At 37.6% G+C, this 72,089-nt stretch overlaps 4 protein-coding genes and 1 non-coding gene across 7 annotated transcripts in view; 4 read left to right on the top strand and 1 right to left on the bottom strand.

The window, feature by feature from the left end:
- Window positions 1–24,165: 24,165 nt before the first annotated feature.
- On the bottom strand, window positions 24,166–26,140 carry LOC145047791 (uncharacterized). 2 transcript variants are annotated; one of them, XM_078996149.1, is made up of 3 exons: window positions 26,022–26,140; window positions 25,879–25,921; window positions 24,166–25,412 (listed from the first exon to the last, which is right to left on the bottom strand). In XM_078996149.1, the coding sequence occupies exon 3, from the start codon at window positions 25,401–25,403 to the stop codon at window positions 24,258–24,260; it is 1,146 nt and encodes a 381-aa protein (XP_078852275.1). In that variant the 5' UTR covers window positions 25,404–25,412; window positions 25,879–25,921; window positions 26,022–26,140; the 3' UTR covers window positions 24,166–24,257. The 2 variants fall into 2 exon arrangements, with proteins under 2 accessions (XP_078852275.1, XP_078852276.1); XM_078996150.1 differs by having other exon boundaries at window positions 26,011–26,132.
- Window positions 26,141–26,893: 753 nt separating this feature from the next.
- On the top strand, window positions 26,894–28,965 carry LOC144997790 (uncharacterized). Of its 2 annotated transcripts, XM_078957658.1 has the most exons (7): window positions 26,894–27,015; window positions 27,105–27,317; window positions 27,546–27,743; window positions 27,847–27,975; window positions 28,073–28,219; window positions 28,369–28,536; window positions 28,628–28,965. In XM_078957658.1, exons 2-7 carry the CDS (start codon window positions 27,105–27,107, stop codon window positions 28,892–28,894), a joined length of 1,122 nt encoding a protein of 373 aa, XP_078813784.1. In that variant the 5' UTR covers window positions 26,894–27,015; the 3' UTR covers window positions 28,895–28,965. The 2 variants fall into 2 exon arrangements, with proteins under 2 accessions (XP_078813784.1, XP_078813783.1); XM_078957657.1 differs by having other exon boundaries at window positions 26,894–27,317.
- A 2,658-nt stretch (window positions 28,966–31,623) lies between these two features.
- Window positions 31,624–31,820, top strand: LOC144999404 (U2 spliceosomal RNA). The gene has a single exon (XR_013660876.1). It is a non-coding gene; the product is annotated as a U2 spliceosomal RNA (small nuclear RNA).
- A 22,794-nt stretch (window positions 31,821–54,614) lies between these two features.
- LOC144997789 (uncharacterized) lies at window positions 54,615–56,593 on the top strand. Its single transcript, XM_078957656.1, has one exon. It carries the CDS (start codon window positions 55,321–55,323, stop codon window positions 56,281–56,283), a length of 963 nt encoding a protein of 320 aa, XP_078813782.1. The 5' UTR covers window positions 54,615–55,320; the 3' UTR covers window positions 56,284–56,593.
- A 15,041-nt stretch (window positions 56,594–71,634) lies between these two features.
- Window positions 71,635–72,089, top strand: part of LOC145047790 (protein RETICULATA-RELATED 3, chloroplastic-like) — a 1,747-nt gene continuing 1,292 nt past the window's right edge. The window contains exons 1-2 of the mRNA XM_078996148.1: window positions 71,635–71,766; window positions 72,063–72,089. The exon at window positions 72,063–72,089 is cut by the window's right edge and continues 1,292 nt beyond it. The gene's annotated coding sequence lies outside the window, so the exon portion shown is untranslated. The remainder of the gene's footprint in view (window positions 71,767–72,062) is intronic.

The raw sequence follows: 72,089 nt of genomic DNA, 5'->3' as shown, positions 1-72,089 counted from the left end.
GCTAATTGAATAGGTCATCAATCCTTGGCAATGGATACTTGTTCTTCACTGTTGCCTTGTTCAACTCTCGGTAGTCTATATACATTCTCATGCTTCCGTCCTTGTTCTTCACGAATAGCACTGGAGCTCCCCAAGGTGATGAACTAGGTCGAATGAAACCGTTGTCCAACAACTCCTGAAGTTGTTTCATAAGCTCCTTCATCTCCGTCAATTCTAGTCGTTACGATGATTTTGCTATTTGTGTCGTCTATGGTAACATGTTTATCTGAAACTCCACTTGTCTATCAGGTGGTAATCCGAGAAGATCTTCGGGAAAGACTTCCGGATAATAACACACGACCGGTATGTTTTGCACCTCCTTCTTTTCCTTCTTAGCATCGATAACAAACGCCAAGTATGATCCACATCCCTTGGACAAACATTTCATGGATTTCATCAGGGAGATGATTCCAGAATTCACTCTGCATTTGTCCCCGTACACCATAAATGAATCTTTTTCCGAGTGGGTTCACTCTTACTATCTTCTTCCCGCAAAGAATCTCAGAATCGTTGGCGCTAAGCCAATCCATTCCCAAAACAATGTCAAAACCGTTTAACTCTATGGGTAATATCTCCTCGTGGAATTCGTTTCTATTTAGGTAGATGAAGATGTTCCTAATACGATCACTAACAGGTACGAACTTGCCACTGGCAACTTCTACAATCAGAGCATTATCAAGTTTTTCTACAGGCAATGCTAATTTTCCTCCAAATATATGCGATACAAATGAGTAGTTTTCTACCGAATCAAATAGTATGTTGGCAGGTAAACCATTTACAAGAAAGGTACCTGAAGCGACGTCCGTTGTCTCCTTTGCAGCCTCAAGCGTCATCTGGAAGGCCTCACCTTCGGCTTCGGTGGTATGTTGGGTCTTGCTGCCTCCTTCTTCTTCGGGCAGTCCCTCGAGATGTGCCCCTCACCACCATACCCGTAGCAAACCTTCTTGGTGAGGGTGCATTCAATGTCGATCTTTCCACACTTAAAGAAGGTGACCTCTCCGTCACATTTCCCAGAGTGCTTGTTCTTACACTTGTCATACCACTTTGGGCTTCTTGAGAGACTCAACAGGATTTGGGCTTCCTGAGAGACTCGGTGGTTTCGCACCCAAGAAATTATTGTACATTCGCCCATCTTTGTCGTTTCTCTTCTCCGGGTCATCCCTTCGTTCACCTTGAGTGCCCACTTGACTCACTTGGTGGTTGTACTTCCCTTCCTTCGATTGATCGGGAATCAACTCGGGTTACTCTATGGGCATGGTAGGTTCGTCCCTATTTTCGTGCAACATTTGCCTCATTTCCTCCCTTTGTTCTGCTAACATAGCCTGAATCATGGCTTGCACTTCAGCCATGGTGATTGGCTTGGGTGCAATTAACTTCTACTATAACAGGTATTTGCTGAATCACTGGGGGTTGATTCCTATTCTCATTCGCATTCCCAGCTCCACTATGGGTTCTCGTCATTTTGATCTATACACCGAATAAGTTGAATTTAGATATTTATTTAGGATAGACGTTTAAATCATCCTTATCTCCCCAAAACGTTTATATTCTAGTTCTAATATCGTACTCGTACGTTTAGAATCCTAAACACATAAGGTTTCCAGATCCAGTCGGCAACAGACTATAGATTCGAACAAATGACAACATATAAGGCATAAATCGTTTAGCACATAAAGCATATTAGGCATACTTTCCTAAATAAGCTAGTGCTCTAATCTCACAATCATCGCTTAGCATTCTAAGTTTAAGTCTAGAAATCTTACAAATTTCTAGTTCGCTTGAACTAATGCTCTGATACCAACTATGACATCCCCATTTTCACGACCAGAAAAGACCGATTTTATTTATGCTTGTTTGAAAATCAGAGTAATATTTTTTTCATAAAAGTGTTGCGGAATTTGTTCCCAAATCAAAATTATGATAAATATTTATCAAAGAATTTCCGTAGAAATGTATTTCATTAAAAAGACTCGGGATGTCATGTTCGATACAGATCAAAAGCATAAACAGTACAATATAAGCCTTACTACATTATTTAATATCTGCAGGTCTGTATCCGTAATCCCTCATCCAAAACATAACATCTATGATCGAGCGCCACTACCTGTAATATATGAAACTGAGTGGGTCAAGCTGGGGAGCCTGGTGAGCACATAGGGTTTTCAACCCACGATAATTAAATTTATTAATTTCATCAACCAATAATAACCCGATTACCCGTTCCCGTTATCCTCACATTACGTCCCTAAAACACCTATCATAAAGTACCTAGACTCAGGATCAATATCGGGATGGACACTAATGCTAAGGGGATTCATCAGCAATAAATGTCCTTAAGGCAACCATGTGGGGGATGGAGTACACCGGTGAACACATCGTTCACAAACACCTACAGGTTGCGAGCCTGATAGCGTTTTACTGGACTGTCTAGAAGAGTCTGTGTTCGCCATCCATACTCCGCTAGATGAAAGAATCAACAACAACAACATCGAGGCCTCTCATCATTTTATCACACATCGTCTTAGTACATCTTCCCATGTTTTTGATGGGTTTTACACACAAGAACTTTCATAAGTGCTCATGCAAACCCTAATGCTTGGATCCAGGTTTCTCTATTGTACATGCATTGTATCCAAGACTTATAAAGCCTAATCTAGCATACATACTTTGAAAATATCAAGATACAATAGATCTAGATGTTTACCTCTTCAAAAATCTTGGATCTTCTTCTTCTTGGAGCTTAGAGTCACAAGTGTAACTCCTCTAATGGCTTACAAACACCACACAAGCAAGAAGGCAATATGAGAGAGAGGATAGATGCTAAAAAATTGGCCTTAGGGTTTTCTTGGAATCAAGTGGCCGAAAATTGCATGTAGGGGTCTCTATTTATACTGTAGGCTGCTAGGGTTTCAATCAAAACCCTAATGGACAACTTAATCACCAAGCAGCCCATGGAACCTTCTGGAATAAGGCCTATGGATGAAATTATGATGGACCTTCATCATGTAGCACCTGGTTCCTGGTATGTAAATCTTATTTGAGTATTTTCCATTTTTAGCCTTGGACTCGGCGAGTCATAGGTCCGACTCGCCGAGTAGGGACGGGACCCAGGACACGTTTAAGTTGGCGACTCGGCGAGTCCATATCCTGGACTCGGCGAGTCACCGTTGTTGGATGAAACCCTAAGTTTCAGGGGTTTGCACCCTATTTAAACCTCATATCCGCTCCATGCCAGCCCCCATTCACCCCCAGAACTCCCAACCCTCGTTCTAAGCTTGTTCCTTGAGAGTTTGAGGCTATTGTGTGTGTTCTTGAAGGCTTTGAGCCAAGAAGGGGAAGTAGATTAAGAGGAAGGAAAGCCATCCAAGCATCATTGTGTTCTTTCAGCAGTTTCATTGAGGTATACCCCATTTTCCCCCTGTTTCTATGCTTAAGGTTCCATTTAAGACATTCTTGAGCCATTCCCCAAGCTAGTATGTGCGTAATGTTTCGTAATAAGTTGATTGGCCTATAGATCTAGGCAAGATTGAGCTCCAGGAGCTCAGATCTGTTAGCTTTATGGACCCATGTGGCTTGTTCACCCTAGATCTACCCTTTTGAGGCATTTTGAATCCTAAAATCCATATTGGTGAATATCTACACGTAAAGTTGGAAACTTTACGTGTGATTCGTGTCCTAGAAGCCCAGATCTGTGAATGACAATGACTCGATGAGTCGTTCATGTGACTCGGCGAGTCTGCTCGTGAGTCACCGAATTTGTCCCCTTTTTCGTAGTGTCGAGTGAGCAGTGAGTCACGGGGTGTGACTCAGTGAGTCGGAAGTTGAACTCATCTATAGAGGCACTCGGCGAGTCAATGCCCTGACTCTGCGAATTCAAGGCAATCTCCTTGGATCAAGAACAGACTCGACGAGTTGTTCATACAACTCAGCGAGTCTTAGCATAAGTGTTCATCGGATGAAGATGAACTCGACGAGTTGTTCATACAACTCGGCGAGTAGGATGAAGGACTTGAATGTCAGTTTAGAAGAAGAACTCGTCGAGTCATAGCCTAACTCGACGAGTAGAAACAGGGACTCGGGACAATCGTCTGGATAGGGACTCGGCGAGTTGGAGAGCCAACTCGGCGAGTCGGGTCAACTGAAAGTTGACTCTAACTTTGACTTAGGGCTAGACCAGGGGTAAAATGGTCATTTTACCCAAAGGATAGTTAGCAGTGTTTGATTGAGTATGTGGTGGGAATTGCAGCCGGAGGATTTCTGGAGCAGCAGCAGTAGCAGTCACTCAGTTCCCGATCAGCTCAGCAGCTACTTTGAGGTGAGTTACCTTCCAGTAGTGGTGGGTCTAAGGCCACAATGCCGGCCCACCAGTAGGAGACGTATGATAGATGATTGTCTTTGTGATATCATCTAGGTTTGCTACTACCTGATATGTTATATGCTAGCATGATACGTTATATGTGATAGTAGTAGAGTTCAGTTGTTAGGACCGAAGGGTAGTCAGACACCCCAGAAATGTCTGACAGTATGTGATGATATGTTGTATGTTGACCTGTTATGTTATGCGATAGAGGTAGTAAGAGGGGACCAGTCCCCGAGGATCGGTTGTTAGGACCGATGGGTAGTCAGCACCCCAGAATGGCTTGACATGGGTAGTCAGCACCCCAGAATGGCTTGACACGGGTAGGATGGCACCCCAGAATGGCCGTATGGGTAGGTCGGCACCCCAGAATGGTCGTACCGGGTAGTCAGGCACCCCAGAACAGCCTGGCAGTATGTATGTTATGTGTTTGTATGGTATGTGGTACGATGGGGGAACTCACTAAACTTTGAGCTTACGTTTTACAGTTTTGGTTTCAGGTACCTATTCTTCGAAGAGGAAGGAGCTGGCGCGGTAGCGACACATCATACACACACACACTCTGGTTTCCGTATTTACGAGATTCACTGGGATTTGTACTCTGATATTTGATGGGTTGTATGGTTTGGCTTTTTAAACATGGTTTACGTTGTGTTATGGTGTGATCAAACAATGATTTTAATTATTAATGTTTTCTAAAGTAATGTTTTAAAACGAAATTTTCAGACGTGAAAATTGGGTCGTTAAAAGTTGGTATCAGAGCCCTGGTTTGAGGGATTCGGACTCACCTTCGGGAGTGTCTGAACTCAAATCGAGGGATTAAAAGATTTAAAAAAAAAGAAAGGAAATGTTTTCTAAATGGAGAAAAGAGCTTAAGAAAGAACAAAGTGTGTGTGATGTGCGCGACCGGACGAGCTCAAGTAAGTATTCCCCAAAGTACCCATACAAGATTATGTTATGTTTACCAGCTTTTGTAGAACAGTATGCTAGAATAGGACTAAGGATCTAGGAGTGATGCCTTATGTGCCTACTTTATGTGTTCCACCTATATGAGAATTGCATGCTAGTATAGAGTAGACAGTAGTAGGGTAGCCTGTTAGGGTGTGCCTGATAGTATGAGTTAGCACGGTGTGCTAGTTCAGTTTCTCTCTATGAGAGTGGAATTGCTTGAGGTTGTTTCCCTTGTCTGAATGTTGCTTGCTTCGTGCTACGTGGGACTCCGAATAATGGGAATTAGCCATTAGGCGAATACGTCACATCACATGTGATCAGAGTTGAATAATCTTAGAGTACCGGATTTGATCCTACTGCGCAGCTCTTGTTTGAGTCCAACCGTTGTAGGGGCGAGTCGGGTACTCGAAGGATTATCTGAGTCTCATCACATGTGATAGTATTCGGGTGATGGCTAATTGGCATTACAAGGAGGCCTGCAGCAGCTGAGGACTGGATCGAGTAGAGCCGGAGATTTCCCTAGGGCAAGCCTGGGATGAGTATAGTAGTAGCCAGCCTTAGTGTAAGGGACCTGGTGGAGTCGAGGCAGTCCTTGAAGAAGGTACAGATAGATGTGGAAGGTAGTATGGGCCCGTACTACTGAAAGCAGAGGATCCGTACCCGAACCAAGGAAGGCCAAGACAAGACCAGGGAACTTGTAAGTAGTTGTGATCCCTCAGGAAGTATCAGTATATTTAATGATTGTTGTGATGTATTGCAGAATGGTGGTACTTCGATCGAGGCCGGTGGACGGCGGTTCTGGAGAGGGGTCAGGTTCGGGAACAGGTTCCGAGCCGATAGATGAGGGGCTACGCGAGTTCATCGCGTCAGTGATCACCAGAGGCATTCTTGAGTCGACCCCCATTCTCTGTGGGTCGATCAAGGAAGGGATTATGGAGTTGATGGAGGATCTCCTGCGGGCATTCAGGAGTGATTTGGCATCTAGCCAGTCGGGATCTCGCACACTGTCCTTCAAGGACTTCAGGGGCAGTGGTGCGCCGGACTTCCATGGGGTGAAAGACCCTATTGCTGCCAGGCGATGGATTGCAGACATCGAGTCTGCACAGTTGACTAGCTTCTGCCCCGAGGGGTCGAAGGTGAGATATGCAGCGGGGTGTTTACGGGACCGAGCCTGAGATTGGTGGGAATCAGTGGGTGAATCGTTGGGAGCCTCAGCTATCGAGGCTATGACCTGGTCGGACTTTGTGACCAGGTTCAGGGCAGATTTTGCGCCGGCTGTCGAGCTTCAGCAGTTGGCCAGGGAGTTTCTGGATATGAGACAGACGATGGAGACTGTGGCGGAGATCACCGCCAAGTTCCGGGAGAGGGCTTTGTTGGTGCCCCAGTATGCTGGTGACAAGGATATGAGGAGGACTCGTTATAACGATATGCTTCGAGCTGACATCCGGGAGCATGTTAGCTTTTCGGCTTGCCCTACCTTGGACTCTGTGATTGCCAGGGCGAGGGAGAGGGAGATAGATTTGGAGCACATCCGGAAATGGAAATTAGAGGAGGGACAGGCAGGAGGGGCTTCGGGGAAGAAGCTCTAGGGGTCAGATGGTAGGCCGAAAGGCCAGTCAGGACCGGGCCGCTGCAAGAAGTGCGGAAGGCCGCACGAGGGGGCGTGCAGGATGGGATCATCAGGCTGCTACAAGTGCGGCAAGTCTATGCACATCAGCAGGGATTGCACTGCTCCGACAGCAGTTATTCAGACATCAGAGTTGTTGTGTTTCCACTGCAACCAGAGGGGCCACAAGAAGGCCAATTGCCCCCAGTTGACAGTTTCAGCGTCAGTGAAGGCGCCAGCTCCAGCGACCTTGCGGATCACGGATGGCCGGCAGGGCAAGGCAGAGGCTCCGGTGGTGAGGAGCCGAGCATTCCAGCTGACTACCGAGGAGGCACGCGCCGCACCCGATGTGGTGACGCGTATGATTCTTTCCCTCTATCTTTTGTTTTATGATGTTATGATATTGATATGCGCTCCGTGTGTATATATACATTAGGATCGTTCCATGTGAACGACATCCCAGTTCAGGTATTGTTCGACTCGGGTGCATCCCGATCGTTCGTTTCTCTTGCGCTTAGCAAGAGGTTTCATGAGACTTCAGGCGAGTTAGATTGCCCTTTAGAGGTAGAGATTGCTGATGATCGATTGGTGCGAGCATCGATGGTGTTTCGAGATTGCGTTCTGCGACTGTTTGAGGAGCGTTACCTGGTAGACTTAGTTCCCATTCCATTGCATGGGAACAAGGTGATTACTGGCATGGATTGGTTGAGCCCTAATGGGGCGGTGATAGACTGCGCGCAGCAGCTAGTGCGGGTCAGGACCCCAAGCGGGGGAGAGTTAGTGATTCATGGCGAAAGGCCGTAGTGTGGACCCACTGTATGTTCAGCAGCGAGGGCTAGGCGCTATCTTCAGCAGGGATGCGCAGGATATGTCGCGTATGTGATGGATACCCGGGAGGCGGGTGAGGCGACAGTGAGCGAGGTTCCGGTGGTTCGAGATTTTGCAGATGTTTTCCCGGAGGAGCTACCTGGGATACCTCCGGAGTGACAGGTGGAGTTCAGGATTGACCTTATCCCCGGTGCGGCTCCGATAGCCAAAGCACCGTATCGGTTGGCTCCTCCCGAGATGCAGGAGTTGTCTACGCAGCTGCAGGAGCTGCTAGACAAGGGATTCATTCGTCCGAGCAGTTCGCCATGGGGAGCCCTGATTCTATTTGTGAAGAAGAAGGATGGGTCGCATCGGATGTGTATAGATTACCGGGAGTTGAACAAGGTAACGGTGAAGAACCGTTACCCACTCCCGAGGATTGATGAACTCTTTGACCAGCTTCAGGGAGCATCTTGGTTCTCCAAGATTGACTTGCGTTCTGGGTATCATCAGATGAGGGTCAGGGAGGAGGATACGTAGAAGACCACATTTCAGATGCGCTATGGCCACTATGAGTTTGTGGTGATGCCGTTTGGGCTCACCAATGCTCCTGCCGCGTTCATGGACCTCATGAACCGCGTTTGCAGACCGATGCTGGATCGGTCTGTGATAGTCTTTATCGATGACATCTTGGTTTATTCCAAGACTCAGGAGGATCATGAGGAACATTTAAGAGAGGTGCTGGAGGCCCTGAGGAGAGAGAGCCTGTATGCCAAGTTCTCCAAGTGTGAGTTCTGGCTGCGCGAGGTGCAATTTCTTGGGCACCTCGTCAACCAGAACAGGATTCTGGTTGATCCGGCCAAGGTCGAGGCCGTGATGAGATGGGAGGTTCCGAAGTCTCCATCTGAGATTCGGAGTTTCCTGGGATTAGTGGGCTACTATCGGAGATTTATCCAGGATTTCTCCAAGATAGCCGTACCCCTGACGCGGCTGACGAAGAAAGCCATGGTCTTTCAGTGGGGACCCGAGCAGCAGGCTGCATTCGAGACACTGAGACAGAGATTGTGCGAGGCGCCGATCTTAGCCCTGTCAGAGGGCGTAGAGGATTTCGTGGTTTACTGTGATGCATCCATTTCAGGGTTGGGCGCAGCTCTGATGCAGAGGGGGCATGTCACTGCCTACGCTTCGAGGCAGCTCAAGCCTCACGAGGCGAACTACCCGACGCATGATTTGGAGTTGGGGGCTGTGGTTTTTGCCCTCAAGATTTGGCGACATTACCTCTACGGGGTTCGACGTACCATTTACACGGACCACAAGAGTCTGAGGTACCTCATGGATCAGCCGAATCTGAACATGAGGCAGCGTCGGTGGTTGGATGTGGTGAAGGATTATGATTGCGAGATCCTTTACCACCCGGGGAAGGCCAACGTGGTGGCCGATGCACTTAGCCGCAAGGCGGTGCCGATCAGGGACGTATGCATGAGGATGACCGTAGTGACTCCCCTATTGGAGCGAATTCGGGAGGCTCAACAGGAGGCTATCAAGGAGGTGCATCGGAAGAGCGAGCGCCTGGTGGGTCAGGTGTCCTCCTTTGATTATGATAGCCGGGGACTATTGACACTACACCGTAGGGTGTGGGTGCCGTATCACGGGGGTGTGCGCCAGATTTTGATGGAGGAGGTGCACAAGTCCTGATTCTCTATTCATCCCGGGGCGACGAAGATGTATAGGGATCTTCGTCTGGATTATTGGTGGCCCTGCATGAAGCGGGATGTGGCATGGTACGTTGAGCGGTGCTTGACCTGCAGGAAGGTCAAGGCCGAACATCAGAGACCGCATGGTAAGATGCAGCCGTTGGACATTCCACTGTGGAAATGGGAAGATATCACAATGGATTTTATTACAAAGCTTCCCAGGACCGCGCGTGGAGTGGATTCGATTTGGGTCATCGTGGATCGACTGACGAAGAGTTCTCACTTTATTCCGATTCATGAGAGCATATCGGCCGAGAAATTGGCCGAAATCTATATCAGGGAGATCGTGGCGTGGCACGGGGTGCCGGTATCGGTGATCTCGGACAGGGATGTGCGTTTTACTTCCAGGTTTTGGAAGAGATTTCATGACGAGTTGGGCACTCGTTTGCATTTTAGCATCGCCTTTCACCTGCAGACGGATGGCGAGAGCGAGCGGACCATCCAAACTTTGGAGGATATGTTGCGGGCATGCGTGCTAGACTTCGGTGGTAGCTGGGATACCTATCTTCCCCTGGCCGAGTTCTCATACAACAACTATCACGTGAGTATTGGCCGTCCTCCTTTTGAGCTATTGTACGGACGAAGGTGCAGGACCCCGATATGCTGGGGTGAAGTTGGCCAGAGGGTCATGGGGAGCACCGAAGTGGTGCTCAAGACGACCGAGAGGATCCAGCAGGTCCGGAGCAGGCTTCAGACCACTTAGAGTCGGCAGAAAAGTTACGTTGACAAGCGTCGATCCGACTTGGAGTTCCAAGTCGGGGATATGGTTCTCCTGAAGGTGTCGCCTTGGAAAGGCGTCATTCGATTCAGGAAGCGGGGCAAGTTGTGCCCGAGATTCATCGGACCGTTCAGGGTAGTAGCCCGGGTGGGCAAGGTGGCGTATAGGCTGGATCTGCCAGCCGAGCTCAGCCAGATCCACAGCACTTTCCATGTTTCTTAGTTGCGGAAGTGCCTAGTAGACGATTCAACGGTAGTGTCGTTAGAGGATATTCAGGTTGATGACAGCCAGAATTACATTGAGCGCCCAGTCGCAATCCACGACAGGAAGTCGAAGGATTTGAGGAACAAGAGGGTGGAGCTAGTGAAGGTGCAATGGCAGCACCGCAGGGGTTCGGAATGGACTTGGGAGTCGGTGGACGAGATGATGGAGCATTACCCCAAGCTGTTTCAGGATCAAGCAGCAGACTTCGAGGACGAAGTCTAAAATAAGTGGGGGAGATTTGTAGCACCTGGTTCCTGGTATGTAAATCTTATTTGAGTATTTTTCCATTTTTAGCCTTGGACTCGGCGAGTCATAGGTTCGACTCGCCGAGTAGGGACGGTACCCAGGACAAGTTTAAGTTGGCGACTCGGCGAGTCCATATCCTGGACTCGGCGAGTCACCGTTGTTGGATGAAACCCTAAGTTTCAGGGATTTGCACCCTATTTAAACCTCATATCCGCCCCATGCCAGCCCCCATTCACCCCCAGAGCTCCCAACCCTCGTTCTAAGCTTGTTCCTTGAGAGTTTGAGGCTATTGTGTGTGTTCTTGAAGGCTTTGAGGCAAGAAGGGGAAGTAGATCAAGAGGAAGGAAAGCCATCCAAGCATCATTGTGTTCTTTCAGCAGTTTCATTGAGGTATACCCCATTTTCCTCCTGTTTCTATGCTTAAGGTTCCATTTAAGACATTCTTGAGCCATTCCCTAAGCTAGTATGTGCATAATGTTTCGTAATAAGTTGATTGGCCTATAGATCTAGGCAAGATAGAGCTCCAGGAGCTCAGATCTGTTAGCTTTATGGACCCATGTGTCTTGTTCACCCTAGATCTACCCTTTTGAGGCATTTTGAATCCTAAAATCCATATTGGTGAATATCTACACGTAAAGTTGGAAACTTTACGTGTGATTCGTGTCCTAGAAGCCCAGATCTGTGAATGACATGGACTGGAATCGAGCAAATCGGTGTAATTAATGGGTGCATGGCAACGACTCGACGAGTCGTTCATGTGACTCGGCGAGTCTGCTCGTGAATCACCGAATTTGTCCCCTTTTTCGTAGTGTCGAGTGAGCAGTGAGTCACGGGGTGTGACTCAGTGAGTCGGAAGCTGAACTCATCTATAGAGGCACTCGGCGAGTCAATGCCCTGACTCTGCGAGTTCAAGGCAATCTCCTTGGATCAAGAACAGACTCGACGAGTTGTTCACACAACTCGGCGAGTCTTAGCATAAGTGTTCATCAGATGAAGATGAACTCGACGAGTTGTTCATACAACTCGGCGAGTAGGATGAAGGACTTGAATGTCAGTTTAGAAGAAGAACTCGTTGAGTCATAGCCTAACTCGACGAGTAGAAACAGGGACTCAGGACAATCGTCTGGATAGGGACTCGGCGAGTTGGAGAGCCAACTCGGCGAGTCGGGTCAACTGAAAGTTGACTCTGACTTTGACTTAGGGCTAGACCAGGGGTAAAATGGTCATTTTACCCAAAGGACAGTTAGCAGTGTTTGATTGAGTATGTGGTGGGAATTACAGCCGGAGGATTTCCGGAGCAGCAGCAGTAGCAGTCACTTAGTTCCCGATCAGCTCAGCAGCTACTTTGAGGTGAGTTACCTTCCAGTAGTGGTGGGTCTAAGGCCACAATGCCGGCCCACCAGTAGGAGACGTATGATAGATGATTGTCTTTGTGATATCATCTAGGTTTTCTACTACCTGATATGTTATATGCTAGCATGATACGTTATATGTGATAGTAGTAGAGTTCAGTTGTTAGGACCGAAGGGTAGTCAGACACCCCAGAAATGTCTGACAGTATGTGATGATATGTTGTATGTTGACCTGTTATGTTATGCGATAGAGGTAATAAGAGGGGAACAGTCCCCGAGGATCGGTTGTTAGGACCGATGGGTAGTCAGCACCCCAGAATGGCTTGACATGGGTAGTCAGCACCCCAGAATGGCTTGACATGGGTAGGACGGCACCCCAGAATGGCCGTATGGGTAGGTCGGCACCCCAGAATGGCCGTACCGGGTAGTCAGGCACCCCAGAACAGCCTGGCAGTATGTATGTTATGTGTTTGTATGGTATGTGGTACGATGGGGGAACTCACTAAGCTTCGTGCTTACGTTTTACAGTTTTGGTTTCAGGTACCTCTTCTTCGAAGGGGAGGAGCTGGCGCGGTAGCGGCACATCATACACACACACTCTGGTTTCCGCATTTACGAGATTCACTGGGATTTGTACTCTGATATTTGATGGGTTGTATGGTTTGGCTTTTTTAACATGGTTTACGTTGTTTTATGGTGTGATCAAACAATGATTTTAATTATTAATGTTTTCTAAAGTAATGTTTTAAAACGAAATTTTCGTACGTGAAAATTGGGTCGTTACACATCATAATTTCGTTCACCCTTTAATCCATTAGGTTTCCCTAGCCCAAAAACCAACTATCACACATTTGACAGTTTAAGTCCCTATATTTAATTAATCTCTTTTAGCCACCAAATTAATTCCTAATTAATTTATGACTAATATTATTTAAAAAATATGATTTCCTTTTTAATATATTAATCATATAATATCATAATTTCCTTTCTCTCCATAAATTACCTTGTAAAGTTGCTTTGGTGAAGGCAACCCAGAAGGACCATGCACAACCGAGTCAAGTACATACCAAATATAGTTACGGGCTTAGACACTAATCCAACAGTCTCCTACTTGGATAAGTCTGATAACTATATCTCACATATGACTTCAGGATCCAGTTAGTAATCGTAGCTCTTATACGCTGCTGTCATCTCTGATCAAAATCTTGTCCTTTAGATAAGGGATCGTATAATCCTCTATTCTATATATCATGCTGACAATCACATGGAACATAGTCATACTTATTGTTCAGCACATTTTTCCTAGATCTCCGATTTTTTTGACATAGAACTTAGTTGAACACATCAACTTCGTCCTGACCGGGCCCGACACATAAGTCAGACCAAATCATCAAGTGGCCAGATATCGCTTTCATCCTATTGGAATAAAAGGAACAGATAAACTTTGACTCATATGCTTTTATTATTCACTGGCTAAATCATACACAACAATATGTTTTATAACATCAAGTTATTGATGCGTTTACGCATTATCAATGCACAACCAACCAACAAATAATAACCATATCTCTAGGTTTAAAGATTATATGATATTATCATCTTGCGATCAATCGTGATAAATTCCATGAAGTGATACAAGCAAGCGCGGGTTTATTCCAATGCTCAAATCACAATTCATAAGCACTCATGAACTTTGCAGCAAACAAATTCATGATAGTCTTCTTTCATATCTATAAACAAATTCATGACAGTCTTCTTTCGTATCTACTTCCAACATATAAGCGACTGTGGACTGTTTGAATAATCTAATTATTTAGGAAGTCAAAACATGCAAAATTGAAACAATAGATAAATAATCAACACAAGATATTAGCTTTACTCATAAACAATACACCTTTACTTATTCCTCAAATGTCAAGTACAAATTATATGTTACACGTTTCCTATTTATCTAATCTAAACTTATATCGTTCTTCAGCCTTATGCTCCTCGCATGCCGCAAGTGCTTAACCCTACTAAGTCCCTTTGTAAGGGGATCTGCAGGGTTATTTTCTAACGATACCCTCTTCACCACGATGATTCCTTCTTTTACCGGATGTCTAATGAAGTGATATTTTCTATCGATATGTCTGGATCTGCCATGATCCCTTGGTTCCTTGGTTAAGGCAACCGCACCTTCATTATCACATAAAATCTCCACAGGCTCCTTTATGGATGAAACAATTCCAAGGTCTTCAATGAAGTTCTTCAACCATATTGTCTCCTTTGATTATTCACTTGCCACAATGTATTCTGATTCATACGTTGAATCAACTACCGTCTCCTGCTTGGAACTTTTCCAAGTCACTGCTCCTCCATTAAGGGTAAATACCCAGCTAGACTGCAATCGGTAATTATCCCGATCCATCTGAAAACTAGCGTCATTGTACCCTCGTACCCTTAATTCATCACTCCCAACGAGGACTAGAAACGATTCCTTGGTCCTCCGAAGATACTTAAGAATATTCTTAACTGCAGTCCAATGAGCTTTACCAGGGTTTCCCTGATATCTGCTAACCATGCTTAAAGCGAAGGCTACATCAGGGCGAGTACAAGTCATAGCGTACATGATTGAGCCGAATGTGGAAGTGTAAGGTACCTGGCTCATCTCAGCTATCTCTGCCTCTGTACTCGGGCTCTGAGTCTTACTCAGCTTGGTATTGCTTTGGATTGGTAACTCCCCTTTCTTGGAATTTTCCATACTAAAATGCTTTAGTACCTTATCCAAGTATGTATCCTGACTGAGTCCAATCAGTCTACTATCCTTATTCCCAGAATATACGTAGCTTTTCCGAGGTCCTTGATGTGCACGAAAGTACCCATTAATTTTATTAGTTATAACCTAACAAACTTAAACTAACTATGCACTTATAGGCGGTGTACCTAGTCAGATTACAGTATAGATTGGGTAAGTCGGGTGTCGATCACAAGGAACAGTGTTACTAATTAATCTACTTGTTATCAAATTAACCTAATTATTAACAAGTTTAGAAAGGGTTTTATCTGATTTTACAAGATCAGGCGAACTTAACTCAAATTCAGTCAATTAAGTAAAAACACTCTTGTCTAGTTCGATTCCACTTCGTCCTTATGGCTAGCTAATAATTATGAATTATCAAGTTGGTTGTAATTGTATTAGTAATTTAAGTCTAACTTTACCAATAATTAATTAATTCATGTCAAATTATGTATGGTCACACACAATTAAACACAGAGCTAATTATGAATATGAATATGTTATGTAAGATTTATTATGCCAACGCAATTATAGTCACAATCCACGTTCTCTAACACAACTAAGTTTATTTACTCTAATTACTAACTAAGATTGGTCAATCCTAGCTCTAACAATTTAATGTTCACTGAATCATTAGGTAAACAAGTTCATGCAGTTAATGGTCACTAAGCTACACAGAACATGAAATCAAGCAACTAGAGAAACAAACACAAACATGCTAGGTAGCTATAAATCCAACACAAGCAATTCACCAACTAAATAATTCCATAAAAATTAAGCTATTCATAAGTTGGAAGCTTCATCTAGCTAAACAAGAGTAGCTAGATTCAGCTGCTCATAATAGAAACTAACACACTAACACAAATCAAAGTATATTGAAACATGTTCCTACGTAACAAATAAGTAACCTAAATTATAGACCTTCACTCTTTTGGTGTTGAAAGCTTCTTTCCAGGACTTTTCTTCTGCTCAAAATCGTCTTCTGGAATCCCTTTCTCTAACCAAAAAAAAATCTCTATTCGTAATAACCAAGATTGCTTAAATATCCTTAAAAATACCGCACCACGTCGTGGCTATCTCGGCCACGTCGTGATCCCCAAGCAATCCATATCGGGCAAGGATTTACGCGATCTTTATCTTCTAGAATACTCATGCCACGTCGTGGGCATCCATGCCACGTCGTAGGTTTAGTAATTTTCGTGGATTTATTCATCTCTTGTGTTCCAAGTCTCCCATGTTCTATAAATTGTATTGTAGCTTTTGGTCCCTCTCTTCGAAAATACTTCTAATTGACTGAAAATAACAATTTAAAGTCATAAGTATCATTATTATAAACATATTATCAACTTATTAATAAAAATGTACTTAGATATTGCCTAAAAATAGGTATAAATATGGCAATATCAGTCCTTCATAGCGAAGCACTTCCCAAGCCATAACTTAACTTCCTGCAAGATTGGGATGTTGTTTCCTATGAGTAGTATGTCATTGACATACAATAAGAGGAAGATCACTATACTCCCATTGGCTTTGACATATACAGATGACTCATCTTCGCTTCACAGAAAGCCAAACTCTTTGACCTTCTCGTTGAAACAAAGATTCCATCTGTGAGACGCTTGCTTCAATCCATAAATGGATTTCTCAAGCTTGCACACTCTATTAGGGTGCTTCGCATCAACAAACCCCTCTGGCTGATTCATGTAAACATCCTCAGCCAACTTCCCGTTAAGGAAAACAGTTTTAACGTCTATCTGCCATATTTCATAGTCATGAAACGCAGCTATTGCAAGCATTACCCTAATAGACTTTATTTTTGCAACAGGTGAAAAGGTCTCATCATATTCAACTCCTGGAGTTTGTGTAAAGCCATTCGCAACCAATCGTGCTTTATAAGTGTGTACTTTCCCATCCATGTCCGTCTTCTTCTTGAAGATCCATTTGCACCCGACTGTCTTACGACCTGGTACATTATCAACCAAATTCCAAACTTGATTGTCGTACATAGAATGAATCTCATTGTCCATTGCCTCTTTCCATTTGGCAGACTCCGGGCCTGCCATGGCTTCCTTGTAGCTGCTAGGTTCGTCCAAATTTATTAGTGTACTATCACTAATGAATGTATCCACTTCAGTAGTAATATGGAATCCATACAACTGGGGTGGAACACTAGCCATACTAGAACGTCTAAGAGGTAAGGACTCGTCAACAGGTTCAACAGGAGTTTCCTCCTTAGGTTGATCGCCAGTGTTAGAGGTTCTTTCATCGCTCGACTCTTGAAGCTCTTCAAGATCGATTTGCCTCCCACTGTCCCCTTGGCTTATGAGTTCTCTCTCTCGGAAAACCCCTCTCCTTGCAACGAAGACAACATCATCACTCGATCTATAGAAGAGATAGCCAAAAGACTTATGTGGATAGCCGATGAAATAACACTTCTCACTACGAGGTTCGAGCTTTTCGTGAGTTTCTTGTCTTATGAAAGCTTCACAACCCCAAACCTTGATATGATCCAACGAGGGAGTTTTCCCTATCCACATCTCGTGAGGTGTTTTAGCAACCTTCTTGGTGGGAACTAGGTTAAGAATATGGGCCAGTCTCTAAGGCATACCCCCAGAAAGATATTGGTAATGAAGACCGACTCATCATAGAACGAACCATGTCCAACAAGGTCCGATTATGTCTCTCGCTCACACCATTCAATTGTTGTGTCCTAGGAGGCGTCAATTGCGAAACAATTCCGCATTCCTTTAGATAGTCGTGAAACTTAAGACTTAGGTACTCTCCTCCTCGATCAGATCGAATCATCTTGATTTTCCTGCCCAACTGATTCTCCACTTCATTCTTAAACTCTTTGAACTTTTCAAAGGTTTATGACTTTTGCTTTATTAAGTAAATATATCCATATCTGCTATAGTCATCTGTAAAGTCACGTAGAAGCGGCAAGCATCCCTTTTGGTGGATCTAAAGGGCCCACATACATATGTGTGTATGAGATCCAATAGTCCCTCACCCCTTGCACAAGTGTCAGTAAAGGGTGACTTGGTCATCTTCCGAAGTAAACAAGACTCACACGTGTCATCGTCCCTAAGGTCGAATGACTCCAACACTCCATCCTTTTAATTTGGGTTATGCGTTTCTTGTTGACATGGACAAGGGGGCAATGCCACAAGCATGCTTTGTCCAAACTATTGGACGAATCAATATTCAACACAACATTTCCTAAGTTGTCTACAACCAACACAGATTCATATATTCCATTACAAGGTAGTGCATTAAAATAGAAAACACCATCAAGATAAACATTAATAGAACCATTACTACTATCAATTGAATATCAAAACCCTTGTTTATATAATCCATGAAAAGAAATGATGTTCCTTGCCATATCTGGCGAATAGCAACAATTATTTAAATCTAACCCTAACCCATTTCTCAATACTAAGGAATAAACTCCAATATTGGTAACTAGTGACGATCTTCTGTTTCCCATGACCAAGTTTATCCTTCCATGCCCCACTTCCCTACTTTCTATTAGGCCCTGCAAATCAGAAAAAATGTGGAAACCACATCCAGTATCAAGAACCCATGAAGTAGCAAGTGATGAGTTACTAGATTTAATTGAATACATACCTGCAAAGATGGGTTTTATCTTCCCATCCTTAATATCTTGCAGATAGTTAGGGCAACTTTGTTTCCAATGGCCCTTCTCATGGCAGTAAAAGGACACTCCATCCTTAGGGACATAAGATGGTTTAGTGGAACTAGCTTTGGTCCCACTAAAAGAGTAACCATCTTGGGACTTTCCATTTTTGTGGCTCTTAGAAGGAGCCTTCCTCTTCTTACCTTTTCCTTGCCCAATTATCAGCACATGGGCCGAATCAGTAGGAGTTGTAGGAGTTGGTGCAACATATTTATCCTTTAGGTTACACTTAGCAGTCCTCAACAACCCTTGAAGCTTGCTCAAAGTGACCTTTTCTTTGTTCATGTGGTAGGTCATTATGAACTGGTTGTAGCACGGAGGCAAGGAGTGGAGGATGATGTCGATAGCCAAATCCTCATTAAAGTTAACATTTAACTTTAGAAGACGATCAACATACCTTTGCATCTTTTGTAGATGCGAGGTTAGGAATTCTCCACTCCCCATCCTAGCGGTGATCATGTTAGTGATGATCTCATAGCGCTCCTGCCTCGCGCTCTGGTGATACCTATCTATTAAATCTTGATGCATCTCGAATGGATACATGTCCTCGTAGGACTTTTGGAGTTCTGCATTCATAGTCGCGAGCATGATGCAATGAACCTTCATAGCATCGCGTTCATGTGCCTTAAAGGCAACGATTTCTTCAGCAGTGGCAGTTTCTGGATTGATCTTTTCAAGCTTCTCGTCGAGGACATATTCTTTGTCCTCGTAGCGAGTGATCATTCGAATGTTTTGGATCCACTCATTGAAGTTGTTGCCATTAAAGATCACTTTCCCACATAAACCTATGAGTAAGAATCCACCAGTAGCTGTAGGAGTGTTGTTGTTGTTTGCATTAGACATCTGAAAATAGAAAAGGACAAGTTTGATTAGAATGAATCCCCATTTAATCACCCAAATGATAAATTAGGGCTAGGATCCAACAAAATTATTTACAACTTAGAAAAGGAATGCCATATTCTATAAGCAAATAATTTGAAGGTAAGTGAAAGACGATTCACTACTTTTCCACCATGAAAAACAAAAGAAGATTTAGTTTTAAATGCTTTGAAAACCCCTAGATTTTGAGATTCATTGAACCTTTCAATGACATGTTTAAATCTTGATATGCCCTTCGAGTTTGTGACTGGAATACCGAGGATCACAAACAAGGTGTGAATAACCATGCGAATCAACATGGTGCACTCAATGTCACTATCACCTAATCAATGAGCCGAGCCACGCACGCTCCATTGATCTATGATAAACATCGATCCACCCTTCGCCACCAATGTCAATCCCAAATTAGTGTGCCGGTTAACCACACACGCTCCACTAACGTTTGACAAGGGTACGAAGTGTAATTCCATGGAATAACATCATTTTCACATTTTACCCTAAAGTAACTAAGATTGGGAATTTAAAAAAAAAATAGTTACTTGTGATATTCATTATACTTGTAATGAGGAATTAAATGCCCTATCTTGTCCGTTCGGCTAATGACCCTCCACCAATCAAGGAAGCGGTGGGTGAGAGTGGACACCCATTAAGCATCATTTTATAGGCAGCAACTTTATACCCCCCTTATAGACCGTCTTCGTGAATGAGGCCTACTAGCGATAAGAGTAGCTTATTCTTATACATACATACATATATATATATATATATATATATATATATATATATATATATATATATATATATATATATATATATATATTAATAAATAATTAATAAAGTATAAGGTTGAATTTTAAACTTGTAAAATTCTAAGGGATTGAAATTTAAATAATTCAAAATTAAACTTTTAATCAAAATTTTAAATTCTAAAACTTGAGGGCAAGTTTTTGAACTTTACAAAAAATAAAGGATGAAATACCAAATAATATAAATTAAACAATTAACTTTGTGATTATTTATATTTGACCTAATCCAAGTGATACAAGATAATAGATCAATTAATTCAAATAATCAATTTTATCATATAAGGAATTTATTATTTAACTAATTGGTAATTATATTTTGTTTTGGTAAGGATAATCTCATAATAATAAAATTCAGATTTTATCATACAAAAATAGTTTTGGAAATTATCCTTCAGAAAAACAACATAAAACCCCGAAAAATTTTCTGTCTGACACCTAAACTCGTCGAGTTCTTCAGATAGTTAGCAAAAAAACGATTTTAAAGATTGAATATATAAACAAAGCATCAATACAATAGAAACCAAACATAACTCTGATACCACTGATGGGTTTTACACACAAGAACTTTCATATGTGCTCATGCAAACCTTAATGCTTGGATCTAGGTTTCTCTATTGTATATGCATTGTATCCAAGACTTACAAACCCTAATCTAGCATACATATTTCGAAAATATCAAGATATAACAGATCTAGATTTTTACCTCTTCAAAAATCTTGAATCTTCTTCTTCTTGGAGCTTAGAGTCACAAGTGTAACTCCTCTAATGGCTTACAAACACCACACAAGCAAGAAGGCAACATGAGAGAGAGGAGAGATGCTAAAAAATCGGCCCTAGGGTTTCCTTGGAATCAAGTGGCTGAAAATTGCATGTAGGGGTCTCTATTTATACTGTAGACTGCTAGGGTTTCAGTCAAAACCCTAATGGACAACTTAATCACCAAGCAGCCCATGGAACCTTCTGGAATAAGGCCTATGGATGAAATTATGATGGACCTTCATCAAGCAGCCCATGGAACTAGCTAGGGTTTCAGTCAAAACCCTAATAGGGCCGAAGTTCGGACGTACGCCGGGAGTACCGAGCCCTACACTGGGCGTTCTTTCGGATAAGGTTGCCAGCTTCGCACCAGCTGGCTTGCACATCGGATGGATAAGAACCAAAGTACGCTAGGCGTACTCGGCCTCGGACGCGGGGCGTAATTGCGAGGCTACGTGGCGTGATCCGAAGCGAGGCCTGATCAGCGATGGATGGTCCAGATGTTGCCACATCATCACAGTTTCGCAAATCCGAGTTCTAACTTCAAAATTTTGTATCTTCCTCGTACGAGCTCCGTTTTTGACGTTATTTATATCCACGCGTAGGCGGGAACGTACTCTACAACTTTCGATTAGACTCCGTCGGCTAATTTTGATTTATTTTAAAAGTTATATTATTAACAGGCCGAGATATGATTGGTCCGTTAAAATCTCATAACTTCTTCATCCGACGTCCGTTTTCGTCTGTCTTTTTATCGTTACACTACTAATAACAAGATCTTCGATTCTCGTTTAGGTTGTATCGGCTAAAAACCGCTCGATCTAATATTCGAACTCCGAGCTGTACACTACTAAGCCGAAACTTCAAAATATCTTAACTTCCTCATACGAAGTCAGATTTGGGTGTTCTTTTTACGAACACTCTCAGGTTAACATATTCTACAACTTTCATTTAGACAACTAAGGCTAAAAGTCACTCTATCGTAAATTCACTATTTACGCTTCCCAGTGTCGTGTCGGTTTCGTCGCGAAACTTCGACGAGTCATAACTTCTTCGTTATAACTCGGATTTCGGCGTTCTTTATATCCCCAGAATCCTTGTTTCGACCACTTCAACTTTATGTAAAGATATCGGGATTATCTTATACTTTAATTTTGATGCTTATTTTTTTATTCTTTATTAATTATACCTTTATAATTAAGTTATAAGCACACAAATACATATAATTCTCATAGTATTCAAATATTTCTTCTTTATTATTTCAAAAAGAGTTACAATAGTTGACCTAGACTATTACATCATCTAAAATGTTTAGCTCCGAAACATGGACGTTACAAATATTAATTAAGCAATATGATTTCTCCTTTAATATATTATTCCTATAATATATTAATAAATCATAATTAACCTCTCTTCTCATAAATCATCCTATTAAGTTGCTTTGGTGAAGACAACCCAAAAGGACCATGCACTACCGAATCAAATACCTACCAAATATAGTTACGAGCTTAGACACTAATCCAACATAAGCCTCTAATTTTCCAGATCACATAAAAACAATGTCTTAATGGATAAATTTTCCAACTTTATCCATTTGGATGGTTCAAATAACACCGTCTCTAAACCTAGGTCTAAAATGGGACAAAATGCCTCAATCCCCATGCATGGATCATTTGGAAAGACACACATAAACTCAAAATACCTCAAAGGGTTTAGAAATTAAAAAAAAAAAAAAAAAGAAACGCCTTTGGACATGGACCTTTCCAAACTCTCAAGAATCATGACAAAGAGGGGACTAATCAAGCTAAAAACATAGATCTAAGGATAAGACACATAAATGTTGGATCTTGATGACTTACAAAGGCCGAGAAGGCTATGAAATGTTGGAATAACTCTGGAATTCTTCATTATGCACCAAGGAGCTTGCTTCTTCTTCAAGAACCATCAAAAGCACCATCCTTTAAGGAAATTAGGCAATTGAGGCTTGGGTTTCGAGGTTTCGGTCTTATGGGATGGGAAGCTGAAGAAAAAATAACTAACCTTAGAAATCAGTGTCCTTATATAAGCCTCAATGCCCGAGATTAGAGTTTGGAATTTATGTGGCTTCGCGTCGCGACCTATGCTTAGTTGTTGTGCGACTTATGACGTGACACGCGTCATGCTTATCTATTAAGCTCGTCGCGAACAAGGGTTTTTCCCAAACTCCTCAATCTCATTTCCTCAAGATCCTAAAATAATCACATACGGGAACCTGGTGTTACACGATGCGTGATTCTTTTAGTGGTAAACATAGTGCGTTTTAGTGTGGTTTTAAGCCAAAATCAAATCACAAACTGCATGTATTGGTTTTTGTAATCTTAAAACCACAATGCATAGTTTTTAAAGTGGTGTGGTTTTAAGTGGTATGGTTTCAGTTTTAAACAACACAATGAAAAGATACGGTTAGGGATGAGCAAAAAGACCGAACCGGCCGGTACCGGACCGGAACCGGGAACCGGCTTCAGCCAAAATCAAGAACCGAACCGGCTCGGCGGTTCTATCGGTTCCGGTTCTACCGCTTCCCGGTTCCTACCGGTTCTTGTCGTGTCTTCAAATGTTGGAACCGGCCCTTGAAAAATAGCATCATACGGTTCCGATTTTTGTCAGTTCTACCGGTTCCGGTTATATCGGTTCCGGTTCCTACCGGTTCCCGATTCCAAAAATCCACAAAAATAACGTCCCGGTCCCGGCCCGAGCGGTTCCATCGGGTTCCGGTGCCGATGCCGGTTCCGGTTCCGGTCGGTTCCCCGGTCCATTTGCTCATCCCTAGATACGGTTTCTAATGTGAAAAGAAATGACCGTTTTAACTTAAACATCCATAATATTATAATAGCATATTTTTTTCAATATACATATAATTAAAGTCGTGGGGTTCGGTTTCTAGGGTACAACTACCGCACAACATCAAATTTAGTCGGTTTTTGTCAAAATCGGTTTTTTAGATCCGTTTGGTTTTTGGTCACCCCTTACAATTACCACTAATGCTATGGTATTTGGTTGATGGGAAAAGTAGTGTCCACTAATTTCTATGAGTTTTATCGAGTTCCCAACATGTTTTTCACTGAACATTATAGTCTGACATTAAATTTTAGTAGGAGGTATTTAACAGCATAACTTAACTAATTTCTTTCCTTGAAATTAAATAAAATCAATGATGATGAACCAAATCTCTGTACAACAGACATGAAGGAAAACCGAAATTCACTACTACAAGAAAGACCACCATCTCCTGCTTCTGTTCTCCATTCCACTACTACTTCCCCCCAACCACAGCATAAGACCAATACCCACCACACTCACTAGCGGAGCCACCACAAACCACCACCCTCCTCCTCCACCACCACCACTCACGTTCTCACTCCGCCCCACCAATGCATGGCTTCTGTCTGGTCTCCTCCTGTCACTATCTGTCGGAAGCTCGTATCTACAAAGGGGACAAGTATTGTGCGCATTTAACCATGGTGTAATACATGAAGAATGGTACACATGCAAACAAGGAAGTCGATTCACTACACTCCCAACACACACACTATCCTTACAAATCACACACACCAAACTCAAACCCTCCACGTCATCATCTCCAACCACCACATGTTCAAGATTCTTCACAAACAAAGCCGATGCAGGAGGCGCCTCTCTGTCAATCTCACCATCAAGATACTCTCCAACACTACGCCATGTCACTTGCTCCTCCAAGTTACCATCAATTCCTCTCCTTTCACCGATTCCGATTCCGATTCCGGCCTCCGGAGACAGAACCTCCCTAAGCCAATCCACCGACAGATTCCGTCCATTTGTCGCCAATGATCTGTGCAGCCGAGCCCTACCCAACAAACTTCCATGTATGTTTTCACCATCACCATCACCATCACCATCATCATCATCATCATGGTCATCCGAGTTCCATTGGTTAAGATCACCGTGGATGGAGTCTGAATCTGTGTCATAACTTCCAGAATTGGAATTAGAATATGGAAAGATATCAGTTTCCTCAAAAACAGAATCAAAGTCATCACTTTCTGTATCAGATAAAACTCTCCCCCATTGTCTTGATCTGGATTGATACCCATGGTCATGATCAGAGACTATAGGCTGCATGTGTCTGGCTAGATTGATCATATCTGGAAATTCTTGTGATAATATATTTTCTATAGATTCTGGGCTGCTGTTGTACCTTGAGGTAGGAGTTGAGTGTTGTGTGAGTGTGAGGGTGTCTGTGTCCTCCACAAATAAAAACTTACAATCCCCACATATGTTCATGGCCATGGGTTCAATCATCCCCTCAGATGAAAGAATTCTATGACACAGGCAACACCTCTTTGGTTCAATGGCTAATGTGTTATTCGTGTCCATAAGTTACAGCTGCAAAAGTACATGTTGTGATTAGTCAATTCATGTCCATAAGATACATAGAAGCTATGGATGTTTGATTATTAGCTTTAACTCGTTTATCATTGTTGTTTCCTACAATCTGTCATAACTCATAATCCACCTTTAGTGCTACTTTTGTTTGTTAAAACAACATACAGTTAACAAACACATAATGGGATTATTGTCAGATGTGAAGAAAGCCAGCATACAAACTCAACTTGAATTATTTCGCGACCCTCCATTTCCTATATCCATTTTGTATGATAAAAAAGATGCTCAAAGGTTTTGTGAAAGGTCAACGTTTATTATTATAATTTTAATAAGGATAAAGAAATGTGGTGTTCACTCGCATTGATACAATACAACCCAAATGGTTAAACTGGATATACATGCGAATCCCTAATACTGATTCCATGTATAAGGAAAAGGGATACCCATAAATTTACCAGATACTTACTTGTAAAAATCAATTCCGCACCAGAGATCATCAATTTCCTCACCTGAATTGAAAGACAAACGAATCGTTGACCACTTTTGAAATAAAGTTCATAAAGATTAGAAAGAAGCCTATGATCATAAGACAATTAACCTGAAATTTACCAGGGATTTGCGGCGACCAAAATCAAAGAAGAAGATCGAGAAGAAGGGATAAACGCGATGGAGAGTGTCAGAAATTCCCACGATTGGCTGCTTTCTTGTTTTGGGGTCCATTCATTAGTTGTCTGATGCAAAAAAAAGTTCCTCTTATCTCTTTTATGCCGCCATACCTGAAGGAAATTTACAAATATGTATTAATATAATTTTTTTTTTAATAAATAGCGAATTATCATTTAAAATCTCGGACTTACAAAATTATACATTTTATTCAACTCTTGAAGATTCTAATTAAAATATTAAGTGGTGAATATAAGAGCACGATGACCAATTGATATATTCAACAATTGATATCGTGGACTTTGATATCAAGATTTTTTCATGTTTGACGTACCATAAAACTATTTTTAATTAGTGCTTTGGTTCTACTAAACACCTTGTTGAGGTTTTAGAAAATTTTAAATTGTTGCAAACTTTCACTATACGTTAAGTTTTAATTGGGTGTTATTCTCAAGGTTTTGAAGGGTGTTGTAATTGTTTTATACAGTACAACATTGACTTTGGTATTTGATAAATAAGTCTATAAGATAATGTAGCTCTAAATAAATTGAAAAAAAATATTTCAATTGAAGTTTTTATTTTTTAAAGTAAAAAAATAACTAATTAATACAAAAAAAAAATGATACAAAATGGCAATGAAATTATTGGCATATCAAACGAAACGATATTGGCGATCTTAGGCTGATAATGAAGAAAAACATTTCGGAGGACCAAACTTGGATGTAATGAATAGTGGAGGGCAAACATTTACAAATTGTTGTTTTAATTGAAAGAAAGCAATCACATACATTAATGTTTTCCCTCAAAAATTGAAATAGAATTCGTGAGACCAAATTTGGCGAGTTTGTTAGAAAACAGAAAGACGTGTTTCCGGTGTTTTTCATGATCTGAAAGCCTTTCATCTCCTCCGATCGCTTCATTGCCGTTCTGGTGCCCGGCGGTGGGTCATTCCGATGCCCTACTACGTCTCCATTGTTTCTCCCTCGTTGCCTGCTAACTGTGTATTTGTATATATTTGTATAATCAAAGATGGCGTATCGTAGAAGGCAAGGACTTTCTAGGTCTTCCACGTTTAACGAAGGGATTCTCCATCCGCGAGACCAAGATGACACCACCACATCCTCCGCTGCAGCCGCACCTTCGTCACCTCTCGCCCCTCAGCCAAACAGACCTACCGACCCTCGTCTCCAATCTTTTCAATCCTCCGGTGCCTTTCACGCTTCTTTCAAAAATCGAACCAAGGTTTTTCATTACTTTTACTTTTAGTTTATTTTTATGCTAAATTTGAAGGTTTTCTGTTCTATTCTTCTTTACAAAATTCATACATATATGTGTGGATGAATGTATACAGATAAATCTTCCTCGTGTTAAAGGAACTGCGTAAATGTCACAATTGTGTGTATATAATTGATATTACCCCCTTTTCCTTATTTCTAGCTTTAATTGGTTTGAACATTATTACGATTTCAGTCAGGATTCGTAGAAAAAAAAAGTTCTGCTACCACATATGATTATACTTCAATGAAGAGCAAAAATGAACCAGGAGGCTTTTGGGGCGTTATAGCAAGGAAAGCTAAATCCATTCTTGATCATAATGGAAGTCCTAAACAATCAAATACTCCTAGCATCACGAAGCCAGAAGCAGTTAGTTTCTCAACAAGTAACCAGGTGCTATATCACTTTTTTCATTTCATATATAGTTTCTTTATTTGTTGATTATTTAATGTATAAGATTTTTCATATATCAGTAAGATACAATGTTGGTTTGTAGTTCAATGGTATTCAATTTGAGCATTCGAAGAAATTGGAGGGTCCTCCAAGAGTAAAGATTCATGGTTTGGATAGACTCACATCTTGTTCCCTCAATCAAATTGGTGAGACCATTGGGAATGCTTTGGAGGTAAATTAGTCTTGTTATTGTTAGTTAAAAGTAATTATGAATTGTAAATGTTTATAGATATCTATCAAAGTAATTATCTTAATTTTGTTACATTCAGGAAGGAAATAGAAAAAGCATGAGAGACAGGAAAAGCGATGAGGAATTGATGCAGGAATTAATGCAGATGAGAAGAGGCAGGGGAAAGAATAATGAAGGAAAGAAAGTCCAGATGGATCCAGAAACTCAACTGAAGGTTTCTCGCGACGTAAGGTGGCAAATGCATGCATGAATCATGATGCATCATGCATGCATGCATGATGGACATGTCAATGATAATATTATATATGAGATATATCATATCATATATGTATAATGTATGATGGTGTTTGTTTTGTTGGATTGCGTGGGTGACAGGTGGCAATTGCAACAGCTGCCAAAGCAAAAGTGCTTCTTCGGGAGCTGAAAAGAGTGAAGGCTGATTTGGATTCTGCAAAAAAACGATGTTCTGAGCTGGAAGAAGAAAACAAAATGCTCCGAGATGGCGACCACCCTGCACATGCACATCATGATGATGATGACATGGTATGTATGTCTTTTAATTTAATTAGTAATATTAACAGTTGGTATAATTGAAAGAAATTAATTAAATTGGATTGTTTATTTATGAATTTAGATACGGATTCAGCTGGAGACGTTATTAGCAGAAAAAGGGCGTTTGGCACATGATAATTCGGTGTACGCACGTGAGAACAGGCATTTGAGAGAGATAATTGAATACCATCAACTGAGCATGCAAGATTTGGTGTATTGGGATGACGTCACCCAAGAAGTTCAAATTGACCTATCTACCCCTGCTTCTGTTTCTGCGTCTGCTTGGTCCCGCCCAACGGATCCGGATACCTCCGAACGATCACGGCTAACTACTGCTAAGAGTGTATGATCGATTTTTCAATGTTTATGCATGGATATTATTAACATTAATTAATTTATATACATATTTGTAAATTTTAATTATTGTCTTTTTCTTTTAGGTTTTCTACAAATTTGTTATAATTGTCGCATTCTTAATTTCATTATCTTTTTTAGTTGGTTATATCATATATGGGTTTTTCTTTCAATGACAATCGGGTTACTACAGTTTATGTGGTTTTTTATATACAACAGCATTTAATAAATAAATAACTTCTGTCAAGATAAGTTCTCAACATGGATTTGAAAGCCACACAAACAGATCACGGAAAGTGTATGGAAATTAAGGCCATTTTTTATTTGAACAGAAAATAAAGGAGGAAGAAGGAGTTCATCTTGATTAAAAAGTTGTTAATACATCCTGGTTTTAATTTTTTGGTTTCTTGCCTATATTTGTTTAGTTGCTTTTGTTCTTCACATTTCTTTCTTTCTTGATCTGTTCTTGTTAAATGCCTGAGAAGACGATCCACCATGTGGGAGGGTTTATGGTCTGTCCATTTTTATTACCATAAACAAATAATAAAATATAAAACAAATGGTAACATTGTTGTTTTTTTAATATTTATTTGTCCTTTATCATGACAATTTTTGCAATTTTTGTCATAGTTACCAAATTTCATCAAGAAGTTCCATCATTCGTGATTAGATCTGATTATAAGAAAGATAGAAGGAAAACCGTTTTTTTGTTGGGTAAAATTAAGAACATAAGACTACTTCGATTCACAACCAAAATCAACCCAACTATCTATTAAAAAATTAATTTATCTTTCTTCCACCTATACAACCCAACTAAACCCAATTTTTCACACCTATTAGCAACCGAACCCAAACCAAACTATTATATTAATTATGATTATTTATTATTATATTATACCGGGTACATATTACGTTTTATTAAATTTATAACCTAAACTTCTTATTATATTTAAGATTATATAGACAATATTAAAAATATTAACAAAATTCTAAAAATATATAAATATTGGTCTTTATTTGTATATGTAGATAAAATTATTTTATGTATTTTAGTATATTTTGTTAATTTTTTTTAATAAAAGTAAAACGGTTGGTGCACTAACGCCAAAGTTGAGTTTTAAGCTTTTTCTTTGCATTTTTTAAGTTTCTTTTAATTTTTAGTCCAACCAACTAAAACAATTGGTCATGAAGTAGCCTAACAATAAAATAAAAACAACCGGTTGTTGTGGTTGTTGTTGATGTCGATTCGTGTAAGACTACACAAAGAAGCTCTCATCTTTAAATGTTTTTACGTCTTTCTAAAGTTGTAAGCTTCAACGTAAACACTAAAGATTTGATGTATAATATTTTTCGTTCGTGTACGGATCAGCACCAATTAATAAATGAATTAGAAGTTGCTATTCTTTTATATCCTATATTGATAAGGGAAGAAACTTGAAAGTGGGTTTATAAGTCTTCTTTTTTGATAAACATTTAAAGACTTTAGTGGATCAATAGATACACCAAGTTCATACACGTGTTGTTGACGTTCCTTGACTTTGTAAGGATCACATCGACTTAACGTGACACATGGTGAGCTATTGTAGGATTATCATTGTCACATAAATCTCTCTCTCTCTCTATGTGTGTGCGCGTGCACGCGCAAACGCAAACTGCAAAAATATGTAGTTATAGGAGTATTTTTCTATTTTAGTAGTTATTAAATATTTATATAATTATTTAAACTTTGTAAAACAAATGAAATAGGTAAAATAGTCTTTTTAGACCAAATCTATAATTTTTTTAAACCTTTGGATATTAGCCACGATAAAATAAGAAATAAATTACTATGTTTGTAATTTTGTCACTTCCAAATATGTATTGTAAAAACAATAAATTCCGAACAAATTTATAAACCAATTAATTTTTATAGAAGTTTCCTACCTCAATCTGTCTTTACCATCACAGCTTTATTTTAACATAAACCTGTAATTCAACTAAATTTAAGATATTTTTCACACTTTCAAACTGTAGCACCAATACCTTCATCTGCACACTTCCACATCCCTACTCAAGGATTTTGTCCGGTCCATTACTACCTATAAACACGTAGTGAATATGCCCAACAACCAAACAATGGCGAAAGAAGCCGAGGTGATTCTGCTGAATTTATGGTCAGCTTCTCTTTATTAACCTAAACAACTCAAACCCCATTTGATATAATTTGTGTGTAACTTTGCATCTGGGATTCTTTCTTGTACACAGACAGCAGTGAGCAACGAATCTTGAATCAATGACTACATATTCAAGAAATTCACTCCAGTTTTGAGGCAACTTCCTATCTTTCAAACAAGTCAATGTTTGTTAAGATCTTGTATTCAAGGGAAATGGTCTTAGATTATCGAATCTTTTGTCTAACACTGTACAAGGAAATGTAGGTATACCAAATTGGGAGGAACTTGTACACAACAAACGAGGAAGAACATAATGCATCCAGTAAAAAGTTCAGTGATTCCCTTAAAAACTGATTTAAGGAGAGCTCGGAGATAAGCCTTAATTTGGCGGTGATAGTTTCGAGTTACTATTATTTCGATATACAAGTAGAAAACAAAAACAATAATGTTGTTCTTTTTGCTAATTAAAGGTAGGCAATAGTTGAAGATTTTGTATCCCACATCGGGTGGGTGAAGGAAGCAGCCAAGAGAAAGCTGTGTATAAAATGAGAAGCCAAAGAGGGGAATAAGCATACCTTTCTCGGCCTTTTGGCTAAGATCAAGTGTAGTATCTGTTCTTATCAGTTTAATATCTGATATGTGGGCCATCGGCCCACTCGATATTAATCTTATTTTTTATGGGGAAAGGCCCATTACAGTAGCTTGCTGCTGGGGTTCTTCACGATTCGCCTTGGTCTTACACTACTGCCTAGGCCTGGCTCGCCCCTCCAATCTTTTAGTTGAAAGTTGTTGTTTTTGGTATCTGTTAGTTGTGATTCTTAACATTTTAACTAACTATTGCAATTGTTAACTCCTTTTAAGAAATTTGTTTATAAAGTCGATGTAGTGTTAAATATAATTACTCAACAAAACAGATGACAGCTTATTCATAGAAGCTTCAAATGGAAAGTTTTAAGGAAATGAAGGCCATTTTTTATTTGAATAGAAAATAAGGGTGGAAGAAGGTATTCATGTTTAATTAAAAAGTTGTTACTACATCTTGGTTTTAACTTTTAAGTTTGTTAATGCCACAGAAGATGATATATTGTGGGTAGGTAAGATGGTTTATAATGGGTCCATCTTTTATTAATATAAAAAATATATATACAAATGGTAAAATTGTCATTTTTTAATATCTCCAATATGTTTGTTCATTTGAAATTTAAATTTAGAAATTTGATATTTATGCATTGCGCTAATGCTACCATGGATTATCAATGAGCAGTAATATTTGTAAACAAAGTTATAACATAAGGGTCTATTTTCAATACTAATGAATTTCATAAATAAATAAAAATACAATGAAATAAACAAGTTTTGTATTATAAAGGTAGAGTTTGGCCATTGATTAAAAGTCATGACTATTAAACAGCTTTTAATTTGACATTAATTTATTTTTATTTAAGACTTCTTTCCATCAACACATAAACACCAACAATAGAAAAAACTAGTCTTCAAATAGACCCGCCGAAATAAAGCTTGGTTCCAAAAAAAACTCGGTTGAGTCATTACTAATTCGTAGCCTGATAAACATAACATAAACATTATGTAAATGCAAAGAAAATTATAATCTTACTATGTGAACATTATAATCTATTTAAATTACAAAAATGAATTATTTAATGTTATAAAGGTTCAAACACAATACTTCACTTATCTATAAAAATAATACTAAGTACATAAAACCATCGAAAATTCAAAAGATGCATCATAAATTGAAATACCATCGAACACTCTCAATTTAAAGCGAAACCGATTCTATTTACAATACATTCGACCTCATTTATGGTTTTATTCTAGAAACCAAATTGTAACACCTGAAAATACACAGATTGTGTTTTTAAAATGTAAGATGTTAAAATACAAAATTAATTGTTATTAAATAAACGGCAAAGTACAGAAAAACACAACCATTTATCTCTAACATTCTAAAAAACTCTTACATTTTGTTAATATGCAGAAAAACCTTTATATTTTTAGTTACCTTTCCCATTAAAAAAATACCGCTTTTAAGAAATTATTTGTTTTTTTGTGACATAATATTTATATTTTTCGTTTTTAGGTTAACATGAAAACAAAAATAAGTGACGTTGCTTCTTATCTAAGGTAAAATAAGCGACATCATTTTCTTTTTTCAATGTCAACTTAAAAACAAACAAGATAAATATCATGACACAAAACAACTAGTTTCTTCTTAAAATATAAAGAGTTTTCCTGTATATAAACAAAATATAAGAGTTTTTTCGAATGTTGGTATGGTAGATAAATGGTTGGGTTTAATGCATTTTACCTTTCAATAAAACAAGTGTTAATTGGTAATTTGGTTGTTACAGAATAACTACGGATTTTGTTGATTTGGAAGGGATAATTTCACATTATATATTAGTATTAGGTTATTAAGTTATGACAAAAACCCAAAGTTAGTAGCTATTATGAAGATATTGTCCTAAGATGATGACTTATATTGTCATTGAATTAAATACAGAAAAAGGCCTAATCAAAGGGACCGTAGTTAAATATTATGAACTATGTTCCTAAGGCTATATAGAGTGGGAGGAATTTTTTACCTATATGATGACATGAAAGCTCACTCACTACTAACTTATTAATGGAATATCACCTCGGCCTTGTGACTTTGTGACCATCTATTAGTGAGGCTATGCTTCCTCATAATCTCTCTCTCTCTCTATATATATATATATATATATATATATATATATATATATATATATATATATATATATATATATATATATATATATATATATATATATATATATATATATATATATATCGGTCAACCCCTGTTTTTTCGGATACAGTGTAAAAAATTTTGAATTTTTCGTTTTCTATATTTGTGCCACTATGTAAAAGGAAAAACGTGTCACCAGCAACACTAGGAATGGCAACGGGGCGGGTTCGAGGCGGGGCATGGTTTCCCAAACCGCCCCGATATTTTTCAGGTATCTTATCGGAGCGCCCCATTGGGTTCGGGTTTTTTCGTCGGGTTTCGGGTATCTTATCGGGATTTTTAACAATTCATAACAAACAATTTATTCCGTTTTAGAGAACCCCAATGTCTTATAAAAAATACATGTTCTAGCCTCCCTTTTAAATTAAAAATATGATGTATCACTTTTATAAAATAAACTAGATGTTATATTAAAAATTATTTGATTTAAGTTTGGTATAATACGTCAAAACATAAATAATTGTTAATAACTAAAAAAATTATTTGATTTAAGTTTAGTGTAAAACGTCAAAATATAAAAAATGATCATTCACACCATATTTTAAAAACTAAAAATATTGTCAACGGTAAATATTTTATCTTTGAATGCGTGTAATTAACATAAAAAGGATTTGTGTGTATGTGAGTGTGTGTGTGTCAAATAATAGGTCGTTATCGGGTTCGGGGCAGGGAATAAGTTGTTATCGGGTTCGGGGCAAAAAGAACTCACTCCCTGCCCCGAACCCGATAACGACCCATTACCCGGCCTGAAATGTTTGGGTTCGGGTTTCCCCGTCGGGTTCGGGCTTTTTTGCCATCCCTAGGCAACACGTACATGCCACCGACAACACATATTACGAAATCTTGGGCCCGTCCTTGCATATCTATCTTCTCTCCACTTACTAGCAACCTACTAGTGAAACACCATTTCCTAAGGCTGGTGGGAACCTAATGGAGTTGATACTAGTTGATGTGGTCATCTCTTGATGTGTAAGAATCCTCTTAAGGCTATGCATAGTAGGATGGATTTCTTACGCGTATGATGACATGGAAGCTCACTTCCTACGAACTTGTTAATGGAACATCATCCATGCCTTGTGACTTTGTGACCATCCGTGAGTGAGACTATGCTACCTTACAATCTCTCTCATTCCTCCATATATATATATATATATATATATATATATATATATATATATATATATATATATATATATCTTCTCCCCACTTACTATTAGAACACCATTTCCTAATGCTGGTGAGAACCTAGTGGAGTTGATATTGGTTGATGTGGTCATCTCTTTATACGTAAGAATCCTCCACATATTCCTTTTATTCTAACGAGGCGATGTTTATTCTTTTTTCTAAGCCCCTTTTTTCACCATTAAACTCTAAATAGGCCGTCTCATGGTATTTATAATTACTCATTCAAAACACACCATGGTATTATTTCAAAAAAAAAACTTTCATTAGTTATCACTAATTGTCCCTTAAAAATGGTAATATCATCAAGTTTATAAATATTTATCAATTATTGTAATAAGGGTTTAGGAGCAAAAAATCGCAATGTACTTTAAAACTGGTCATATTATTCATACCTTGATTGATAAATCTCAATCTCTTGCTATTGCATCCCTAAATTGCGGAATAAAATTTTCATTTAAAGAACTTAACCAATTAAAATCTTTAGCTCAAAAACCATTAAGTAACATTCCTTTGATTAAAATTATACAGTATCAGAGTTAAATTATAAAACCGTGGAAACAAACATCTTCATTGCGTAAGTACAGTTCCACTGAGCTTTTCTCATGAACAACCTACAAAACATTTTAAACACAACTATAATCATAAATCTTAGTGAGTTCCCAGTATACCACATATATCATCATAGATACAATGCATCCACATAAAGTCATCGGCTCTAGCGTAAAATAACGGGTATATAACATACACAAAATTCATACATAAAATAACGGGTATTTACCAACCCCAAGCAAATGTTATGGCCAAATCATAGTCTTACAATCACTTCCTGCTATGGGCTACCCCATGGTCTTTCCTTGCAATACCAAGGGCTAAATCCTATTCTTACAAGCAAGTGTCATGGGATACCCCTATGATCATTCATACAGTTTCATGGGCTACCCCCATGGTCTTTCCTTGCAATGACAATGGCCAAATCCTGGTCTTACAAGCAAGTGTCATAGGTTACCCCATGGTCTTTCGTATAATTTCCATGGGCTACCCCAATGGTATTTCGTATAATTTCCATGGGCTGCCCCAATGGTCTTTCCTTGCAATGCCAAGGGCCAAATCCTGGTCTTACAAGCAAGTATCAAGGGCCAAATTCCTGGTCTTTCATCCTGGTCTTACAATGCAATACCAATAACTCTATTTAAATAATTTCCATATGATACACGTATTATACTTTATTTATACTTTTACTTCATAACTTTTTTGTATTATCATGATATACATACACTTCCCTTGTATAATTATATAGACGTTAAACAACACACTTTCATACATATTTTTATACATATATTAGGTTATGAATGATTCAAACATTTTCTTGGGTTTATACACACAACATCAAACACACACAACCCTAAAAAGAGCTTATTCTTCAATTTAAGCAGTTACACCCAACCAAAATTATAACACATGCTATGAGTTGTGCTTTAACCACAATAGGTTACCGCATGGTCTTTCGTATAATTTCCATGGGCTACCCCAATGGTCTTTCCTTGCAATGCCAAGGGGAAAATCCTGGTCTTACAATTGTCAAGGGCCAAATTCCTAGTCTTTCATCCTGGTCTTTATTTATACTTTTACTTCATAACTTTTTTGTATTATCATGATATACACACACCTCCCTTGTATATATATATATATATATATATATATATATACACGTTAAACAACACACTTTCATACATATTTTTATACATATATTAGGGTATGAATGATTCAAAACATATTCTTGGGTTTATACACACAACATCAAACACACACAACCCTAAAATGAGCTTATTCTTCATTTTAAGCAGTTACACCCAACCAAAATTATAACACATGCTATGAGTTGTGCTTTAACCACAATACGTAATTAAAAATAATAATTCATGTATGAAAACACAAAAATGGAACTCTTTGGCTCTAGGGTTTTTAGGGCAAAAATCGATATAAAAAGGTGTTGATTTCTTTGTCCTAGACATCAACAAACACCAATCAAAGTGAAGGGAGCTAAATATTGATCTAAGTAACCTTAATCATGCAACAAAATAGATCCATGAGCTATTTGAAAAAGATTAAGCATATATTTACATATATCTTGAAATATAAGTACATAAGGGAGTTTAAATACAATTGAAGGCGATTATATTGGTCTAACCTCATACATTTTGTAACGCCCCAAAAATTATAAAGTAAAATTTTCATTTTTAATTTAACCAGTAACACCAATTATCTTTTTCCCAACATTCAAAGTATATTATAATAAAATAGTTATCAGAGTATAATCCCAAAATCATCAAGTTGCGGGAACATGGGTGGATGCGCAACAATTAAGCCAGGCCCTTCCCCTTCGAACCGGAAGCAGCCAAACCCTTCCCCTTCGAACCGGAAGCACCTAAAACGATAACCATAAAACCGTAGGAAAAAAACTTACTGAATTCTCCAAAATACCTCATACCATACATATCAGCATACGATGGGCCATACCCCACAACCATCGGGCCCCGCCCGGAACAGATCTGTCAGTACCATGCGATGGGCCTAGCCCAACAAACTCATCAGGCCCCGCATGGTATACATACAAACACATACAAGACATGCAAGAGTAACAAAGACAATTAACATACTATTTTTGGATTAGGTGTCTAAGCTCATAACTATAATTGGTATGTACTTGACCCGATAGTAGCATGGTCATTTTGGGTTGCCTTCACCGGAGCAATTTGATAGGATGAATATTTGAGAAAGAGGTTATTTGTGATTTATTAATATATTATAAGAATAATATATTAATTAAGAAATTGTATTATTTAATATGTACTGATTAAAAATTAATTTGAAATAATTAGGTGATCAGAAGAGACTGATTAAATTTACAGTAACTGATTAGGTAAATCAGTAATACTTGTAGTTTGGGCTAATGATCCATGTTGATTATGGGATGGGCTAAATCTATGTGAGAATCCATGAAGAGTTAGTCCAAAGGGCCTATCATATAAATCAATTGAATACCTAGAGGTTTAGGCAAATTAGGGTTTTATGTATGAAACCTTAGGAATTCCACACTATAAATGTAACCCCTAACACTCTATAATGAGCCAAGACTTCCAAGACGAAACCTTAGCCGATTTTTAGGTGCCTCCTAACCTCTCTCTCATTGTCCTCCATTGTTCTTGGTGTTTGTAACTTATTAGAGATATCATACTTAAGGTACTAAGCTCTTGAAAGGCCAAGGATTACAAGCTACAACAAAGAGGTATTTATCTAACTAGTTTTTATGTTGTATATCTCCAATTACATGCTAGCTAGGGTATATGATTTGGATAATATGAAATTACATGTATAACTTGAGAAAACATAGATCCAAAGCATCTAGGGTTGTATGTGCACTATAGGATTGTTATAGTGCTCAAAACTCATTAGTTGTATCAGAGCCTATGGTGTTTTCTGTTATATAAATGCATTGGTTAATTGTTCAAAGTTGAAGCAAATCGAAATCTGCTCTTTGACTGGTGGACTCGACGAGTCTATTGCTTGACTCGACGAGTTGGATCATCTGTTGGCAGATTTTCGGGTTTCTTGACCAGAATTGGATTATGATCATTACCACAAATTGTTTTGACTGATAAAAATCATTCTTTTTATGATAAGGTAACGATTATCCTAATCCATTTGAAGGATAATTGTCAAATTTTGAGATAATAACTTGTTTATGTGATAAATTGATTGTTTGTAGAACTTGATGTGAATCATCTTTCAAGATGAAATTAGATTATGTCAAATTTAGATAATAGTAAAATTATATGATTCTTTTTATTATATTAAATTTTATCTAGAAAGTTTTGAAATTTTTTCAAAACTTGCCCTCAAGTTTTGGAATTTAAAATTTGATTAAAAAGTTTTAATTTTGAAAAGTTAAATTCTTAAACCCTAGTGTTTTAAAAGTTTAAAAAATACACCATCTTGGTTTTATTAGTAATTTAATTATAAGATTAATTAAGAGAAAATTAATAATTCCTTGACATGGTGTTAAATTAATTAAATTAAAAGTCTAATTTATTAAAAGATTAAACCACCTAGTATTTTAAAAGTTTAAAACACACCCTTATACTATTTTAACATTAAAAGTTCAATTTTTATATACACACACACACACACACACACACACACACATATATATATATATATATATATATATATATATATATATATATATATATATATATGTTAGGGGTGAGCATTTGGACCGGTGGACCGGACCGGACCGGACTGTTTTTTTGGACCCCCGGGCCGGTTCTCGGTTCTCAGATTTCTCTCCGGTCCGGTCCGGTTTTTTTCCCGGTTCGGTCCGGTTTTTACCGGGTTTAGAACCGGTTGGACACGATTAAGATTTTTGTGATGTTTTTTAAACACTCATAACTCATTCGTTTTATGTCGGATTGATATGCGGTTTTTTCCAACATTTAGTTTACAGTTTGTAGATGAATTTAGACTATAATTTTGTTTATTTTGGTATTATATTCACCGCGTTACGATCCTTCAAAGTAGAGCTATCAAAGCTGAAAAAATTCAGCTTTTCAGCAAGATTTTGTAATCTGTGACATTTATTAAACACCCATAACTCATTCCTTTTAAGTCGGATTGACCAGAGATCTTTTCCAACATTTAGTTTACAGTTTGTAGATGAGTTTAGACTATAATTTTGTTTATTTTTGTATCATATTCACTGAGTTAGAATCCTTCAAAGTAGAGCTATCAAAGCTGAAAAAATTCAGCTTTTCAGCAAGATTTTGTAATATGTGATGTTTTTTAAACACCAATAACTCATTCGTTTTAAGTCGGATTAACCTCCGGTTTTTTCCAACATTTAGTTTACAGTTTGTAGATGAATTTAGACTATAATTTTGTTTATTTTGGTATTTTATTCACTGAGTTACAATCCTTCAAAGTAGAGCTATCAAAGCTGAAATATTTCAGCTTTTTAGTATTATTTTATACTATAATTCCGAGTCCGCGTTTAGCACATGTGGTAGAGTTGTAAGTGAGTATCAGACTAGTATATCGACATTGATAGTTGAAGCTTTGTTATGCACCCAAGATTGGGTGATAAAGTCTACAAATCCGATAGTTGACAACGTTGATGACATCTTGAACGATGATGATATAGCTTTGGGTAAAAAAATTACAATCTTTATTCTTTTTTTATACAATTATTACTTTTTATTAAATACTAACAACATTTTCATTTGTGTTTATATAGAGAAAAAAATATGGATGATAATGATATGGGGAAAAGGCCAGTGGAAGATTAGATTATTAGTTTATGAAGTTTGTTAGTTTGATTGATTTTAAAGTTTAAACTATGATTTTTGTTGTTACGGTAATACTTTTATATGTTTGTCTTAAAATTGTTTAACTTTTGTTGGTGAACTTGATTTATATGTTAGTTGTTTTTATTTGGAAATTTAATTTTTGCAAATTGCAAGTTATAATATTAGACATCAATGTAGATTAGTTAGGCATGAAATGGAAACATATTAATTTTGCAAGTTATAATATTATACATCAATTTAGATTACATATACTCTATGCAATTAAAGTTGTACCGGTCCAAACGGGTCCAAAAACCGGAAAACCCGGACCTGGACCCGGACACAGACACGGACACGGACACGACTCATCCGGTCCGGTCCATGGTCCACAAAATTCTCCATAACCGGTCCGGTCCAAGAGCCGGTCCGGGCCGGTCCAAATGCTCACCCCTAATATATATGTGTGTGTGTGTGTGTGTAAGACAGTCAATCTTACCATTAGTAGGCCTCATTCACGAAGCTGGTCTATAAGGGGGGTATAAGGAAATTGCCTATAAAATGGCGATTGAATGGGTGTCCACTCTCACCCACCGCTTCCTTGACTAGTGGAGGGTTGTTAGCCGAACGGGTAGGATAGGACATTAATTTTCATTAAAAAGTATAATGATAATTATAAAAGTAACTAAGTGTTTTATAAATTCTCAATCTTAGTTACTTTAGGAAAATATGAATATGGTGCTAGCCTATGAAATTGCACATTGCACCTTATTGGTCGTTAGTGGAGCATGTGTAGTTAATTGGCACACTAATATGGGACTAATGAAGGACGAAAGAGGGAAGCTCATAGGTTATCATAGATTCATGGATAGTGTGTGACTAACCAACATATTGATTAGGTGATAAATAACTTCGAGAGTACCAAGCTAATTTGCATGGTTATTCATACCTTGTTTATGTTCCTCGGTATCCCAATCACAAACTTGAAGGGCATAATCGAGATTAAACATGCCATTAAAAAGTTCAAAGAATCTAGGAATTTCAATTCATTTAAAACCTAATGTTCAATTTTTCGTTTTTCATGGTGGAAATTGGTAAATTATCATTTACCTATCTTCAAATATTCTGCGGTTGGATTACGGCATCCCTCTTCTGAATTATAGCATATTGTGTTAGTTCCTAGCCTTAATATTTCGTTTGGGTGTTATATTAAGGACATAAAAAACTAACTTGAATTTCTCCTCCTTATAGATGTCTAGTTTTAACAACTATGGTATTCCTCAATCCTTTGGAAAAGTCTTTTCATTCGAAGATGATATTCCACATGTCAATCAAGGTGAAAGATCAATCCCTTCTTCGTGAAAAGGTGGAACTAGAAATCATATTTCTCTTCCTCCAACTCCTCTATTAATTCTCCTTGGCCCACAATTTTGTCGACTTGAAAAGTTCAAGATCATTCAAGCCCTATTGGCAAACAAACACAAAGATGGAAGGTCTGTGTGTGCACACGTCTTGGAGATGAAGTCACATATTGATAGACTAGGGATGTTGGGTGTCAATGTCTTGAGGAAGCTGGCTGTTGACTTGGTTCTTCAATCACTTCGTAGGTCATATAGTGAGTTCATTAAATATTGCTATACGATAGATCACGACGTGACCCTTATCGATCTTACCTATTTGCTAATTGCTGCTGAATCAACAATGATTTGGCATACTGGTCAAACAAATTTGATTGGAAGATCAATCTTCCAAACTTCCATGGACATTGATAATGGCGACATTAGAAGTCCAGAAAAGTTTTCTCCTCCCAATGGACAAGGATTGACCAAGGTCAAACCGTTTGACCAAGTGGTAAAGAGAAAGGCTAAGTCTGAGATTGTCTCATGTACCATTCTGAAAGAGTTTGTTTGTTTCTATTGCCAAGTGAAGAGGCATTGGATACGAAGCTGCCGTATCTACCTGAAAGATCACAAGGATAGTAAAGTCAAGTTGTATGACTCTACTTCAGGTATATTCACTATCTAACTCTTTTAAGTTCCTCTTTATAGATTCATATTACATGATGTAAAGTTACATTTTGATGTTTTTGCAGAATCTTAAGAAAAAGAAGAAAGCTTAAAAGAAAAGTAAGTTGATTCTTATCATGAAGAAATGAATTTTGATCGCATGGTTTGATGATTAGATTCTTGAGTTGCTGCTTAGGAGTTATGATATATTGCTTAGGAATATTTAGTAACATGGTTTTCATTTGTATTTGCATTGTAAGGACAAGTTTTCCGCATTTTATAAATAAATAAAAAATTGATTTGATCTTAGAAAAAACATCATAAATGATCCATGCATGTGGTTACCCCAAAATCTGAAGTTTAGTCACTGTGGTTTAAAAACCTCATAGATGGTCCCTGTGTTTTCAAAACTTTTTGATCTTTGGTCCTTTTTGCTAACTCCGTTAAGTTTATCCGTTAACTGAAGGGTATTTTCGTCATTTCACCACCATAGGGAACATTTATGATGTTTTCTTTTCTTTTATTTTTTTAAATTAAATTTAATATCCAAGGTCTCTCTCTCTCCCTCCCTCCTTCCCCCCTCTCTATCTCTCTTTGTCTGTATGTCTGTATGTCTGTCTGTCTGTCTCTCTCTCTCTCTCTCTCTCTCTCTCTCTTTCTCTCTCTCTTTCTCTCTCTCTCTCTCTCTCTCTCTCTCTTTCTCTCTCTCTCTCTCTCTCTCTCTCTTTCTCTTTCTCTTTCTCTTTCTCTTTCTCTTTCTCTCTCTCTCTCTCTTTCTCTCTCTTTCTCTCTCTCTCTCTCTCTCTCTCTCTCTCTCTCTCTCTCTCTCTCTCTCTCTCTCTCTCGGAAGCCTTAAATGGAAAAACCCACCACCATAAATTAACACCTTACATCATCACCACTGTTCCATAAATTTCACTACTGAGCACCCACCAACTATCGAGCCTAGAGATGGTATTCTCCACCCCATTAAACCTGCATAAAGTTAAGTTTAGAAGGAAGCCATTATTGTTCGTTTGTTTTTCTGATACACACCAGAAAAGTGAGGGTGGGGGGTGAGAGCACACATGTGAAAGAGAAAGAGCTAAGGGTTGTTGGTTGTTTTTTCAACTAGAGGGAACCATTGGATCGTCACCACCACCCATCAAGATCCTCCACAACATTGTTAAATTTATGAACCCTAAATCACAAATCATCACCCTCCATATTTCATCTTCTAATATGAATTCAAGCTGTGGGTTTCATCAGGTGGATTCCTTGAAATAAATTAGAAATTGTGTGTCTTTGTGTGTTTTCATTTCTAAAATCAATTTGGGTGTGTTTTCCTTTACTGAAATCGACAAAATCAGGTATTAATGGTGTATTTACATCATGTCTAAAAGATTTAGATGTCGATTTTGGACCAACAACCAATGATATCATCTCTACATCCTCTTCTTCTTCCTCTTGACTACTGTGTTCTTCCGATTCAGATTTCGGTAGGCTATAGAAAGACAAGTCATCACTATTACCAACACTTCTTTCCTCATCTGTTTCATTTTCTAAAGGCGTTCACGACTTCTTCATCAAAAACTATGGAGTTTTGACATGAACTTGTTGGACTAGTCTGAAAAAACCAGAGTTGTTCGTCATCACCAGATATATCTGCAATCACAGAAGTTTCTTCGATGGAGAGTTCGAGTTCTTGAAAGAGGAATAAAGATGCTTTAATTCAATTCTGGAGGTGTTAATTCAATGATTCAAGTCACCGATTTTAAAGATATGCCCAAAAGAGAGCTTTGTGTTGCTTTAAATCACATCCTCTGTGTGTGCATGTGCGACGTGTTATAATTTTTCGGAGAGTTACAAGAGATAGAAGAGGAAACACGAAGAAGATGAAGTAAAAGTGTATTTGTGTGTGTGGAGAAATAGAGAGAGAGATAGATAGAGAGAGAGAGAGAGAGAAAGAGAGAGAGAGAGAGAGAGAAAGAAAGTGAGAGAGAGAGAGAGAGAGCCCTCTTATATAACGGTGGTGAAGGGTATGTGGTGGTTTGTTGGGGAAGAGAGAGAGAGAGAGAGAGAGAGAGAGAGACCTTTTATATATTTAATTATGTTTAATTTTTTTTAAATATGAGAAAAAAATCATAAATGATCCCTGTGGTGGTGAAATGACAAAAATACCCTTCAGTTACCGGACAAACTTAACGGAGTTAGGCAGAAGGACCAAACATCAAAAGTTTTGAAAACACAGGGACTATCTATGAGATTTTTAAACCACGGGGACTAAACTTAAGATTTTGGGTAACCACAGGGACCATTTATGATGTTTTTTTTCTTTATCTTATTTATGTTTCCTTGCAATGATATTTGTAAAAATTATTGTTTGTATGTTTCTATTAATAGCAATGTTGAAAATGGTTTGATTCTTAGTTATATCGATTATGGTAGCATCGTAATTTTCTAAGTAATGAAAGATTCTCATCGCCCAAGTTTCAATTGGACAGAAACTTGGAATCATGTGATTTAAATTATATGATGTATGAAAATCTTGGTACTTGGGAAAATTAGGACTAATTCCTTGTACACATATGTATGTGAGTCAGGTAGAGGAATAAAGGATCTAGTACACATTGATGTGCACTGGTCAGATCCACCACAAAAGACGATAAAGTCTATTCGTCATGATTTACTGAAAGTCCAGTAAATATGGTTATACTTACAAGATTAAGTGTAATTCTGAATCATTGAAAAAGTTTCAATGTATTGAAGAACGAATGAGAAGAATCAATTAGGTAGTAGGATAAAAGTTTCTCCAATCTGAAAGGAAAGGAGAGTACTTTAGTATCGTGCTTTATGATCATCCTAGTGATTATGGAACCATGTCACAATTGATCCTCAAATTACACCTTAGTGCATTTACGTGACTAAGAAGAGGTATCAAGAATTTTTGAAATGGTTAAATCAAAAGGATGAATCATACTTCGTTCCAAAGTCGTGTTTAAGTGTTACACTCTAATTACTCAAAGATTGTACCTTGAGTAATATGTTCTAAGAAGATTTAAAACACATAATGAAATGTGGAGTATAGATGTTTTTCTTACTCTTGCACATTTGAAATTGGTAGTTGTGATTTTTTGGCTAAAACAAAGACCAACTAAGACCAATTACATGAAGTGTTATCTTGATAATAATCCGCACCAACTCTTGAATAATTTTTTGTCAAGGAATGTTGCTTGACAGAGAATCGTATATGAGGTTAGTGGGAATCCTAAATGGACTTGAATAGTTTCAAGAACTAGTCATGAGTAAACCTATTGTTAATCACTAGCACACGACTTAAGGCTGATAACTTATCGTATTAACATATTCTTATTTTTGTGCCTATTCTAGTTAAGTTGACTATGCATGTGAGTTCTATGAATTCTGATTTGACTGCGTAAGGCAAAGCACCTTAATCAGTGAGAGTACATTGATCAATGTAGGTGAGATGATTAATAACTTGGATGCAATGTAGGCCCTTGTGCTTCCAGTTGACAAGAAATTAAGATTAAGAATGTTCAGTCCATATGAGTTTGGATTTGTCATAAACCTTGTCTTATGATAGTGGTTGGAAATGAAAATTTCACATGGATAGGAACACATACACTATAAAATCTAAGTGCCAAAAGGTTTCTCTCCACTACATGAAAATAATTGTGAGGAAACGCTTTCACTAAGTAGTTTTTAAAGGGTTAGAGTTAGCAGTTGTGATAATTGTGTTCTCAAATTCGAGTATGATTACGACATCCCTTTTCATAATTCGAATTTTGAGAATGGAAAATAGGTTGAACATTCGAGACTTATTATTATAAGTTTCTAAAAAGTTTAAACACACACTTGTGCTATTTAATCTGAAAGGTATATGAGCTTGTGAAGTCTAGGCAAAGACTCATTGAAGCACCACGTAGCAGAAATATGAACTTTGGTATGAAAGTCAACAAGTATTGATTTCTAAAAGTCCAACAGATTTCTGAGTACATGTCAAAGCTAGTGAGAGCATAGTTCTTATGTTGGTAAGAACATAATTGTCATGCTAGTGGGAGCATGATTATTATGTTAAGTGTTGCAAGTAACCGATGCTGCTTATAGGAAACAAAGTCCTAAATTAGCAAAGTTGCAGAATTTGGAAATTGTTTCTCTATAGTAAGGTTTAAGGGAGAGGGAGTTTATACTTTATTTTGAATCTAAAAAGTTTAGATTGAAATTTTAATCAAACTTAGTCATGGTCATATATGAATGTCATGTTGAAATGTTTCAATATAGGAAATTCTATATGGGAATATTTTAGCAAAAGACCGAGTATCATGTCTTTATGTAAGACATTATGAATCGTATCCCATATGCTTCAGATATAGGATCGATTACATATGCTATAATATTCACTCATTCTCATTTTCCAAATGCCTAGGGAATTAAGAGGGAAAAGGACTGAACCGGATATGACTAAGGCTGTTAAACAACTGTCAAGGAAATTCTAAGGTTCACCGAAGATTGGTTGCTTGTGAACAGTTGGCGGTATAGTGTGTAACATCCCAAAATACGACCCAAAATTTTTTGTTTAATCATTACTAAAATCATTAGATCAATACCATAAAATAAAAACCCATACGTCAATATTTCAAAAACATAACAAAGTATCACGAGAAAACTGTATCAAGACTGCATCAATCATATCTATGAAAAGCTAAATCAACTCGCAGGACAAAAACTGAAGTTGCGGTGTGTGTGATGCCATCATCCCGAGCTCTTCCCTTTACTTGCGGAAGTACCTGAAACCGAAACTGAAACTGTAAGCACGAAGCTTAGTGAGCTCCATCAAACTACCACATACCATACAATAACATATAAACACATACTGGTCCTTGCCCACTGCATCGGACCGAAGTCCGAAAACTGCATCGGACCGAAGTACGGAACTAACCAGGGCCTTGCCCTCTGCATCAGACCGAAGTCCGGAAACTACATCGGACCAAAGTCCGAAACTAACTGGGACCTTTTCCCCTGCATCGGACCGAAGCTCGGAACTAACTGCATCGGACCGAAATCCGGAACTGACTGGAACCTTGTCCCCTGCATCGGACCGAAGTCCGGAAACTGACTGAGCATAACATAGCATAGCATAAACATATCAACTAGCATAAACACATATACTGCATACTGCATCAGACCGAAGTCCGGAACACATAACACAAACATGCTTGAATCAAAAAGACATCAAGCAATCTAACTACTGCATCGGACCGAGGTCTGGAACTACTGCTAACTAAACAGGATGGCATTGTGGCCGTAGACCCGTTCCTACTGGGAGGAAAACTCACCTCGTAGTCTGGTTGTTGGGTGAACTGCTCTTGAATCTATCTGTTGCTGCTCCGGTATCTCCCCGGCTACAATTTCCATAAGTACACTCAATCAAATACTGATAACTATATTGAGGGTAAAATGACTATTTTACCCCTGGTCAAAGTCAACCTCTTGGTCAAAGTCAACATACAGTTGACCTGACTCGTCGAGTTGGGTCACCAACTCGTCGAGACCCTACTCTCATTTCTCAATTCTGCCTGCTACTACTCGTCGAGTTTAGCATAGACTCGACGAGTTCCTCTTTGATACAAACACTTAGTTAATTTGCATTCGACTCGCCGAGTTGTATGAACAACTCGTCAAGTTCTCCTTTATCATATGAACACCCCGACTGGGACTCACCGAGTTGTATGAACAACTCGCCGAATCTGTTTTCTTGAGATATGAAGATTACCTTGGACTCACCGAGTCAGGGAATTGACTCGCCGAGTCCCTCCATGAATGAGTCTGATATCCGACTCACTGAGTCCACCTAAAACTCACAGGTTTCACTCGGCATAATACATAGAAGGGGGAAAACTCGAGGACTCGCGACTCGACTCGCCGAGTCTGAAGAACGACTCGAGATTCGGTTGCATGCAACTTCTATACAGTTGATTCTGCTCAAAACCAATACATACAACTTATAGATCTGGGTTCTTAAGGCTTGGTTACCACGTAAAGTTTCCAACTTTACGTGTACATATGCATGAAAAGGGATTTAAAGGCTCAAAAGACACTTAAAAGAGTAGATCTAGGGCTTTCATGCAAAATGGCTCCATAAAGATGTTAGATCTACGTCTTTGGAACTGAAACATGGCTAGATCCGAAGGCTAATCAACCCAATGTGATATCTCTGCTATAAACAAGCTAAGAAATGGATAAAATGGCCTAAATGTGATCCTTGAATCTCCTTCTACTCCTTTGGATCTAGCTTCCTTCTTCTCTTCAAAACTTCAAGATTCACACAAGAAATGAACAAAATGCTCAAGGAATGGTTAGGGTTTGCTAAATGATGTTGTGAGGGTGAAGGAGACGAGGTTGGGGTTCATAACATGGTTTAAATAGGGTGCAAAACCCGTGGATCTAGGGTTTCTTCCAGACTGGCGGACTCGCCGAGTCCAGTATATGGACTCGCCGAGTTGCCAACTTAAACGTGCTCAATATCTCGTCTCTACTCGGCGAGTCGGGCCTACAACTCGCCGAGTCCCAACTAAAAATGTAAAAATACTTAGATTAAAATACATACCAGGAACTAGGTGCTACATAGTGATTGATGGACCATATTGATATAATTCTGAATAAATAGGATTCTATTTAGAATGGATAGTCATATGGAAATTATGGAAATGTCTCCATAATGGGAGTTGGATATTAAGAATTTTTGTGTGAGTTAGAAACTTTAATGCAAGGATGTTTAAGGAATTCTCTTTGAATGAGAGACTTCAAATTCCAGGGAATTATCTTGTACCATTCTTAAATGGAATACTTTGTAATATCATTAGCCAAGTCTCTGTGACTTTTGTGCCTAGACATTGCAAAAGGATCATTGCATGTAAGTTTAGACTCGAACAAATTCTAGTAGTGGCAAGAATCTGGTATTGTTACACTTGTGATAATGATTAGGAAATTGTGAAACGAGCATTATTGGAAATGTGTTCAATTGATCTATTTCATAAGGAAAAGACCATAGATGAACATAGTATGCATGCTTGGAGCATGGGATAAATATTGTTTTAATTCAAGTATTAAGTTGATTGTTCGAAACATTATACACTGAATAAGTTCTAATAAATATGGTGATTAAATAATACGTGTTTTATTTATATTCAAAAGTTTTTAGACCATATTTGATTGTTTTATTCTTGTTTTTCATTTCGCATGTTTTACTTCCCGAATAATAAGATTATCCAAACATCCACACTCGATCATACTTTGGAAGTAAGTAATGAGGCAAGACTGTCATGAATCTGACTATAGATTGTCTAAGTGCTTAGACATGACACAAGTTTGTTGTAGTGTTCATGAGTACTCCTGAAATAAGAATTAGAGTATTAGATTAAACCCACGCTCATTTGAATCACTTCAAGGAATTTATCACGAGTGATTGTGAGACGATAATATCTTATATTCTTGAAACGGATACATATGAGTTGTAGTTTACAAGTTGGTTACACATTGATGATACGTAAACGCACCAGTAATTTGGTGTTATAAAACGTATTGTTGAATTCAAAGAAATCAAAGAGCAAATATCAAAGAAGAGATGAATTCCAAGTGTTTCATTATGGTATCAAAGTTGTAATATTTTCTTTATAGGTTAGTTTATCATATGTATGCTTGGGAAGTTTAAGCAAAAATACCTTGAGGTTAAGAAAGATTTTTGAGGATGGATTGGGAGGGTTGCAAAAATGAGTGTCGTATAAACTAAGGGGTGAATGTTCATAAGAATTGTGAGTATTTAAAATTGGGAATTTTTAGGAACTATAGACACATAAACATGCATTGCGGTCTTAGGATAATTGTTGGGTCAAAATGGATTGTCTTGTGCGATATTGGTAAGTTAAAAATCAGTTTGCTTTGGGGAAAGCAAAGGTTAAGCATGTGGTATTTTGATATGTGCATATATATATATATATATATATATATATATATATATAATTGTATTATATCTTAATATTTTTAGCCATAATTATGCTTATTATTAAACAAAAGATGATTAATTTGTTATATTTTGTGTTGTAGTAGTAAAAGATATGGTCGGGATAAAAAAAGAAGCAAATTGGGAGCTGGAAGCTAGGAATTTAGTATAAGGTAAAAAGAAGAAGGAAAGCTAAAGAACCATGGTGTGGTGATCCTCACCATGACGTGGTAAAACAAAGAATCATGATGATCTCGGGTACACGATTTATACACCAACCATAGAGTGGTGGCCATTTACCGCACTGTGGTGCACCAATTTTCGAATACTATATATAGGTTGACTTTTCTCTAAAACATGTTGGATGTTGGAAGCAATTATCGATTTCTGGAGGCCAGAGACATTCTTTGGAAGCTGTGAAGTGCAAATTTCAGTTATTAGCTTGATTTTAAAGAGATCTAAGGCAACAATATTCCTACTTACTTGGTTTACTTTGTTTTGATCGTGACTATCAAAGTGAATCTTGTTTTTACATGTTTGTTTGCTGAAGTTATGAGTTAAACACCCTAAATTTCGTTTAGACTAGATTGCTTGCATTATTATGAGTTGATTTTACGGATTGGATTATGCTAGTTAATTATTTGTTACGGATTGGCTTGAATCTTATGATCTTCTGATTGGCAAATTGTAAAACTAGTGTTTTGATAAAAACCTAGGGTTAAATAGAATAGTGGGTAAGTGAATGTAGGAGCTAATATATGTAGACCAATCATATGTTGTATTGATTTAATTAACCTAATATATCAATTTATTATAAGTCTCATATAACTCGAACCAAACACTACTAAATTTGTTAGTTTATCCCCTTTATCAGCACATGAATGAACTTATTTACTAAAGGATTAGGTTAGTGAGAATTAATCTAGTCACATTAATCCATTACACTTCTACTAAATCAACCATTAAAGCAAGTATATCGGATCTAAATTAAAGCCTCTTAATTATCTTGGTAAAAATCGTTTCTTGTTTTCATAGTTTTTCCTTGTGTTGCTAATTATTTTCTTTTTTAGTGTTAATTGAATGTTTAAGTTTCTAGACTTGATAAACTAGAAAAACACCCCTTTTAATTAATAATTATTTAGTTAACATTAGTAGATAAAATTAGCTATTAATTCTGCTCCTTGTGTTCGATGCCCGACTATTTTTGTTATTCTATCTTCAATTAGGTACACTACATTAAGCGTAATAGTTAGTAAAATTAGTTGGTTAAAAATAATATATAAATTACGTATCACAAACACAATATGCCAAAAATTGTTCAACGACCCTATATGTGTTTCTTTAAACCAATTACAACATCGGTCAATACTAATGTGAAGTTGAACTCTCAAGCCTGCAAACCTTTTCCTGCCCCCACCTACTATCATAGTTTTGTCTCTGCACTCCAATAAATTTGCATCCACATGCATGCACCTCATACGTATGAATCCCATGAACACACTCAAACTGTAACGACCCACATTTTCAAATAAAATTTTCATTTTTAATCAACCAAAATATCCCTATAAAATAAGAAATATCAATGACAATTGTTTTCAAAATCCATAACGCCAACATTTTATTTCATATATCAGAGTGTCCCATCAAATCAAATGTCGAATAGTGCATGCCTCGCCATCAAGTCTTGCCCTTTCCCTTAGGCTCAGATGTACCTGAAACAAATCAAAAAATTATAAGCTAATGTTTAGTGAGTTCCTCAGAGCATACCTCACACAATCCACATAATCATATAATCTATATTAGTTATATCAACTACACAAACCACATAAGCCATGCATATAAATATATAGGGATGCCCTGGAAACCCTCCAGGGTCTTACTCCGGGTGCCATGGGAACCCCCACATGGTCTTAGCCTAATGCCTTCGACCCATTGGTATGGTGATGAGCCTCACCTCTCAATAAATGTTGACCTGATAAGGTCAATCACAACTTGCAACTCTAACTCAAATGCATACAATCATCATGTGACCAACTTTATCAAAATCCTTAAATACCATAAATAACCTTAAGGTCAAACTTGGTCAACCATGGTCAAAGTCCAAGTCAACAGTCAAGTTCAACAATCCATGTTGACCCTAACTCGTCGAGTGCATCCAACAACTCGTCGATTTCCTTCAGAGTCCATACAACCGAAATCTCGAGTCAACTCACCGATTTACCTGAGTAACTCATCGAGTTCCTTAATGTTCAGGAGACCAAAAACTCGTGTAGACCGAAAACTCTCATCACTCACCGAAATCACTCAAAATCCCAAAAACGGGTAAACCCTACCCAACTCGTCGAGTTGGCTAAGCAACCCTCCGAGTTCCTTCAGCCCTTTTGTGTTCAGTCATTTCCAGTGGAATCCAAGGCTCCAAACTACAGATCCAACCCCTTATGGTGTAGTTACCATGTAAAGTTGCAAACTTTACATGCATGCAAGGCCTCAAAAGGCTAAAACATTAAAATTAAGGTTTATACAAGGTTTAGTGCATGGAAAAGGGCCTAAACTAGATAAAGTGGGCAATTTTATGTCCATGGAGGCCTAGAGGTGTCCAGATCTGAAACCATATCTTCATGACAAGTTCAAACTCGAGAATTACACCATTTTGCACCAAAAGTGACCATATACTTCCATAAGATGAGTTCTAAACAAATAGAAATCAAGATAACAACTTTTTACCTCCAAAATGATGCTAACACCAGGTAGATGTTGGATCTAAGGCCCTCTACTCACTTCGATCTCTTCAATCTTCAAGTTTCCTTCCAAAAAGAACAAGATTCACTCTCCAAAGCTCACACACACTCAAGAAGGCACTAAAGCACGACTAGGGTTTCTCTTTGGACAGTTAGGACGATGAGGGAGGCGACAAATGACCCATAAGTTCCTTAAATATGGTGCAACCCCCCTGAAAATTAGGGTTTTGCTTTACAACGTCTACTCGTCGAGTTGGGCCCTCCAACTCGTCGAGTAGATCCTAAATCTCGCGTCCCAAAATGATCTCTACTCGACGAGTTAGAGCTCCCCAACTCGTCGAGTTCCATTCTAAAATCCTAAAATTCTGAAAAGTAATTGATACCTGAAACGAACGTTAAACAAACGAATTATTCAATACATTCAAAGTGTGTTTCACCTCGGCTTACACTTCTCTAAATTGCAATCCATGCATCTTCTTGCCTACATGGATGCAAAATTGAGGGGTGTTTGGATACTCGAGATCAACTTTCATTTATTTTATTTTTGGTGATAACCTCATCTCATGGTCCTCCAAAATGCAACCGACATTATCCCGTTCAAGTGCGGAAACTGAATATCGTAGCATTGAAAATGTTGTTTGCAAAGCATGTTGGCTAAGAAATTTGCTTCTTGAAACTTCATGGTCCTCTTTCAAAATCCACAATTATTTACTATAACAATGGTACTGCAATACAACATTCGGAAAACCTGGTTCAACACACATACAAAGCATATCGAAAATGGATATCCATTTTGTACGAGAAAATGTCACAAAAATATAGGAATGAGTTCTTCATGTGCCTTCTGACTATCAATTAGCCGGCATATTCATCAAAGGTTTGCCATTTTTACTGTTTGATGACTTTCAAGATAGTCTTAGCATCCGCAAAAGGTTACAACTACACGAGACTACTAGACATATCTTATGTATTTTTGTATTTATCTTATAGATAATTGTTAGAGGAGTTTACAGAAGACTTTCTTTATCCCAAAAACCCATGGATGAATATATGTTTGACAACAAGAAAGACATCAAAATTTACAATATATCCATTTGTTTTTCATTAATTTATGTAACCACATTTTAAATGGTGAAAAAATTACTACTAAAATATTATTATATTTCTATCCTAATTCCTAATTACTCCATATGAAAATCCATTTTATATTGAAAAAAAAAAAAAGAAGTAAATTGTTATAATATTAAATGGAACGTACTACCCAAAAATAAAATAAGAAGAGGACTAGTCGCTGACTAAGTTGAGAGTTTGACTTGACCCATTTCCATTGGCATGCAAAACAGTAGTCACCTTTTGTTGTACACATTTGTCCATAAATGAAAAAGGACGAGGGCATTTACGTCAACTCCCCCTCCCCATATTGTTAGCTGTTACTCTGCAAATCCCCACATACATACATACATGTTCGTGTATATATTTCACTCTCTCTCCTCTTGTACATCAATTCTTCTTGGATATCGTCTCTCCTTCTTCATTCACTCATTTCTTTCAACATACGCTTGATTTACTTCTGTTCCATTTTTGTTTCATCTTCGTTGATTGTTTCGTTTGTCGTGTGCATATCAAAATCGTGTTTCAACTTGATTCTTGGACATCTTGAGAAATTGTTCGCATCAGGAGAAGAAGTTCTTGTCAGTTCCAACTCCAAAAACAAGAGAAACAAATATAGTAACGGTTTTCACGATCGAGATCGCCGGAGCTAGTAAGTTTATGCAATTTTCATACGCTAGTTACGGTTTTTGGCTCCAGTTTCGTCAAAATGCAGAGGAATTTGTTTGGGCGTTGAAGGTGAATGCGTGTTCTTGCGTAATCTGATGAACTCGAAAACGGTTGTAAGGTGAATAAATCAATTTGTTGCTGTTTTTGATTGATAAACTCAACTGCTCTTGCCGAAACTCTAGGGTTCGTTTGAGTACATTGCTCTGGATTTTCTCTTTTCCACAAGATCTGCCGTTTAGAATCCAGATTCTAGTTGCGGAATTCTTGAAGTATCGTAAGGGTTTTGGCTTTGGAATGTTCCTTGAGACATGCATTAGCGCTCTATAGTTGCTTATTAGCTTCTGAATTTTGATTTTCAGTTAGCCATTAGATCACACACAGAGAATCCAGTTCTTGCCAATTGTTCCAATTTTCAATAACCTGAAGCATCAATGGGGCTTCAATTTCGAAGTTTATCGATACTTGTTCTGCTTATTTGCTTCCTCTGTTGGCCAAGAGTTGGATCTCCATTATCTAATTCTGAAACAAAACCTGCAAGGGCTCTTGATACGACTCTCCAGGAATACGCCTACCGTGCATTCTTCCATCCACGTACTGGTATTCCGTTTGATGGACTCGTTCCTCCCTATTTGACAGGGATTGAGATATCAGCAATGAGACTACGAAGTGGTAGCCTATTTCACAGAGGTGTTGAAACGTTTAAAGAGTTCAAAATCCCCATTGGCGTAAGAGAGCAACCATATGTGGAGAGACTTGTTCTGGTGTATCAAAACCTGGGGAATTGGTCCACTACATATTACCCTTTACCTGGTTACACTTATCTAGCTCCTATATTGGGTCTTCTTGCTTACAATGGTTCAGACTTATCAGCTACTAATCTACCTGAACTGGAATTTTGGGCTTCCGATGATGCCATCGCAATCAAGTTTGGACAAATAAGGTCAAAACCTGAAGGTTCTGGTTCTCATCCCAAGTGTGTCTGGTTTGATCTACATGGTCAGGTCAATTTCACAGATTTAGTATCAGACAATCAGTGTTTGACTTATGAACAGGGGCATTTCTCCATTGTAGTCGAATCCCCTCCCCCTTCTCCTCCTGCAACACCTGAAGTTTCTGCATCACCTGAAGAAACTGCATCTAGTAGTAAGTTAGACAACATGCCTAGAGTGTGTGCTATTGTTGGCATAGCAGGTGGTGGAATCATATTGGTGGTGTTGTTTGCATTGCTGATATTATGGGCATGGAGATACAAGAAAAGGAAGAGAATCCAAGAACTAGAAAGAGCTGCAAATTCTGGTGAAGCATTACGCATGACCAGAGTTGGGAGCATGAGAGTTCCATATGCCATGGCTACAAGAACAATGCCAGACCTTGAAATTGACTTTACTGCTTGACTTCTTCTTCATCAGGTCATGCTTCTTGACACATTCTGTAGGTGTACTCAAATCTTATATCTTTGTGCGTTTATATTCTAGGGTAATTGTGTAAATACACCATTCATACATTCATCATATCCATTATGTGCATCTTGTAAGCTTGGGCCCATTCTTGTTGAATTTTGAACAAGGAATAAACTTGTTTCATGGGATTTATATCTTTTGTAGCAATTGAATATATAGTTTTGGTTTTCCTATGCTCATTTTATAGAATTGAAATTGCTTCAAAATAAATATAGCACTTAATTAAGGTGTTATGTAGTGTAATTTGTAGAAAACATGTTGTAATTTTTGTTTTGTTACATTCACATTTTAAAATGTATGTTTTGTAGTGTAATGTGTAACATTAATGTTACAGTGGACCTGAATTTGAAAATATGTTATTGCCAAGGCACCTAACAAACCACACTACTCTTTGTCCTGGCATTATATTTCCATTTTTAGCTTGTACAGTAGCACCAAATGCAGCTGCCATTTTTGCACATACAATCAACCAATTACCTACCAAAAATAGAAACTTTTTTCTCCAAGAGTAATACTATACAACTTTGACCATGTCATCACTATGGATTTGACTACTGACACTGAGTGGTTGTGCTTAAAAGTCCAGCGAACCCTTGGATGTAACAAATCCATCAATATATTGTAAGGAAAATGACTTAAAAGCCCAACGAAGTTTACAAATCATTCAAAAAACTCCAATCATTTTTTGTCTGTTCAAAAAAACCCAACGAACTTAACCTTTTGTCTAAAAAATCCAACAAAGTTTCAAACCGTTCAAAAAATTCCAATTTTGTTTTGTTTAAGTTCGTTGGGTTTTTTTTAACCGTCAAAACATGATTGGAGTTTTTTAAACGTTTTGGAAACTTTATTGGTCTAACAAGTCATTTTTCCAATACGTTAATAAGTCATCTCTTATTTGACTTTCGAGAAAGTATAACTTAGTTGGGCTTTTTAGATAAAATGTTAAGTTTGTTGGGTTTTTTTGAATAGACAAAACATGATTGGGGTTTTTTAAACGGTTTGGAAACTTCGTTGGGTTTTAAGTCATTTTCCCATATATTGTAAGAAACTATTTGAAAGAACCAAATTCGAAGTTCAAACACACATCACCATGTGCTTTTTGTGTTTGTTTTATTTATAACAAATTACCACATGAAATCAAATGGAAGTCCATATATACTAAAATCTAGTCAATTATAGCAAAGAAAACTATTTTGTGTTTGTATGACATCGTTATACTTGGATAGATTAATCGTTTATAAAATACAAACATGTATCAAGAAGAAAACCGCCACATTATGTAGCATTATACTTTTAAATTTTATGTTATCACGACATTATATTTTTAAGAATCCATCCAATTATATTTATGGCAATGAAATGAAAAGTGGTTTGTGTTTGTATGACGTCGGTATAGTTTGGTAGGTTTATAAAATACAAAGATGAATGATGTAAGTTGGTACTTAAGTAAGTAAGCTATTATTAGAGATATAAATGATCAATGGAAGTGAACCCTAGATGTTGATATTAGTTATTAGTTACTTAGGTAGAGAAGCTCTGAAAATCGAAGTTGAAAGAGATTCGTTTAGGAATAGAACCTGAAAGTGGGTAAAAATCATAATTAGAAGGAGAGTTTTTGGTGGACGATGTTGTTATCACGTCTTCACATGGCGACCATCGACAAATCATTACCGATGTGCTTCGGCTGTAGAACAAATAAATAGTAAATAGTAGAATCAATCAGATTCAGATACGAATGAAAAACCAAGAAAATGATGAGCGGCTTTGTGAAGAAAATATTGGACGTTGCCGGCGATGCAATATGATCCCCGGCGGCAGAATCGCCTCCATCCATTGCAATCGACCCGTCTATCTCTCAACTCTCAAATCCCCAAACACACACAATAAAGAACAAACATTTTTATACTCGTACAAACAAAGAGCGTATCAACACAATGAACTATTACCGATTTGTTTTTCTAAGTAACCAAGATATTATTAAAGATTATATTTTTATATCTCGAATAAGCATTACATTTTATTAAGGTAGGGGTAAGCATTTGGAACTTTCCATCATATCGGACCTCGATTCGGATCAGTACTTGGTAAGCTTCAAAAATCCAGTCCAAAGTCCACCAATTTTTGCAAAACACCAGTCTGGTCCAGTCAAAATGTTCACTTTCATGTTCAAGAATTGGAACTAGACTTGGCAGGTCCGATCCAAGATCGAGATATTCACCCTTATATTAAAGATCCATAGTGTGCTAGCATTTTTAAAATAAAATAAATAATTAAAAGAACCAATTGCAATCCACCTACTCTCTCTCTCTCTCTCTCTCTCTCTCTCTCTCTAAGCTACCAGTGACCCAATCTTGACGCATCCTCTTAACTTGATGAGTGCGCTTGGTGCACCCTATAGTCTAATTATCTAAGTGTCAAGTTATCAAAAATTGTTTCATATTGTATTTATAGGCACTAAAAATTAGCTTCATGTGTTTTTTTAGGGGGGGGGGGAGGGAGGGAGGGAGGGAGGGGGTATTTAAAGTTTTCAAATTTCATTATTTTACTATTATATTTTAATTGAATTAATGTATACAAAACTCTACAACAAAACACACAACCAATAGCCAAAAACAAAGACTCTAACTAGGGTGACTTAGAGGGGTTTTTAGAAGTCCATTGATGATTTCAAGAGGTTGAAACCTACCGAAAGTGATTTAAGGGGATTGAAAATCTCCATGGATGAAACCCATGCTCATGAAAGCACGGCTAGTATAAAATTATTGCTAAGTTGTTAGCTCTACGTTTAGCTTGAGTAACTAGTACGGTGGTGAGCTCAGAACATATGATTTATATGTAGACAATATTCATTTTCGCGTTCTCGGTTTAATGATTTATCTTTGTCCATTTTAATCATATGTGATTAAATACATTTAATCACATGTGATTATATATATCAAATATTTATTATGAAAATACAAAACTTGTCTATATAAATCACATGTGATTATATATATATATATATATATATATATATATATATATAATCACATGTGATTATATACACGAGAACAACCATTTGGGTGGTGGATGGTAGTGGTGGTGGGTGGGCCGATGGTTGTGGAGTTGATACGTGGGTGATGTCGGGTGGTGGTGATGGGTGTTGGTGACGTGTGGTGATGTTTGGTGGTGATGGTAGTGGTGACGTGTGGTGATGTTTGGTGGTGGATGGTGGTGGTAGCTGATGGGTGGTGATAGTGGTAGTTGATGATGATGTTGGTGGATATTGTTGGTGGTAGCAAATGGAGGTGATGGTGGTGGAGGCTGGTGGAAGTGATGGATGGTGGTGGTGGTAACATGTGGTTTTGATTAGTAATGTGTGGGGTAGTGGTGATGGTTGGGGGAGGTGGGTGGTGGTGATGGTGATAGATGATGGTAGGAGTGGTGGTGGTGGTTGATGGAGGTGGGTGATAGAGATGGTAGTCGTGGGTGGTGGTTTGTAGTGATTGGTGGTAGTGGTAGGTGGTGGTTACGGGTGGTTGCTAGTGGTGGTTGGTTGTTGTGGTTGGTGGTGGTAATGGTGGGATGGTTGTAATGGGTGATGGAGGTGGTGGTAATGATTGATGAGTGGTGGCGGTGGGTGTTGGTGATGGGTGGTAGGGTGGTTTTGGTGGGTGATGGGTGTTGGTTTTGGTAGGTAATAGGTGGGATGGTAGTAACGGGTAGTCGAGGTGGGTGGTGGTGGAGGTGGGATGGTGGTGACTGGTAGTGGTGAAGGTGGGTGGTGGTTAGCGGTGAAGGTGGTGAGTGGTGGTATTGGGTTTTAGGTTGTGGTGATGGGTGGTTGGTAGTAATAGTGGGTGGTTAGTGGTGGTGGGTGGAGGTGAGTGATGGGTGATGGTGGATGGTGGATTGGTGGTGGGTGATGGTGGATGGTGGTTGGCGGTGGGTATATGGGGGTGGGTGGATGGTGGTGGTGGGTGGTAGTGTTTGGTGGGTAGTGGTGATGGGTGGTTGGTGGCGGGTAATGGGTGGTATGTCGTAGGTGGTTGGTGGTAATGGGTGGTAGGTGGCGGTGGTAGGTGGTGTTGTTGGTTGGATAGTGAGTGATGTTGGTTAGTAGGTTTTTTAATAGTTTTTAATTATTTTTTATTTATATAATTTTATTTATTTGCATCCTGTTTTTTATTTAATTACAAAAGTGTCACCTTGCAAATTAAATGCCTTTTGTTGTCAAATGTTCTCGCAATAAGAAATGATCTCGATTGAACGGTCTCATTTATATATATATATATATATATATATATATATATATATATATATATATATATATATATATATATATATATATATATATGGCTAGGTTATTGTGTTTCTTATGTCTATTGTGTGCGGCTTATAAGAACGTTTATGGACCAACGGATGAATAGAATCAATGATCATGAATAGATAGGGTTTATGATATTACAATAGGATAACATGTACCATATAATCACACAAATTTTAACAAATGGGTATTTTGGCCAATCAACCTATATTAAAAAAAGAAATTTTTTGGATTTTAAGGAATAATTAATTCCTTTATTTTTTAAATTTTGATTTTTTTTTAAATTAATTCAAATTTAACTATAATATAATTTTTAATAATAATTGTTTTTATTTTTTCATAATGACAGAAAATCACCCATAAACTAGTAAATATGTTTTCATTTTTATTATGACAGAATAATTTAATTTTTTTTTTATAATTAAAATGCTTAAAGAATTATATAACATATTATCAAGAATAACATTTTGTAAAGAATACAAATTTTATTCTTTAAGAATCAATGATTACATTAATTCGTAAATAATAAGACTATACATAATTATTACATTCGTTCTGAAAAAAAAAAAAATATGACCAATAATGGTTTAAAAATTACATTTATTCTTAAAAATTAAAGCTAAAATGGTTAAAAAAACAACATCAAAATTTAACAAAAACACTAATCCATCCTGAAAGAATATTATTGATAAGAAGCATTTTATACATTCTAATATAGGGATGTCAAAAAGTCTCGTGGATAGTCCTGTCCCGAACCCCCAATGGGGACCCCGTTAATATATTATTTATATTAATATATATATATATATATATATATATATATATTGATTATAAAAATATAATAAATAATACCAATGATTTTCAATTTTCAAAGTTCAATTAAATATCATGTTTTTAAGTTTATAGTGTAACGTTTTTAAGATGTTATAATAGTTTTATTTTAAATATATAAACTTATGTTATAAATAACTATTTTTATCCAAAATGGTTTCTTTTAGCTCAAAAAATAACTTCTTTTAGCCTAAACAACACTTTCGTTCGCCCAAAAAAAAGTCAACCCAAATGGGGGCGGGGGCGGGGGTAATCCTAGGATTCGGGGGCGGGGGTGGGGATGGGGAGGCTAGAGAATTCGGGGGCAAGGGCGGGGGTGGGGGAAAAGGAAAATTTCGGGGGTGGGGGCGGGGGATGTAATCCCCGCCCCGTTTGCCCCCGTTGACATCCATATTCTAATAGAATACATTATACTATAATATACTCTCGTTCTTCATATATATATATATATATATATATATATATATATATATATATATATATATATATTCTTTTTCCACATCAATGACAACCTTTTTAAAACATAAATCCACAAAGAAAACAATATCAAATTTTAAATATTAAAAAATTCAGTGCATGTAAAAGAATAAAAACTATAAATTCAGATAGAATATAGTAGACGTTAATGAATTGTAATTTATTCTAATAGAATGTAATCCTCAATCACTTGAGCATATATGCAAATTTATATCTTCAAGAGATTAAAAAAATAGTAAACCAAAAAAAAAGCTCTCATTTTCTTTTTTCTTCATTGCAATAGTGGATGGTGATCCTTTTTTAAGGTACCCACTCTTATTATGCACATATCAATGTGAGAGTCTAGCTAAGAAATGAGTTGTTAGGAAGTGATGTATTTTTTTCTAGTTGGCTTGATGGTATTGGTAAGATGTTATTTGCACACTTTGGTGGTATTTTGATGTTTTAGCTGGGAGTTTAGACATGTTTGGAAAATTTAGCCACATTTTGATGACATCTAGTTTATGATTTGTTAGATTAAACTTTATACAAATATTTGGTGGTGGTTTGAATGTGTAATAGGACAGTATAAGTGTTTTTTTTTTTTTTCAGATGAAAGCATGTACAAATTTAGTTTTTGTATTTAAAAAGCCTATTTGTGAATTCTATAAGTGTTTGTTTCACATGAAAGCATGTACAAATTTGGTATTTGTTATCAGTTGTTTATATGATGACATATTGTAGTATTAACATTACCATAACCTGTTTAAACTATTACTAATTAAGTCGACCTTTACAATACACATGCCTTTTTTATAAAATAAAAAAGGTGCATCATAAAATATAGAACAATAATATCAAATCATTCCCTTGACTTACTATCATCACAAAATTTTCTAATTCTCCATCATGGTAGCTTTCATTAACCGATGAGTATTATGCAATGAATGTAACATCCCAAATTTCGAGTCCAAAGATTTCATTTTTAATTAAGTAATTTATAAAATCGTTTACTGAAAACGTTGGCGATATCATATCAATCCATAAACCATCATGAACATGTCTCAAAATCAAAACATCGAATAGTAACAAATCAGAGTACAATCCCATGAATCACATAGTGCGGAAATCCGATGTGCGTGTGATGTGCAGCTACCGCGCTTCACTGAAGAGGTACCTGAAACAAAAATGAAAACTATAAGCACGAAGCTTAGTGAGTTCCCCCATCATACCACACACCATACAATAACATATTGTCAGGCAATTCTGGGGTGCCTGACTTACCCAGGTCAAGCGATTATGGGGTGCTTGACTTACCCGTCGGTCTATCTCACCCGACTACCGGGGACTATTTCACCCCTACCACTACCACATAATAATATAACACACATATATATTTAGACAGTTATGGGGTGCCTGACCTACCCAGGTCAAGCCGTTTTGAGGTCCTTGACTTACCTGTCGGTTCTTACGACCGACATATGAGGACTATTTCACCTCCTACCACTACTATCACATATAATATATCATGCTAGCACACAAACATATCATGTAAATAACATAGATTAACATCACCAAGACAATCATCTATCATACAACTCCTACTAGTGGGGCGACATTATGGTCGTAGACCCACCGCTATTGGAAGGTAACTCACCTCGTGATACTGCGTATCCAAACTCACAGAAAGTGGTCTTTAACAGCTGCTCCGATGAGTCCCGGCTATCATGATCATATTAACACTAAATCAGAGTCTATAACATTATTTAGGGTAAAATAACCATTTTACCCTTTGGTCCAAATTTGGGAACATTCATAAGACCCCACTCTAATGCATTAAATCCAACGCACCCATGGTCCATCAAGGCCCCCTAAAGGTCCATCAAGGCCCCCCTAAAGGTCCATCAATGGCCCAATTTTCCAAATTAGGCCCAACCCTTCAAATGGGGATTTTCACAATTTCTAATAAGTCTTTAGCCCAAAACAAGATAATCCTAATTAACCCAATATGGCCCCAAGGGCCTAATGCTTATGATTCCAAATTCCCAGGTCTAAATTATGCTTTACAGTGGGCTATGAGGCCCAACAGTCCAGGCCCAACCCTTTAAGGCCCAAAAGCCCAAATGAATTCACTCTGCATGCGTACGAGCGGCGTACCTAGCACGTACGTCCGACATACGCTGGCCTTGACCGCATACGGGAAGTTGACCCAGTACGCGTGGCGTACCAGGGAGTACGCCCAACATAATGGCCAACTTCCTTGGGACCTCATTCATGACTTAATCCATTAAGCCTTTACGTCTAAAATGTAGATCCAGGTCCCTTGAGACCTATTAAACCATAAAGTCACGAACTTTATGTGCTTGCATGCATGGTTGGGGTCAAACATGGTTTTGGGTCTTTTTAACAAACTTTAAAACCCACTAACACTTGCATGGTTGTGGCTTAACCACCAAGGTCCAATTTTTATGACTCTTAGTGCCTATTAGAGTCCAAAAGGACAGCTATTATGGTCTAAAATCATTAAGATGCAATAAGCCTCAACAATGGAGTCCAAAAATAACCTTAAACACCCCCATTAGCAATCTAAGAATATAATGACCAAGTTTGCAACTTGATACCTCAAATGGGTCAGAAATGGTGTTAATTTTCTAGATCTACAAGCTCTTGGTGGATCCTAGCTCCTTCTTCAAGCTCCCTTCACTTCCAAAGCATCAAAATTACACCAAAGTGCACTCAAATGGCCTCCAAATAACAAAGACACACCAAAGTGGGTTAGGGTTTTCGTGGTGACTGCTTAAGGGTGTTAGGGAGGTTGGTACAAGGGCATAATGTCCTTTATATAGGGATCAAACCCTAAAAGTTAGGGTTTTAGGTTCACCCGCATACGTTATGCGTACTCTTTGGTACGCTGGGCGTACGCGTATGGCCTCTACGCTATAATCCCTTGAGTACGCTAGGTATACATGGGAGGGTACGCCCTGCGTACGTGCCTTATCAGCCCAAAACATACAAGGCCCAAGGCCCAAGTCCAACTTTTAAAAATTAATACTCCTAAGTAATTACAAGATTAGTACCTTATAAATCCCGGATGTTACAATGAAATTTCTAAATCTTTGATCATTGTTAATGTTTTCATTACCAATTTAAAAAATATTAATGGTAAGAAACCACCATTCTTTCACTTCCATTAACATGTTACATACCATCAATAATTAACAATATTATTACATTACCCTAACTCGTAATATAACATGAGATATGAAACGAACATGGCTTGATCATAGGTTTATCTTCATCCTTTAAATACTTTTTTAACTTCTTTCAAAAAAGAATACATTATGCCAATAGACCTTGCAACCATGGGTTATAGAATGGAAAATATTTTCTAATTTGATTTCCTTTATTTATGTCTAGATTAGTGCCGAAAGTAGTGACTTTACATTCTTATGTTTTGTCTATTTAGGCCTTGTTTTTCAATTTTCAACCATGAGAAAATACAGAACAAATTTTTTATGGTATCAAAGTGGGTTATACGAACCGCTCACCCAAAAACCCTAAAATCAAAGAATTGTCATGATTAGTGATAAATCGACAATTGGTCAAATGGGACCATGTGAGGTTTGTGGAAAACGTGGTCACATAAGTGATGATTGCTTCAAAATCATAGGTTATCCAACATGGTGGTCAAGAAGGGGAAGACAACAAGAAAAGATGGAGATCAAGGCGACTGATGTAGAAACCAAAATAAGTCTTATACTAGGTCTGAACAACGAACAATATCAACAATTTCTGATTATTTTTGCACAAAAGAACAGTTCAGTTGAAGAATATGTACCAATAAGTGCCAACATGATAGGGAAGGCCAATCACTGTAATGACTGGAAGATATACTCGGGTGCAATTGAGCACATCACCTATAGATTCGATTGATTTGAAAGCAAAACATAGACCACCTATGAGTTAAAGGAAAAGGGTGTTTGAATCTTTCCTAACGAGTTACGAATCAAGGGCACTCTACATGTTCCAAAGTTTACATGTAATTTGTTGTCAGTTAGCCGATTGGCAAGAGATATTTGGTGTGCAGTAACCTTCTTTCCGGGACTTTATGTCATGCAAAACATATATACGAAGAATCTAATTGGAGTAGGTAAATGTGTAAAGGGGCTTTATTTAATGGAGATTATAGGAATTTATGTGTGTAAAACTCACTTAGTTTTAATCCTACTTTAATTATCAAATAACACACAAAAGGCAGTGAACCTATCAATTGTGGTATAGCTAAATAAGCAGGGTATCGAACACAGGGAACGGCAAATTAAATTAAAAACTAATTCTATCTAAGTTGATTAAGCAAATAGGGGTTTTTTTCTCTAGTTTTACAAGACTAGAAACTTACTAACTAAAACTAATTCAAGACTAGAAAAGGACAAATTAACTAGATTCAATAATGGGAAAGGAACTTCTGTTTAGTTCAACTCGGTTAACTTTATGGTTGATTTTAGGGTAATAGTGCAATGGATTAATTCTTTCGTTGGTTACCGATTCAAGTGATTAGGTTTATGTTCACTACCCTAATCCTTAGCAAATAAACTAATTCAAACAGTGGTCAATTGCTTAATTTAATTATATTTACTAGATTAATTATTCGGGTTAAGTTAGACTTGCAATAGCTAATTAATTCATTATTCTTAATTAACCTCTTGTTTGATGGTCATCTTACAAGCTTGCACATGAGTTTACTCAATTTCCTTATTAATCCTAGTTTCATGTTCATTAATTCTAGACATATGGTATAGTGGTCACATATCATATGAGGTTGATAATCAATAGATGTTCATGCTAATCAACTATCTTCCTATTAACAGAAAATTAATTATCATTCATACACAAGGTTCTTTAGCAAGCTAAAATAACAATTAATCACCAACTTGGAATTAATCCTACCAATCAATCAAACCATATTGTCAACTTTGTATTCCCAAACAGAAGTCTAAAGAATTTAGTTCATAACTAAGGTAAATAACAGCAAACAAATAAGTTCAAGTTGCTTAATCATGTTGATAAAACAAAAGAATTAAGTAGAATGGTGAAATTATGCCTTAATTACTCCCGGGATTGGATTCTAGCTTCCTTGGTCGACTTCTAGGGTTCTCCTGGCTTCTTATTCGCAGCTAAGCACTTCTGAAACTTCCCAGAATTCCCTCCTCTCGATTTGTGGAGTTATCTTTATATATGCGTTCCGACTCGTCGAGTCATATGGTGACTCGTCGAGTCCTTCTCACATCCTTCGTAATCCGATAACTATCTTGACTTCCGAATGATTATCCTTCTGATTCCGCGACCGGAATCGTCGAGTCAAGGATTGACTCGACGAGTAGAAGCCTTTTTATGGGTGTTTTCTTTCTTCATTCCACTCTTGAGCTCCTGACCGCTTCTCTTGCTTCCTTTCGCTTCCGAGCTTCATCTTTGGACTGAAAAACATAATTTCACACTTTTAAGTACCTTTTGTCCATAATATGCAACAATTTAGCTAATATATGAATAAATAAACTACACTTAATACACACTAAATATGCACATATCAGGAAGCGAGAGGATGGCTATGATGACCACCGTTGATGTGTGACACAACCGATTAGGCTATGCCTCGCATGATAAGTTTTCTCATCTAGATTTTTGTCAAAATACTCCTTTAGGTACAAACAATATGTTTTGTGATTTTTGTGTTGAGGAAAAATTCTTCATGTTACCCTTTCCAATTAATTCCATTAAAACAAAAGATTGCTTTGAGCTTTTACATTGTGACATTTGGGGAATGTATCGAACTCCATCCCTCACACGAGCGAACTATTTCTTAACCATTTTTGACAACTTCAGTCAGTCTGTGTGGGTGTTTCTTTTAAAACATAAATCAGAAGCCAATGATTGCTTGATTTCTTTCCACTAGATGATCAAGACTCAATTTAACAAAATTGTCAAAAGGGTTTGGTGTGATAATGGCAAAGAGTTTAAATCAAATCGAATGGTCAGTTTCTATACCGATCATGGAAATTTACTTGAGACCACTTGCTTATGCACGCCACAACAAAACGGTATGGCTGAACGAAAGCACTGTCACTTACTCGAAACCGCTAGGCCGCTCAAATTTGAAGCAAAAATACCCTAAAAGTTTTGGGGAGAGCGTGTCATGACAGCGGCACACATTATAAATAGAATTTCTTCCAAACCCATTGGAAATAAGACACCATATGAAATTATTTATAATCAAAAACCCAGTTATGAAAATTTGAAGGTTTTTGGTTGCCTTGCATATTATCATAGTAGTTAAACATGAGGTGATAAGTTCAAGGAAAGAGGGAGACCAAGAGTGTTTTTGAGTTATCCCCCGGGGACGAAAGGCTACAAGTTTATGTTGTGGAGCATGATAAAATAGTTGTGTCAAGTAATATCAGGTTCTTTGAAAATACTTTTTCATACAACACCGATACATCCCATGATAAAGATAACAAACCCGAGATTTTTGACTTCTCAACATGGTATCACGATGATCATGCTGACAAAACCATACAAGAGAATGATATAAAGGGTAACAACCCTAGAAGTGATGTGGCAGAAAACATATATGGGGATGAAATACCCGTGGAAGTTAAAACCGACTATGATGAAGGTCAAGTACATGACACAGAACAACCCACTATAATTGGTCCTATCATCCAAACAAAAGACACGAGTGTGGTGAATGATTAACCGTTCAAAGAAAAAAAGAATTAGAAGGCAACATGCTTGATTCAATGATTAAGTCGTCAAGCTCCCATCATAAATTTCTCAAACTTCACCCATCACAAATCAAGAATCCTCGACAGTACACACTATAGCTAATTTTGTTTCATATGAAAAATTCTCTGATTCTCACAAAGCCTTCTTGGGTGCCATTAGTTTAAATGATGAGCCAGAGACTTTCAAACAAGCAGTATAAGATGAGAACTGGAGAGCAATGAAGAAGGAGATACACGTTCTTGAATCAAATGGAACATGGACTCTTGAGGACTTACCTGATGGAAAACATTCCATAGATTCCAAGTGGGTATACAAAATAAAGTACGAGTCGAATGGAGAGATAGAGACGTGCAAAGCTAGATTGGTGGCAAGGGGCTTCACCTAAATGGAAGGTGTTAACTATCATGACACATGTGCTCCGGTAGCAAAGCTTGTTACAATTCGAACTATCTTGGTGGTTGCAGTAAAGATGAACCGGATGATACACCAGTTAGATGTCAATAACGCTTTTCTACATGGTGATTTGATCGAGGAGGTTGATATGAAAATTCCATAAGGCTTTGAAAAGGGTAAAGGGGGAAAAGGTTTGTAATATAAGGAAGTTGCTATATGGGTTAAAGCAAGCATCCAAAAATTGGTACCAAAAGTTTACATCAGCTTTAAATGAAGTGGGTTTTAAACAATCACACATTGATCATTCGCTTTTCATATAAAAAACCAGAAATTCCTTTATGGCAACTCTCATATATGTGGACGATGTTATTATCATTAGTGATGACTTTAAGAACATTGAAGGAACAAATACATTTCTTGATGAGAGATTTAGCATCAAGGATCTTGGCGCACTTAAATATTTTCTAGGAATCAAAGTTGCCTGTACAAAGGAAGGACTAGTTCTCAGTTAAAGAAAATATGTAATGGATATTTTGGAGGATAGTGGAATGATGGGGTGCAGACCAACTGCCTTTCCAATGGAACATAATTCGAAACTTAAAAAGGATGATGAAGAAGTGCATGTTGATGCTAGCAAATATCGAAAGTTAGTAGGTCGACTCCTTTACCTACAAGCAACCAGGCCAAACATCGCATACTCAGTTAATGTGTTAAGTCAATGTGTGGTTGATCCAAGACAAATTCATATAGAGGCAACTTTCAGAGTTCTAAGGTGAAATCTACTTCAGGGCAAGGAATTTTACTCCCAAAAGGGGGTGGTACAAGCCTTGTTTTTTACACAAATTCAGATTGGCTTGGTTGTCAAGACACGAGAAGAACTGGTTTTTTACTTCTTCCAGGAGGGCACTAGTAACTTGGAAAACGAAAAAACAATTATTTGTATCAAAATCTTTGGCAGAAGCCGAGTATTGGGCAATGACAACCACAGTCAGTGAGGTTCTTTGGTTACGATAGCTTTTGAATGAGTTGGATGTTGATCAAAATCATTCAACTCAATTATTTTGTGACAATATGGGTGTGAAACACATAGCTAATAACCCAATTTTTCATGAACATACAAAGCACATCGAGATGGATTGCTACTTCACAAAAGAACGAATTGAGTCAACGGAGGTTGAGCCATTACATGTTAATTCTAAAGACAAGATTGCATATTTGTTCACAAAGGCCCTGGACAACTGAAACTTCTACTTGACAAGTTGGGCGTTTGTAATATACACGTTTCATCTTGAGGGGAGTATAGAATGGGAAATATTTAATGATTTGATTTCCTTTTTTTATTCCTAGATTAGTGCCTTTCCTTTCTTATGTTTTGCGTATTTAGGCCTTGTTTTCCAATTGCCAACCATGAGAAAATACATAACAAAGTTTATATGGATGGGTTAACCTATCTAATTAAACCACAATGTTGATTCCTTATTTCCTTTAACTTTCAGACAACGGAAATTAGTTATCGATTTAGAAATGGATGAACAGTTACCTCTTTAGGCACATATAAAATGTTGACCTAATTTAAAAGGATATCTATAAAGTTTTTACAATTGAAATCCTCGAAAAAAACAGCTGACCGTATCGATGCAGAGAAGAATTATGAAAGAAGAAAAAGAAATATATCAAAGAAGAAGAAATCATATTATTTTTGAAATATAAAAAGAAAGAAATTTATAAAAATGATGAGAGAAAGCTGGAAAAATAAATATACCCTCAAGGGGTATATGGAAGGGTTAAAATATTCTTTTTGATAATTACAAGCCGAGGGATCAAATATATAACCAAACTAATCCAAAGGGTTAAAATATTCTTTTTGATAATTACAAGTTGAGGGACCAAATATATAACCAAACTAAAACTTCGAAAGTCTATAGGCAAAGGCCCTCTCATAGCTCCGCCTTTGTCAATATATATTGGTAAAACCTCACTCTCTTGTGGAATTCATGTTTAAGCAATTTCAAAATTTTCTTGTTTTCTCATTCTTAATTCGTATTCTTTATAAAATTTTATCTTAGGTTCTTTACAAACTAACAAATGATAGAATGAAATAAAAAAAAAAGGTAGGTCGCTATACTATATAATGAAAAGAAAATTAAATATAAAAAATATCTATATCACCTGTTATTTTTCTTAAATAAATAGGTTAATTCTATACCCTCTCTAATTGACTTGTTATATAAGTGGGTGAATACAAGAAGTACATAACTATATATAACAACATCTAATAAATATTTTGTTTTGATAATGTGACAAAAAGACTTTCTGATTGTAATTATATTCGAGTGAATATTGCTTAAAAATAAAATTAAGCAAACAAGGAGTGCTAATAATAACACTTTAAATAGGGTGATAGTTACGTGTCAGTCAGACAATGCACAGATCTTCCGATTCCGTCTCTCTTCTCCCTGCTCACCAAACCCCCCACTCTTTCTCTCTCTCATTTTTAGGGTTTTTAGTTTCCTTTGTTTTCTCATATAAAACCCATTTCCACATTTACTTCTCCTATTTTCTCTCTCGATTCACCGTCTTCTGTCGCCGCCGGCAATAGATCATACCGCTCATCATCTCTTCAAACGCTACAATCCATTCTACATTTAAAGGTTATATGCCTTTCCTTCCCCTTCTAATGATCACAAAAATATAATTTCATATATTTTCGATACCTGAGTTTGTATCTCTATACGTATGTATATCCTAATCAGGGATTTTATCAGTTGTTTAATTCTTGTTGTGGTGATTCATTCATTCTTTGATATATCGTGTATATTTGTCAAGATCGTTATAAACTATGTCTCTCTGCATTTTAGTTTCTATTCATTGATTTAAGAAGTTTTCTAATATGTTTGTTAGATCTGTAGATTTTTATTGTGTATTTATGTCGTGTTTTGATTTTCAGCTTCATTTTCGCGTAGAGAAGAAGCGA

This window comes from Lactuca saligna, chromosome 5 (genome assembly GCF_052625555.1).
Source record: "Lactuca saligna cultivar CGN05327 chromosome 5, ASM5262555v1, whole genome shotgun sequence".
NCBI classification, from domain to species: Eukaryota; Viridiplantae; Streptophyta; class Magnoliopsida; order Asterales; family Asteraceae; genus Lactuca; species Lactuca saligna.
This window is presented reverse-complemented; position numbering and strand designations above follow the sequence as displayed.

What these genes read in the sequence shown, in the direction of transcription:
- LOC144997789 (XM_078957656.1), top strand. Translation starts at nt 55,321, where the DNA reads ATGGGGCTTCAATTTCGAAGTTTATCGATACTTGTTCTGCTTATTTGC.
- LOC145047791 (XM_078996149.1), bottom strand. Translation starts at nt 25,403, where the DNA reads ATGGACACGAATAACACATTAGCCATTGAACCAAAGAGGTGTTGCCTG.
- LOC144997790 (XM_078957658.1), top strand. Translation starts at nt 27,105, where the DNA reads ATGGCGTATCGTAGAAGGCAAGGACTTTCTAGGTCTTCCACGTTTAAC. An exon ending in CTTTCAAAAATCGAACCAAG is followed by an intron (nt 27,318 to 27,545) that starts GTTTTTCATTAC and finishes TTACGATTTCAG; the next exon opens with TCAGGATTCGTAGAAAAAAA. An exon ending in ATCATGATGATGATGACATG is followed by an intron (nt 28,537 to 28,627) that starts GTATGTATGTCT and finishes TTATGAATTTAG; the next exon opens with ATACGGATTCAGCTGGAGAC.